We start from the raw sequence: 72,089 nt of genomic DNA on the forward strand, positions 1-72,089 counted from the left end.
TCAGCATCGTCATTTGTCAATGCCAGTCTGTCCCTGCCATTTGAACCTTTGGGATGCCTGATCTAAGGGTTTGCTTTTTCATTCATGTATAATTTTTATCTCTTCACTTACCTATTGCTCACACTTGTTTTCATTGAACTAGTACTGACCCACATGAATGGTCTTAAAAAATTGATAATTACTCAATTTAAAAAAAAAGCCAAAAAAATTAAAAATTCTATTTTGATGGATATTGATAGATTTTTTTTTGTTTGGTAAGAATGTGCATAAGGATGGATCATTATATTGTGTTTCTCAGATTGTCAGAATATTTCTCTTAGATCAGAATTCAATACATTAATTATTCTTAAGTATTGACTTCCTCAGGCCTCTACCTAAAACAAATTTGTATAAACCCTTCAAACTGCTTTGCTAACTATTCTTATATCTATGACAAAAGGAGATGGTAAGCTCTCTGTCTTGCCTAGATTCTGGTGTCTGCACAGAGCCTAGCATCAGCAGAAATTTGTGCCAGGTGCGCATTCTTTTAGTACGTGATGAATGAATGATTCCAGGACTACTGATTAGACATAGTATTTTAGACAGACACTTCAAGATCTCTGATAGCAGCATCCAGATTCCCATCATCAGGGAGAAATCACCACTTGTGGGGGATGTGCATCAGCTGCCTCTAAGGCATCTCAGGCATCAAAGGGCAGTGACAATTTTCAAATCTCTGAGACAGGAAGCCTCTCAGTCAGTTTCCTAAATTGAAGCAGTGAGGAAAAAGCCAATTGCCTGGTCAGAGCCCTGTTTTAGTGGTATGGTTGTTATTAGGATCTACGTCTAGCCTGAGGACAATATTTTGGACTTTCACAAAAAGCACCTAATAATCTGGGTTGGGCGATTTCTGGCCACAGATGAACTTTCTCTTGACATTCTCTCTGGGGGGAGAGACCACTTTGAGGGACATGCAGCCCACTCCTGCTATTGAGGCTTGTCAGGACAGCCCTCTTGTACTCACCAAAAACCTGAACATGACACACAGTCCTTGGTATTTCTAGAGTGTAGCAGATCATGCTATTCCCTGGGTGCAGCCAAAACTTTTTACACATACTGGGGAAAGTGATGATGACTCTTAGATGCTAGCTATGTTCCTAGGAAATGGCATAAAGGTTGGGGCCTTGCTCATCAAGGTATTGTTTGGCGGTAGATGCGTGAGTGTGGGCGTGGCATGATGGGAACCAGGGGCCAGGCAACTTGTCCCACAGCCATTACCAGAGAGGCTCAAGGAAGGTATATTTACAAGGTAAGGCACACTCTTAAAAGCCCTGACCAGGGTATTGGAAGACCTATGATGGCTACTGTTCTGATCCTTCTATTTAGTAGATGTGATTTTTGACAAGTTATGCTTAAACAGTCTGGGTTTCAGGTTTCTGCTCTGAAAGTCAAGTATTTCTGCCCTGGGTTTCTTCTAGGCTGAAGAGATGGGTTCTGCATGTCTGAGATTCTACATTTAGAATATTAAAGCACCTATGTCGCCTCAAAAGAGACGGATTTGCCCACCTGGCAAGAAATAGGTAATTATTTCTTAATGACAGGCTCTCTTGTGTAATAAAAATAGAAACAGGCCTTGTTCAAATTACATTCTCTTGGCAAGAGATTTGCTTGCCTGATCTCTGATAGCAGACTCCAGATCCTAATCAACAGAGACAATTCACCACTTGAAAAGGATCTGTTTCAGCCGCCTTTTTTGCACCACTTGGCGTCCTTTGACCTTCTCCGTCTCTGGAGCCTGTGACTGGTAGTTTTGTTCTAGCCACGACCATGGCAACCAGCTCTGTGTGGGCTTGTAGGACTTCGCGCAACCCAGTTAATATCATCCTCTTGCTGCCTGCTGAGGTTCAGCTGTTGCAGACCCATGGATGTATGGGACTAGTTTATATCCATTCGAGCACAGCATATTAAAGGATTATAAGTAGCAATGACAAAGCTGAATTCTCTAGACATCATGATCTTAAGCCATGGAGAAACAAAGATTCTAACCTCACCATTTCTAATAGCGTAGTATTTTAGCTTTATTTAGTAACATGTTCCCTTGATTACAGCATTTATTTATATATACTTAGAATAATGGCAGGGTCAGCAACCTGATTCCACTTTAAGTTTGTGTACTTGAGGTTAATATTGTTATCTGTTATGTTATTAAAATTAATATGATAATTTTATTTAACTAGTTGTGTTCGTAAATGGTTCCTTTGGGCTTTGTATGCAGTTGGAGGAAGTTGAAATAGCTGAAGACAAGGCTTGGTAGTGACTCTTGAAGCAGGTTGGTGAACACAGTCATCACTGCCACAAGAGACAGCATCAACATGTCGATAAAGGACAAATACAAATCTAGAGAGAGAGAGAAATGATGATAGCAAAGGGACAGATATTTATGAAGAGACAGAAACGAAAATAATGTATTATATTGAAATAAACTTGTGCTTAACATCAAAAAATTAAAAATGATATGACAATTTTTTTTTCTTTAATCTATACTATATGCTGTCTTAGGACAAGGATTATTACTAAACTCATAAAACAGAGTAAATAAAAAATACCTAAAGACTTAGAAAAGACTAGGTGAGGCTCTCTGAGACCAGGTCCCTACCCACTCATGATTCAGCATAATTCAAGAAATACTTAATGAGCTTCTACTTTATGCTACATTATGTTATCTTAGGTAAAAAGAGAATGCAGATTAAAGAAATAATTTCACACCACGAAGAATTTACATGCTGAAGATAAGACAAGCACAAAAATATTTTAAATAGTAAGTCAAGTATGATAAGTGTCAAAAGAGGTACAAATAAAATTCTATTTAACTTCCAAGTAAATTAAATCATTTTTTGGTTGGGGATCAAAAAAGACTTCATGATAGACAATTCACACACACACACACACACATACACAAACACACACACATACACATAAATGATAATGGCCAATAAATATGTGGAAACATATTTAGCCTCAATAATAATTGAAAGAATTTGAATTAAAATAAATGCATCAGGAAGAAGCAATAATTCTGTCTATGTCAGTGTTCTATCTCTTTATAACTCCTTCTTAGCTCTTTTTTCTTAAAAGAAAAAAGTGGCTAAACTTATTGGTCAAATCCAAACAAACTGATTAGAATATATTGACAAGTAGGAAGAACGACTATAAAATGGCGTATGATCTGCCAGCTCCTGTAAAATTGTAATATTCTGCTCAGGAAGGTTTTCCTTTATCGCACCACCTAAGAAAGCTTTTCATATCACTTTCGATTATTTTACTTTGAATTACTTTGCTTAAAACCTTGAGATGGTAGGAAATTGCATTTTATATGAGGAGGCTTCAAAAAATTCATGGAAAATTGAATTAAAAAATTAAATTAAATTAAAATTAAAATATGTATTTTATTTCTCAGCATAAGCTTCATCAAGTTAAAGAGCCATTTACTCCATCCCTAAATAACTGAGTCTTGGGAATTTAACCATGTCAATGTACTCATATACACACACACACACACACACACACACACACACACACACATATATATACATGAATGACTTCTACCTTTGTTTGTATGTATATATAAAAGACTACAGCTCTGACTTCAGAGCTCAAAGACAAGCCTTTCTAAAAACCCAACATTTAGGTTCAGAACTCAAAGAGCAAGCTTTCTAAATAACACAATATATTATTATTATATATTGGCACCTTTTACAGATGTTTTAAAATTAAGAAAGAAAACAAAGGTAGAAACAGCCAAATCAGAATTGTAAGGTGGATGCTTAATGATTTCTTGTCAGAACTCTCATAGAAACAGATAGCATAAATAAAAAATAATCACAACTCCTGGAAATGAAGAAATGCAAAATACACTGGGAAGTCTTAGCAAAAGAATCGAACAGGTAGAAGAAAGAACTTCAGAGCTCAAAGACAAGGCTTTCTAATCCCAAATTATTTATGTATTTATATATACACACACACATATATGTATATGTGTGTATATATACACAAATACATATATATACACATAGTGTTATATATACATATATACACATACTGTATATATATGTGTATATACATACATATACATATATATACACATACTGTTAACTAAAAAAAAATGGGCACCTTTTACAGATGTTTTAAAATTAGGAAAGAAAACAAAGGTAGAAGGAGCCAAGCCAAATCAGGATTGTAAGGTGGATGCTTAATGATTTCTCATCAGAACTCTCATAACATTGTCCTGGCATGATGAGGGAATGAGCAGGAACACTGTCATGGTGGAGAAAGACTCCTGGTGAAGTTTTCTGGGTTTTTTTTGGCTAAAACGTTGACTAATTTTCTAAAAACACTTTCATAATAAGCAAATGTTGTTGTCCTTTGGCTCTCTGGAAAGTCAATAAGCAAAATACCTCAAGTATCTGAAAAGCTGTTGCCATTATCTTTGCTCCTGACTGATCTGCTTTTGGTTGGACAGGACTATTTTCATCTCTTTGTAGCCATTGCTTTGATTGTGCTTTGTCTTCAGGATCATACTGGTAAAACCATGTTGCAATTCTTCATCTCCTGTTACAATTATTTGAGGAAATGCTTTAGTATCTTGATCCCACTTGTTTAAAATTTCCATTGCAATGGCAGCTATTGTTGGCAGTTGATCTGGGTGCAATGGTTTTGGCACCTGTTGAGTGGAAAGCTTGTTCAAATTTAATTTTTAGTCAGAATTGTGTAAGCTGAACAATTGAGATGTCTGTAGTGTTGGCTATTGTTTGTGCTGTTAATTGTTGGTCTTCTTCAATTAGCGGACAAATAAGACTAACTTTTTCCTCCCAAATTTAATGTGGATGGTCTGGTGCTGCAGGCTTCATTTTCAACAACATCTTGTTCTATCTTAAAATGGGTCAATTAGTTGGAAAGACCACTGGTAGATGAGAACTTCCAGCTGAACTTTGTAACAGTTTTTACCATACATGAAGTTTCCTGGACAGAATCCAGGAGAGGCAGCAAACAGGGAATGCAGATATAAGCACAGAAGCTGTGGCAGATGGGGAGGTACGAAACTTGAAAGCCCTCCTTGCTTTCTCAGTGGGGAGGCTGGTAGCCTGGGGCAAGTTCTCAACCCTGTTCACTGACTGCCTGGAAATAAACTTGGTGCTGTTATGGGGGCATGGCGGGAGTGAGACTGGCCCTTCTGGCTGTGTGGAAGCTGGGTGAGGCCTGTCACTGGTGGCTTTCCCCAACTTCCCTGGAGCCATGTACAACACAACAAAGGCAGCCATAATCCCCCTGGGAATATAACTCCATTGGCCTGAGAGCCACACCCTAATCTCCCACAGCAGCTGCAGCAAGCCCTGCACAAGGAGAGTCTGAGCTCAGACATGCCTAACCCTCCCCCACCTTATGGTTTTTCTCTACCTACCCTGGCAGCCAAAGACAAAGGACATAATCTCTTGGGAGTTCCATGGCACTGCCCACCATCTGAGAAACCCTAATACTTATCCAGGTAACCCTAGGGCAAGCTTACATCCACCCTATACTATGGCAGCTGATGCTCTCTTGAAAGCCTCACCTCCTGGCTGGAGGTCAACAAACAAAAAACTAGCACACTAAATAAAACTACAACCAAGGACCCTCACAGAGTCCACTTCACTCCCCTGCTACCTCCAATGGAGCAGGAGATAGTATCCATGGCTGAGAGACCTGATTGTATCACAGGACTCTTTGCAGACATTCCCCAGTACCAGCCTGGAGCCCCGTAGCTCTTCTGTATGGCTAGATCCAGAAGAGTGATAACAATCACTGCAGCTCAGTTCTCAGGAGGCCCTATCCCTAGGGGAACAGGGAGGACACCACATCAAGGCAGCATCATGTGGAACAAAAGAATCCGAGCAGCAGTCCTTCAGTCCAGGATCTTCCCTCTGGCATAGCCTACTCAAATGAGAAGGAACCAGAAAAACAATTCTGGTGATATGACAAAACAAGGTTCTTTAATGTCCCCCAAAAGATCACACTAGCTCACCACCAACGGATCCAAACCAAGATGAAATCTCTGAACTGCCAGAAAAAGAATTCAGAAAGTCAATTATTAAGCTATTCAAAGAGGCACCAGAGAAAGGTGAATACCAACTTAAAGAAATAAAAAAAAAAATTATACAGAATACGCCTGGGAAAATCTCCAGAAAAATAGATAGCATAAATAAAAATAATCACAACTTCTGGAAATGAAGGACACATTTAGAGAAATGCAAAACACACTGGCAATTCTCAGCAAAAGAAACAAACACGTAGAAGAAAGAACTTCAGAGCTCAAAGACAAGGCTGTCTAAATAACCCAATCCAACAAAGACAAAGAAAAAAGAATTAAAAAATGAACAAAGCATCCAGGAAATTTGGGAATACATTAAACGACCAAACCTAAGAATAATTGGCATTCCCAAGGAAGAAGAGAAATCTAAAAGTTTGGAAAACATATTTGAAGAAAACTTCCCTGGTCTCGCTGGAGATCTAGACATCCAAATACAAGAAGCTCAAAGAAAACCTGGGAAATTCATCACAAAAAGACATAGGTAGGCACATAGTCATCAGGTTATCTAAAGTCCAGACGAAGGAAAGACTGTTAAGAGCTATGAGAGAAAGGCATCAGGTAACCTATAAAGGAAAACTTATCAGACTAATGGTAGATTTCTCAGCAGAAACTCTACGAAGTAGAAGGGATTGGGGTCCTATCTTTAGTCTCCTTAAACCAAACAATTATCAGCCAACAGTTTTGTATCAAGCCAAACTAACCTTAGTAAATGAAGGAAAGATACAGTTTTTTCAGACAAACAGCCACTGAGAGAATTTGCCACTACCAAGCCAACACTGCAAGAACCGCAAAAGTTAGCTCTTGAAACAAATCCTCAGAATACACCAAAATAGAACCTCCTTAAAGCATAAATCTCACAGGACCTATAAAACAATAACACAATAATAAAAAAACCCCACAAGGTATTCAGGCAACAAATAGCATGATGAGTAGAATAGTACCTCACATCTCAATACTAACTTTGAATGTAAATGGCCTAAATGATCCACTTAAAAGATACAGAATTGCAGAATGAGTAAGAATTCACCAACCACATATCTGCTGTCTTCAAGAGACTCACCTGATACATAAGGACTCATATAAACTTAAGGTAAAGGGGTAGAAAAAAATATTCCGGCCGGGCGCGGTGGCTCAAGCCTGTAATCCCAGCACTTTGGGAGGCCGAGATGGGCGGATCACTAGGTCAGGAGATCGAGACCATCCTGGCTAACACGGTGAAACCCCGTCTCTACTAAAAAAAATACAAAAAACTAGCCGGGCGAGGTGGCGGGCGCCTGTAGTCCCAGCTACTTGGGAGGCTGAGACAGGAGAATGGCCCGAACCCGGGAGGCGGAGCTTGCAGTGAGCTGAGATCCGGCCACTGCACTCCAGCCTGGGCGACAGAGCGAGACTCCGTCTCAAAAAAAAAAAAAAAAAAAAATTCCATGCAAAGGGATACCAAAAGCAAGCAGGAATAGCTATTCTTATATCAGACAAAACAGACTTTAGAGCATCAAAGTTAAAAAAGACAAAGAGGGACATTACATAATGATAAAAGGACTAGCTTAACAGGAAAACATCACAGCTCTAAACATACATGCACCTAACACTGGAGCTTTCAAATGTATAAAACAATTGCTACCAGACCTAAGAAATGAGATAGATAGCAACAAAATAATAATGAGGGACTTAAATATTGCACTGGCAGCACTAGAGAGGTCATCAAGACAGAAAGTTAACAAAGAAAAAATGAGCTTTAAACTATACCCTCGAACAAACGGACTTCACAGATATTTACAGAACATCCTACCCAACGACTGCAGAATATACCTTCTATTCATCGGCACATGGAACATTCTCCAAGACCATGTCATAGGCCGTGAAACAAGTCTCAGTAAGTTTACCAAAATCGAAATTATAACAAGTACTCTCTCAAACCACAGTAGAATAAAATTGGGAATCAACTCCAAAAGGAATCCTCAAAACCATGCAAATACATGAAAATTAAATAATCTGCTTCCTCTTTTTTTTTTTTTTTTTTTTGAGATGGAGTCTTGCTCTCTCTCCCAGGCTAGAGTGCAGTGGCATGATCTCAGCTCACTGGAACTTCTGCCTCCTGGGTTCAAGCGATTCTCGTGTCTTAGTACTCTGAATAGCTGAGGTTACAGGTGTGCACCACCACTCCTGGCTAATTTTTGTATTTCCTTTAGTAAAGACAGGGTTTCACCATGTTGGCCTGGCTTGTCTTAAACTCCTGACCTCAGGTGATCTGCCCGCCCAGCCTCCCAAAGTGCTGGGATTATAGGCATGAGCCACTGTGCCTGGTCTCAATAACCTGCTTCTGAATGATCATTGTGTCAACAATGAAATCAAGATAGAAACTAAAAAGTTCTTTGAACTGAATGATAATAGTGATACAACCTATCAAAACTGCGGGGATACAGCAAAAGCAGTGCTAAGAGGAAAGTTCATATCATCAAATGCCTACATCAAACAATCTGAAAGAGCACAGATAGACAATCTAAGGTCACACCTCAAGGAACTAGAGAAACAAGAATAAACCAAACCCAAACCCAGCAGAAGAAAAGAAATAACCAAGATTAGAGCAGAACTAAATGAAATGGAAACAACAGCAAAAAAATAGAGAATGTAAATGAAACAAAATGCTGATTCTTTGAAAAGATAAATAAAATTGATAGAATATTAGTGAGATTAACCAAGAAAAGAAGAGAGAAGACCCAAATAAATTCAATTAGAAATGAAATGAGAGATATTACAACTGACACCACAGAAATGCAAAAGATTATTCAAGGCTACTGTGAACACCTTTACATGCACAAACTAGAAAACCTAGAGGTGATGAATAAATTCCTGGAAATATACTACCCTCCTAGATTAAACCAGGAAGAAATAGACACTCTCAACAGACCAATAACAAGCAGTGAGATTGAAACGGTAGTAAATAAAACTGCCAACAAAAAATGTTCAGGACCAGACAGATTCACAGCTGAATTCTATCAGACATTCAAAGAAGAATTTGCACCAATCCTACTGACACTGTTCCATAAGATATAGAGAGAATCCTCCCAAAGTCTTTCTATGAACCCTGTATCATCCTAATACCAAAACCAGGAAAGGATATAGTCAAAAAAGAAAACTACAGACCAATATCCCTTATGAACATAGATGCAAAAGTCCTCCAGAAAATACTAGATAACCCAATCCAACAGAATATCAAAAAGATAATGTACCATTATCAAATGGGTTTCATACCAGGGATGCAGGGATAGTTGAACTTATGCAAGTCAAAAAATGTGACACACCACATAAACAGAATTAAAAACAAAAATCACATGATCATCTTAATAGACACAGAAAAAGCATTTGACAAAATCCAGCATCACTTTATGATTAAAACCCTCAGCAAAATAGACATAGAAGTGACATACCTTAAGATAATAAAAGCCATCTATGACAAACTCACAGCCAACATAATACTGAACAGGGAAAAGCTGAGAGCATTCCTGCCGAGGACTGGAACAAGACAAGGATGCTCACTTTCATCACTTTTATTCAACATAGTACTGGAAGTACTAGCCAGAGCAATCGGACAAGGGAAAGAAAGAGCATCCAAATCAGTAAATAGGAAGCCAAATAGTTGCTGTTCACCAATGATGTGACTGTATACCTAGAAATCCCTAAAGACTCATTCAAAAAGCTCCTAGAATTGATAAATGAATTCAGTGAAGTTTCAGGATACAAATTCAGTGTTCACAAATCAGTAGCACTGCTATACACCAACAGCAACCAAGCTGAGAATCAAATCAAAACACAACCCCTTTTACAATAGCTGCAACAGAGAAAAACATATTTAGGAATATATATATAACCAAGGAGATAAAAGTCCTCCACAAAACACTGTTGAAAGAAATCATAGATGACACAAACAAATGGAAGCACATCCCATGGATGGGTAGAATCAGTATTGCAAAAATGACCATGCTGCCAAAAGCAATCTATAAATTCAATGCCGTTCCCATCAAAATACCATAATTCTTCACAGAGTTAGAAAAAACAATCTTAAAATTCATATGGAATGAGAAAATTGTCTGCATAGCGAAAGCAAGACTAAGTAAAAAAAAAAAAAAAAAAAATCTGGAGGCATCACATTACCCAACTTCAAACTATATATACCATAAGGCTGTAGTCACCAAAACAGCATGATACTGGTATAGAAATAGGCACGTAGCCCAATGAAACAGAATAGAGATCCCAGAATAAAGCTAAATACTTACAGCCAACTGATTTTTGACAAAGCAAACAAAAACACAAAGTAGGGAAAGGACACCCTATTCCACAAATGGTGCTGGGATAATTGGCAAGCCACATGTAGAAGAATGAAACTGGATCTTCATCTCTCACCTCATATAAAAATCAACTCGAGGTGGATCAAATACTTAAATCTAAGACCTGAAAGCATAAAAATTCTAGAAGATAACATTGGAGAAACCCTTCTAGACATTGGCTTAGACAAAGTCTTCATGACCAAAAACCCAAAAGCAAATGCAACAAAAACCAAGATAAAGATATGGGACTTATTTAAACTAAAAAGCTTCTGCATAGCAAAAGAAATAATGAGCAGAGTAAACAGACAACTCACAGAGTGGGAGAAAATCTTTGCAAACTATGCATCCAATAAAGGACTAATATCCAGAATCTACAAGAAACTCCAACAAATAGCAAGAAGAAAACAAACAACACCATCAAAAAGTGGGTCAAGGACATGAATAAACAATCCACAAAAGGAGATATACAAATGGCCAATAAATATATGAAAAACTGCTCAACATCACTGATTTATCAAGGAAATGCAAATCAAAACCACAGTGCGATACCACCTTACCCCTGCAAGAATGGCCATAATAAAAAAATCCAAAACAATAAGTGTTGGCGTGAATATGGTGAAAAGGGAACACTTTTACACTGCTGGTAGGGAGTAAACTATCACAACCACTACGGAAAACGGTGTTGAGATTCCTTAAAGAACTAAAAGTATATCTACAATTTGATACAGCAATCCCACTACTGGGTATCTACCTAGAGAAAGTCATTATACAAAAAAGATACTTGCACACACATGTTTGTAGCAGCACAATTTGCAATTGCAAAAATATGGAACAAATACAGAATGAGTGGATAAAGGAAATGTAATATATATATATATGTACACACACACACACACACACACACACACACACACCATGGAATACTACTCAGCTATAAAAGGAACAAATTAATGGCATTTGCAGCAACGTCGATGGAACTGAAGACTATTATTCTAAGTGAAGTAACTCAGGAATGGAAAACCAAACATTGTATATTCTCACGCGTAAGAGGGAGCTAAGGTATGGGAACGTAAAGGCATAAGAATGATACAGTGGACTTTGGGGATTCCGGGGGAAAAGGTGGGAGGGAGGTGAGGGATAAAAGACTACACATTAGGTAGAGTGTATACTGCTTGGGTGAAGAGTGCACCACAATCTCAGAAATCACCACAAAATAACTTACTCATGTAAGCAAACACCACCTTTCTCCCAAAACCTATTGAAATAATTTTTTTTTTTTTTTTAAAGAACAGTGACCTTGAAAAACATTAGTCCATTTGTAAACTGCTGATTTCTTTGGCGACATTGTCCCCATGAATTTTTCATAAAGCATCAATAATTTCACGATTTTCCACCCAAGCTTCATCATAAATTTGGTGTTTGTTCCTGCTTCAATTTTAGCAGAATTCATACTGTTTTGATTGGGACTCTTTTCAAAGTGGTGTCTTTTCCTTATTAGTGCCTCAAATAGATCTTGTTCAGAGATCTTGTAACAAGTTAGCATGAACATATCTCGGTGCAAAAATTTTTAAATCCATGTATAGTTTTTATATTTATGTTTCCTGAACTTTATATTTTCTAAAGTTTATATAATAAGTATTTATTAGGTTCTTGTTTTTCTTTGAGACGGAGTCCTGCTCTGTCGCCCAGGCTGGAGTGCAGTGGCGCAATCTCAGCTCACAAAACCTCTGCTTCCTGGGTTCAAGTGGTTCTCCTGCCTCAGCCTCCTGAGTAGCTGGGATTACAGGCACCCACCAACACGCCCAACTAATTTTTGTAATTAGTAATTTAGTAGAGACGGAGTTTCACCATGTTGGCCAGGCTGGTCTCAAACTCCTGACTGTAGGTGATCTGCCTGCCTCGGTCTCCCAAAGTGCTGGGATTACAGGCATGAGCCACTGCGCCCGGCCTATGTTAGTTTTAATAAAAGAAAAAAATATTTTTAATAGATCAAAATAATAGGAAAGTTCTTATAAAGGAGGTGATGTGAAGATCAGTCTTCAGGGACTAAAGAGAGTGAAAATGGAAAATGCAGAGAATTCCAGGTACACCTGGTTTCTCAGAGGAGCCCTGTGTTAATAAGGGTGTTAGTAGAGGAAAAGTGGCCTTGAGTTTCTTAATCAAGTTTATGCATAAGCATTTAAGTTAGCAAATGTTTTCAAAGAGAAGAATAACCTGGTCTGATGTTAGTCTGACATAAGTCAGAGAAAGATGACTTTAATTTTGCCTATGTAGAGTTTACATGGTATTTAGAAGTAGAGAGACAATTACTTTTGAGAAAAATTAAGTTATTGTGAAAATATAGTGAGTGCAACCTCTGTGATTGAGAAAAAAAAAATCAGTCTTAGGGAAAAAAATCAGCATTTAAGGAGAAGTTAAAAAAATGATTTGGAGAAGGAAACACAAAAGCATCTCTTGTAAGTACAAGGAATATATTGCATTCCAGAAAATAAAAGAAAACTTAACATGTTGCTGAGAGGTCAAGGCAGATGAATAGTGAGAAAAACTATATTGGATTTGGTGTTTAGGATTTATCCGTGATTTTACTAAGTTGGCAGCAGAAGCCAGTTGTAAACTGTTAATACTGTGTAGATGTGAATCAAGGTTAAGAGAGAACTACCTTTTAAGACATTTGATCATCCAGAAGTGTCAGTTTTAAGATAAAGGGACAAGAGCATTAGGTATAAGGAAATAAATCAGTATCAAGGAACATACTGAAGTTGTAAGGAAGAGAAAGGAAAAAACTGGAAAAAAAAAATCCCAAAGGGGTGTTAGTAGTGAATGGGATTAAAAATGAGTGGAGTGGATTAGTTTTGGCAAAGAAAAAAGTCTTTTCCCCCTCAGCATAGAAAAGTATCCAGTGAAATTTTATAGACATAGTAAGGGATAGCAAAGTTGAGGGATTTTATTACATATGATCCAAATTTGCTTGGTCAGATGGGAAATGAGGACATCTGCTTAGAATAAAGATATTGAGTGAGGTTGGGTATGTAAGGAAAGTGAAAAGGATTTGTAACAACCATTGTGGAAAAATGATGTAGAGCATTATACAAATATGGATGAAATAGTTTCCAAGTAGCAGTGTTACCCATCTGATCTTGAAGAACATGGTTTTGCAGTTCAGGATTGGCAGCTTCTCCAGCAGCACTTGGGATTCTGGGAGCATGATCAAGAAATAAAATGAATAGGTGGCGTGTATGTGGTAATCTATAGTTTATAATATACAGTTACATATTGGGATAAACTGGCAGTTGGAATTAACTAGAATTAGAAATGAACTGAGTGGCAATTATGCTGTACCTTTAGTGGGTACCATCTTAAAATTATTGCCTCAAATGCACAGAGAGGCCAATGACACCATGCCAAGGGTGTGGGATGAGGAGCTTCAGGGTCATAATGAAGATCAAGGGCACATTCTGCAGCAAGACTGTGAAGCGTGTATGAAGTTAGGATTTTGTGGTCAAAGAGAAGAATCACACTTTGTTTTACCACATATGCTATGGAAAAAAAAAATCCCCAAAACTTTTATTGGGTTATCTCAATTCTTGAAAAAAAAGTAAGATTTATTTTTACCGTTTATTTCTGCAAATATTTTATCATATATTAAATTATTATATTTAGTTAGGTTTATTGCTAGTCTTTGAAATGTTAAATAGTTTACATTAATCACCTGATATTTCTGACTTCTCTTTGATCAAATAATTATATCTATAGTTATATCTTTGTCCATGTCCATAGTTATCCTGGCAACTATATCTATTTATCTATTTTTGATTGGTCTTGCACTAAATCTGTACCATTCGTTTACCATAATTGATTTGATTACATATAGAATTCATATTGGAAATATAGTACGCATTCTTTGTTTCGCTAAATAAAAATGCAAAATTCCTTAACATTTTAGGCTGTATTAATCATGCTTGATATGTGTATGTTTATTTTATTTTGGACTTTATTAAATTAAAAAATAACTCTAATGGTTTGTCTTAATTGATTTTTTTATTTTATAGGTAGAAGTCATAGTAAAAATGATGGTTTTTCTCTCTTCATTTCCAATATTATTTTATTTCTTTTATAACCAATACTTTCGTCATTTATTGTAGATGCAGAATTTTCAAAACCAACGAATAATTTTGAGTTTATGCTTTTATTTAAAGGAAATGTCTTTAAAATGCTGATTCTGTATTTAGAATAGGTGTTCTTTATCTTATCAAATTAAAGAATTTTACGAAGGATGTATTGGGGTTTATTAGGTAACTCTTCCAGCCTAATTCAGCCATTTTGGGAATCCACTCCTTACCACGACCAGAAGGAAGGAGCATGTTATAGACCCAGGCCTGTGTTTACAGATCAAGTTCCTAACTTTCAGTTTGCCCACGCTTGCTTCGGTTTTGTCCATATCATAAATAGCAATCCCTATCTTCTGGTTCCTTTTGGTACCCAGTCCCTTTAGCACAATCTATGGTTGGCTGTTCTCCCTGCTCTGACCAGCTGCCTTTATTTGCTGACTCTGGCAAGTGCCTCTCTTTGGTTGCATGCATTCAAAACTAAACAGAGCTCAGCATCCTCTTTATAATGGCCCTAGGAACCCTCCTTTCAGTTTATGGCTCTCTAGGGCTTCTGGATGGGGCATAGTCGAGTCTCACAATCTGTTCCTAAATCTTTTCAGCATCTGCTATGATTATTACATTTTTTGTTACTTAACTAAAATGTTATTTAAAATGACCTCTTTATATTGGAAAATTTTTGCATTTCTTAGATGACCCAAGCTTAGTTGCAGTGGGTTATTTTATCAAGTATTAATTCTATATATTTTTTAAAAAAGATTTTCAGACCTATATTCATATATTCATAAGTAAGATAGAGTGTTTTTGCATGACATAACCAGATTTGGGTGGAAAAAACACGTTTGACTCATGATATAATTTTGTAATTTTTTTTCTAGTCTTTGAAATATGTATTACAAGGAAATCATCAATTTGAATGCTTGAAGGGTTTCTTTAAATGGCTCGTCATATTTAATTGACCTCCCCTCCCCAACTGTGTTTGACAGCAGTTCTTGGATGATTTTCACATGGTCACATGAATAGTTCTCTGGTTTTCTAGTTTACTTTTGTCATTTCATATTAAAATTGATCAGAAGCATCACATTTATTTTGATTTCAAATTTATTGAATTTATGTGTGGTATTGTTTAAATTTTAAATCAGAAAATTTTCTTATTACTCCAGCCAATTTTACTTGTGTTGGTTGATTAAATAATAAAAGAATGTACATTTAAAAAATTTTTAGTAAAAATACTTTAGCTGTACCCTATTATAATTATATTCAGTATTTTCAACTTTTTCTAAATATTTTTTAGAAATATTTTTCTAAATATTTTTTAGAAATATTTTTCTAAATATTTTTTCAATTCAGTTACTTTATTAGGAAATATTTCTTTTTTTGCTAAAAAATAAATATACAATAATTTTATAATTCATTTAATAGCAACTGGTACTATAAAATTTCTCTACTTTGGTTATCCGTTCTTTAGACAATAGTCTGCAAATTAGCACTGTATTTTTTGCAAAAGTTATCACATTAGCTGTACTGTCAATTTTTCTTAAGGTTGACCAAAGATAACCTAGAATCACAGCCTTTTTATGATCACACAAAATGATATTAGGAAATATTTCAAAACATTTACAAGTGTTTTAATTTATAAATAAGTATAAATGAATATATTGTTATCAGAACACTAAAAGTAGAAATTAATATGTCCATATATGGTATTTTGTGTGGCTTAGTAAATGATCATTTCACTAATATTGCCACTGAAAATTATATATATTTCTTGTTTGAAGTTGAAATGTAATACACAGCAATTTTTTATTTTATTAATTATAGTTTCAATTTTTTTTTTCTGTTTGTAAGGTTGTCAGTTATGGACAAAACTATAATTACATTTCTGTATATTTCTCCTCTTATTGCTAAAAGATTTTAGTTAATAAATTTTCTGCACTATTTGCCATATATTATTTTCATGTATTTGCCTTACTATTTATCATACTTCTACAATTATACCCTGATTCTATCTTCCATAAGACTTTTGGTCCTATTATTATTGTTGTTGTTGCCAGTTCTGCTTTCCTCTTATTCAAGACCAATTTAGCTTCACATCAACTCTTGTTTGTAGCTTTTGCCTTATCAGAATATTGTTGGATTTGGTTTTTTTAGCCTCCGTGAAATCATGGGACTTTCAGTGTTAGAATTTATAAATGTATAGTCATAACCATTATGTGCTGCCTAATGTGTGACATTTTGCAATAGGTGAGCTCCAAGTGTATGAAAGAAAAAGTGTAATTTATGAGGCAGAAGCGAGTCTGTGGAATCTTCCAAACATGACATGAATTGTCAATGGAAAAATAGGGTCTCACTGATGTCTAAGAAAAATTAAATGTAAATTGTAATAAGGTGTATTTTTATAAGTATGTATGGTATACTTTTAATAAAGTATAAAATAGTAAAGTAGTATTAATTAAAAATACTACATATTTTCTTCTTTGATGGGAATTATCCAAAAATTGTGTAAAATGTTTCAGAATTCCTGGGTTGTAGAACAAAAACCTGTAGCTATACTACAAACAGTGAATATGTCAGTATGTGAAGGTTCGTGTTTTATGCATCACAACTATCACTAATAAAATAAAAGTTTTTTTTTTCATCATCTGTGCTGGAGGAAATACTGAATAATCTTTTTCTTCTCTCTGTAGAAAATGATAGTTAAAAAACATTGTTATACCAGAAGAATTCTATATCTACTGAAGAAATTGAATTCATAGTTAACCATCTCCAACAAAGAAAGCTTCAGACCTAGATAGCCTCAACAGCAAATTTTATCAAACAATTTAAAAAGAAATAATGTCAATCATATACACCACCACTTCTAGAAAACATAAAAGAACCAACTCATTTTATGAGGCCAGTATTATCCTGGTTATAAAACCTTACAAAGACATTATAAGAAAAACACAACTACAGACCAGTGTCTTTCATAATCACAGAAACAAAAATCTTCAGCAAAATATTAGCAAATCAAATTTAACAGTATAAAATAATGATAATACAGTATGTTTAGCAAATCAAATTTAACAGTATAAAATAATGATAATACAGTATGGCCAATAGGTTTATGTTGAGATACAGGATTGTTTAAACATTTGAAAAATCCATCAATAAAATGTATATCAAAAAAAGAAAAAAGAAAAAATCATAAGATCTTTTTTTAAATGCAGGAAAATATTTGACAAAAGTTAACAACTATTTATGAGAAACCTCCCAGCAAACTAGAAATAGAAACTTACTTCATCTGATAAAAGGCATTTACAAAACACCTACAACTAATAGCATACTTAAAGGTGAGAGATGGATTTCTGTCTTACTAAGATTGGGAACAAGGTAAAGACTCTCACTATTCCTATTTAATATCATAGTAAGTCCTGGGCAGTGCAACAATACAAGAAAAAGAAATAGGTAGCATACAAATTGGAAAGGGAGAAGTAGCATTATCTCTATTTACATATGCTGTGTAATTATCTATGTAATTGTAAGAAATCCACAAAAAAACCCCAAAAAAACTCCTGTAAGTAGTAAGTGAGTTTGGGAAGGTTGCAGGATGCATGGTCAATATACAAAAATAATTATGTTTCACTATAATGGCAATGAATAATTAAGACTTGAAATAAAAAATACCATTTGCAATAACACCAAGAATACTTAGGTATAAATTTATCAAAATATATACAGATTCTATATGCTCTGGGCTGGGGCAGAGTACATCTGTCAGTGTCTCAGTGAACACATATTACTTAATGGTCTGTCGATCATGAAACAAAGATTTATCATGATTAACTGAAAATTGAAAGGAACTATGAATATGTAACAGGCTGGTTACAAAGATTTGAGAAAAAACATAGCAATAAATTTTTAAAAATTTGTGGTGATAAAGCATCTGCTGATCATGAAGCAACAGAGAAATTCATTGATGAGTTCGCTAAGATGATCACTGATGAAAATCTGGCACCAGAACAAGTCTATGATGCTGATAAAACATTACTATTTTGGTGTTATCACTCCAGAAAGACAATAACTACAGCTGATGAGACAGCTCCTATAGGAATTAAGGATTCCAAGGACAGAATAACGCTGCTGGGATGTGCTAATGCAACAGGCGTGCCTAAGTGTAAACTTGTTGTGATAGGCAAAAGTTTGTATCTTCGCTGTTCTCAAGAAGTGAATTTTTTTACCAGTTCATTATTATGCTAATAAAAAGGTATAGATCACCAGAGATACCTTTTCTGATTGGTTTCATAAACATTTTGTACCAGTGGTGCATGCTCACTGCAGGGAAGTTGGACTAGATGCCAACTGCAAGATTCTGTTAATCCTTAACAAATGTTCTGCTCATCTTCCAGCTGAAACATCATAAAAAATAATGTTTATGCCATGTACTTTCCACCAAATGTGACTTCATTAATTCAGCCCTGTGACCAGAGTATTCTTAGAATAATAAAAGGTAAATATAAAACACTTTCTTGACCAGCATGGTAGCAGCAGTGAAGAGAGGCCTAGGTGTGTAAGGTTTTCAAGAGAAGTTTAGCATGAAGGATGCCACACATGCTTTTGCCAATGCTTGGCACAGAGTGATTGTAACTGTATTCAGAAATGACGGGGCACAAGGTAACGACTTTGAAGAATTCCTTAAGTCAAGTGAGAAGAAAAAGTCTTACCTCCTTACATGTGCAAAAAATCTCCCTTCAAAGTCTGTCAGTAAATGGAAAGAAATGAGGTTCTAGTTATTCATTCATTGACGGATGGTCAAGTAGCCAAAATGGCTCTGAATCAAGGTAATCATATTAATGAAGACAAAGAAGATGTTGCTAACACTGCAGAAAAAGTACCTACGTATGGCATGGTGAAAATGGGCTTATTGAAGGACTAGAGCAGCATGCATGTATAACAGAGATCACGTCAGTTTATAAAATCAAAGAGAGGCTTCTAGGACAAAAACTGTTGTTAATGAGACAGAAGACTCTGAAGGAAATGTTTTAAAAAGCCATCCAGCTGAATACCTCCTCATCCCTAGAGGACTCACTTCCTGGTTCCGGATCCTGATATTTCTTCTCACCTAAAAAAATAAAATACAGTGTACAGTAACCTTTTAATCAAAATACGGCATTGTAGGTGGAGACTGGAAGCCTGCCCTTGTTTGTTTTTGCATCACATATTTTATTATTCTTATTGATTAATAGCCAACAGGCATTCTGGTGATAATACTGTGCCGTTTAGTTAACCTGAGCACATTATTTTTTCTCTGAATTAATAGTATGTCAATTTTTTTTGACTGTTAAATGCTTATGTGTGAATATGCACATAAAATGCTTGCTTTTTTACATACATAAAAATAGCATACAAAAAACATACATATAAATAGCATATAAAAATTCAGATTCAGGAATGATGATGATGCCAAACAACCACTGATTGTCCACATGGGTGGCTGAGGTAGATACATGTTTGCTTTCCGATAGTTTGATGTACACAAACTATGTCTCATGCATAAAATTATTTTAAAGTATTGTATAAAATTATTTTCAGGCTATAAGTATAAGATATGTGTGAAACAAATGAATTTAGTGTTTAGACTTGGGCCCCTTCACCAAGATTTCACATTATCTATATGTAAATATTTCAAAATCTGAACAAATTTCAAAATCTGAAACACTTCTGATCCTAAGCATTTTGGATAAGGAATACCCACCCTCTACAGAAAATAAGATATGTATTTTATTTGGCTTTTTCTCTTTTTATCTATTTATTTTATCCCTGACTCTTCTTCTTGTATATATAAATGTAATTTAATATTCTGCAGCTGTTCTTTTATGACTTCATTTTAGCAAAAAACTTTGATAATCGCATTTATTAACAATGATATTTTCCTCTTGATGTCTGTTTTCTCATCTCTGCAAAGGCACGATATCAATTCAATGATCATTATACATCTTTTCAATAGTACTATCTTCATGTCTTTTTTTTTCTTAAATTCAATTGTTAATTCTCTTGAGTTCATATTCAAAATTTTTGTACAAGTTACTTGTTTAATACATTTTTCAAAGCTTTGGTGAAACCTAAGAATGTCTTTCTGTTGTGCAATCAGATGAATAATAAACTTGTTTATATTCAGTCAATAGGAATAATACATTATTCACAGACATTTCTAGGAACAACCTAGTCAAATCTATTACAATAATGCCTAAAATATGAGTTCTGAGAAGAACTTGAAGGCCTGCTCTAAAAAGGGTGTATGTCACTTTTAGCAAATTGATATTGTGATACTTGGTGCTTTTGTTTAGGGAAATTTTTGGTTATTTACCTATTGTTTGTTACGTCTTAGGTGATTGAGATATCCAGATAAGTGTAGTTTTACTGTAATATTTTCCAAATGTATCCTCTTAGGCCTATACATGACTACTTTGTTGATTTCACTGCATAAAAAGAGGAATCTTTGGCATAGAAACTGAACCTTCTTTCTCACCTCTCTAAAGTTGAAGAGATAATGAATATAGCATTTAATGCTAATTCATTCTGACAGTCTTGGTGAAATCTTGAAGATGAATGTTTCTCAGGGAGCAAGGGTTCTGAGCCCCAAGAAACATGCTGGGGCTTCTAGAAGTTCAAATGATATCTCAACATGGCTCAACTAACTGTTCACAAAAAATATTGTTCATCTTCTGGATAAAAATCATGAGTCTCACATTTAAAGTGGAAAAAATTTTATGTAAGGCTCAAAAAAAAAAAAAAAAAAAAGAATAACTATCATGAGACAGTTTTACATGGAAAAAGAAAATAGTGAAACTCAAGGTCACTTAGAAAAGATTCTAGTGCCAAGGCAAAGAACGTCACAGACGGTTTCTCCTAAGGGAGTGCCTTCCTATGGAGGCACTTTTTTTCCCTGGGCTATGTTTAGCATATAAAAAAGTTCTAGTTGAATAAAAAGCTGCAGCTGTTCCAGTAACTACTAGTTAATGAGGTCATTAAAGATCAGTGATGTGGTTTGTCTAAGACAAAAATAAATGAAAAATATTAGTGAATAAGGAAAAATAGAGAATAGTTGCATACTGTATAACTTATCAGTTTAACTGATTTTACCTACTGTCATTAATATAAAAAATTTGAAGGCACAAAAGGTAGATAAAGGAAAAAAGGGTAACAAGATCCTGAGCCAGCTCAAGAATTTGGGATGGTGGGAAACATGAATAAAGGTGAGAGCATAGCCTCCCAGGGCTTGTCAAGGAACCCATGTATAGAAATCAAGGAAGATGAAAACATTTTAACTGTATGTATCAATGTATCACTAACCACTCATTTAGCATGATATTTTAATGGGTGTTGGAGTCAGACAAAGCAATATTTGAATCACAGCTCTACAACTTACAATTTCGTATGCTAGGGGTATTGGGAAGATTAAAATGGAGTCTTTTTCTGTATCAGTCAAGTTTTTTAAATGAATATATTATGAAAATTCAGCCATGATTGCCTGAAACATCAAGGAAACTCTTACATAACAAGAATATTGGACATAGGGTCATTCCAGAGTTGATTAATTCAGCGACTTCACTGTGCCATCAAATCCTCTGCTTCTTTCCATCTTTCTCCTCTGCCATTCTCATTGTTTGGCTTTTTTTTTTCCTTCAAAAACTGACTGTCACCAAGAGGTTCTTGCAGATCTTAGATGCATATGAAGGTGAAAAATGTGCTGAAAAGGAAACGTTTCTTACTAAGCTCATAATATCAGTGAGGAAAACCTTCCCCAGAATCCCCACAACAGATGTCCCCACTGGTCTCATTGTCCAGGACTGTGTCAAATGCCAATCCCTGGCAAGGGGAATGAGATTATCTCAGTGAGCTGGAACTAGTCATGATACTGTCCCCATATCTGGAGCAGAGTCCAGCACCAGAAGGTACATGGTGGGCCAATACTCAAACACATTCTGTTTTTATGGAAGAAGACGGCTTCTCAGACAGGCAACAAAGGGTTTCTATTGGTATGTGATACTCTAGTCAAGTGCTTGACATAATCAGCACGAGATAATTACTAGATATCATTACAACTTTAGAAAACAAATGTTTAATGAATGTTTGGTGTATTATCTAAAAAATTCAAATTTGCTATAAATAATAAGATAAACAGATAAATACAATTTAGTGATATGATCTAAATATTTTCATCTCCCCCCCTCAAATTCATGTGTTGAAATCCTAACTATAAGGTGATGCTATTACAAGGTCAGGTCTTTGGAAGTAATTAGGTCATGGGTGATTAGGACAGAGCCCTCATGAATGGGAACAGGGACCTTATAAAGGAGGCATGCGGGAGTTCAATCATCCCGTGTGCCATGTGAGCTTATAGTGAGGACATGGTCTTCTATGGACTAGGAGGAGTCTCTCACTAGAGGCCAAATCTGCTGGTGACTTGATCTTAGACTTCCCATCGTACGGAACTGTGGGAAATAAATTTCTGTTTTTCATAGACCACCTAATTTATGGCATTCTGTGATAGCAGCTCAAATGGAGTAAAATACTCAGCGTTGATTGTAGGTAAAAATAGCCTCTGAGGCATGCTAGACATAGATTAAATGAAGTAGGTACTCTCTAATGTTCCTTTAGTAAACATCACAGGAATTAATAAAGAGAGCATATGTGTTGAAGATAGGTACAAAGAGGGGAAGAACCAAATAAAGTCATTGAATATTTATGATTTTCAGGTTATATCACTTTGTGCACCTGTTGGTGGCATTCATTCGGGCCCTATATATGCTTTCCCAAAACAAACGGATCAAAGTTATGGCTGCTCAGCTAGTTATTGGTGAGTTTGAGCTATGGCAAGTATACTTGCTCTTGTGTCTTCTGAATAGAAAAAGAGCTTTTACTCCCAGCACCTTGTTATCTGCTAAGCCAACTTGTTCAATCTCAATTATGGCCTTTATAATCACACTGGTTGCTGTGCTGAGGTTGTGGGGAGGCAAGAGGCCGGGAAGAGAGAGAGAAAAAGAGAGAAGACAGGATACATAAACATTGGCCTGACAAAGGACTCATGTAGTGTGGCCATTCTACTCCACTTGAATGATGTCCTAAGTGCTTTAAGTTGATTCAATAAGCTGTGTGATTTGAGTGTCTTAATTTGTTCAGTGAATCTTTCTCGAATAGTTTGTCTAATAGTAATAAACTAAGAGGCTATAATATCATGTCAATTTTCTATTGAGATAATAAGTTTACATAGAGAATAAAAGAGAGATGGAAGGAACATTAGAGAGTACCTACTTCAATTCTAGTATTTTATACCATAGAAATATATAACCATGGAGGGATTTAAAAATTTGTGGTTAATCATGTCTGAAGCATATGTAATATGACAGTAATTTTAACACTTTATTTTAAAACTGATATTAGTTCATTATGAGTACAGAATAAAAGGAGACAAGTTGGAGTTTTAAAAACATTTTAGTTACAATTCATATGATAATTCTGTTCCTTCTATAATATAGGGTATTACTTTCTGATGAGGGTATGCTATCTGATGATTTATCATTTTTTCTGACATCCTTATGTAACGCTTTTACTCCATAAAATCAGAACTGTTTGGTCTGTCTTATATTCAAATTGTGGAAACTTCAGGGAAAGAAATCTGATTTGTAGTTAGAGATGTATTTTGGTCCAGACAGCTCAGTAATTTCATGCATTGCTCTAAACACATAGCAATGATAGATAAATTTTAAAAAAGTTAACCCAAAACTGAACAGATAAATCTTATTATTGACCAATGACAAGAGGGCTGACCTACTGGGCTTTGGATACACAAACCTGTAGGAGTAGCTTTGAACTCTGTTCCCACAGGGTAAAGTGAACAGGTATGAGGGCTTTATACGCTCTTTGAATTCTGCAAATAGGAGGACTCTAAGTGCATGAAAGAAGCCTTTGAAAACAATCATGGTTTCTGATAGCTTCTATGGCTACAGATTTTAGTAAGCCATAGACTTAGAGGACTCACAGAGACCCTGTGATCATGAACAAACCAAGATGCCCACATGCTCTGTGTCCAGATCTCACAAATGGCTGTAGGATAGATGACCCAAAATGCCACTACAAGACCTGCTACTGGAGAGACAACCCTTGGGTTGGGTGGAAGAAGCATAGACAAAACACGTATAAGTTCAAAGTTATAGAAATTCTCTGATGCAAGCTAAGCTCATAAACAGAATTCTAAAATTCATGAAGAAACTTAATAATAAGCAAGATAGTAAACAAAATATGTAGTAAGCACATAAACTCATTGTAGATAAAATTAATTTTAAGAAACAAGTTAATAATATGTATATTTAGATGTTCTCTGCAATAGGCCAACTGGTCCAAAACTAGCCACTCAGCTTAAATGACTATAAAATAGGACAAAATATACAAAATTACTGCTTTCAGCCTTGTGATTAAAGGTGTAAGACGGTGATTCCCAGTGGTGGGCAGTATATGATGCAAGCTGTGTGGTGTCCCTGACTTTCTGTTTGGAGGTACTTTCTAATCTACTGTACAAGCATGTGGAACTCAAATAAAGCACAGAGGGTTTGCTGAGTTGAAGTGCAGAGATCAAAGTTTGGGCTAGTGAAACAGCTGGGATGTATGAAGAAAGTTATCAGAGAGGAGAACACAGCAAAAAGAAGGAATTTGTGAAATCTAACTTACACATTCTCAGGGCAAGGCTCCACAGGAATAGGCTATATATATATATATATATATATATATATATAGAGAGAGAGAGAGAGAGAGAGAGAGAGAGAGAGAGAACCTACCAGGGAGCTAAGAACACAGCAATTTCAATAGCTTGCAAAGGGCCGGAAGCTGTTGCAAACTTTAATTTTGACTAACTGGATGGAGGAATATCAGGAGACACTTGGGATTTCAGTAGAACCATCACTTAGGAATAGGGCTAACATATCCCTAGAGTAAAGGCAACTCTAGACCATGCTAACAATGTTTGAAAACAAGCCTTGAAAGGATTGAGCAGAGCTACACGTGAATGAACTGCCTACCAGAACAAAACAAAAGTTAAGGAAGACAACAAAATTCAGACATGCCATGCAACAAGGCAGTACTCATAATGTCCAGCATACAATAGAAATTACTAGATATGTGAAGAAGAAGAGGAGGAAGAAAAAGAAAAAAACAATGGTCCATAGCCAGGAGAAAAAATAGTAAAAAAACAGAGATTTAGCATTATGGAAATGATGAAGTTAGCACACAAGGACTACAGAATAGCTATGCAAAATGAATATAATAAGGATATACAAAGGTAATCTCAGCAGAGAAAATGAAACCATATAAAAGAACCAAATGGAAATCCTTGAATTGAAAAGTACAAAATACAAAATGAAAAATACTATTACTTCTACAGCTGTAAACCTTGGTGTCTGTTTGGTTATAAATAAACAATTACATAATCCCTTCTAAGTGAGCATAGAAATGAAAAGTAAATATGAAAATTTACGGGTTATTCATAACACTAAGTCCTTGGAATCAAGAACAAGAAAACAGACAGAAGTTAAGCTAACTATTCTCTCAGCCCCTCGAACTCTGACCACAGGGCTTTGTGTCTCTGTTTTCATCTACATATGTGCTTCAAACTCTCTCTCTCCCTGTAGCATGATTTTCTCTGCAAACATGGTTGTCCCATATCATCCAAGTTTAAAGACTCAGTTGCAATATAAGCTAAGGAAATTATTTTCTCTCAATTTCAATTCCAAATTCCTATGGAAAAGAATCTAAGTGATTAAACCGAGATCAGATATTTATATCTGTCTTAATTTTCTACAGCTCTGGGGACCAGTTAGTGCTATCTGAACAAACATGACCACCAATGCCACTTTCAAAGATTTTTTTCTGAAAGAAAAAATACTCATTGAGTGAGTCTACCCTACAAGTCAGCATTACATGGACATCAATATACTTTGGTAGTTAGTTCTAAAAAGCAAAATATGCATTTCATGCCTTTTTAAAAATTAGATACAGTAAATACCATATTATCTGTATTGGCAAGCTTTAAACCTTTTATAAAGTACGGGAAATTACCATGTTCTTATAAAAGTTAAAAAAATAAGTTATGCAATAAAATGGATAATCAATCTTTGTGTATTTTTTTTTATTAAGAAGATAAAGATAATGCTTCCTTTCCTTGGGCATAATAACTATATAAACCACTTAATACATCTTCATGTCAAGTGATCCTGCCTTCTAGGGTCTGATTGTCAAATGTAGATAAAAGCAACAGAAAACTAAGGGTCATAAATTCTAGTCACACAAGGCTGGAGCTATGGACTTTTCTCAAGCTGGTACATTTGTCCACACTTTGTCTGCAGGGCAGACTGCAATCCCTTGCTGTATGGCTTTTGAACCTAATCAGAAGCTAGTAAACACCCTGGGTTACCAAAGAAAGCGTTATTCTAAAGCGTGGGGGAATAAAGGAGACATACTGCTGACTTCCTGATTCTCCTCTTTGTTCTGGTTTCATTGATCTGAAAAAAAAAATAGAGGATGTCAGAAAAAGTTGAAACCTATTCACGGTTGTGAAACTCTCTAAGAGCAACCTTCAAAAAAGAAATAATAGGAATTAGGGTTTAGAGATAATATGTAGACATTTAAGAAACTAATAAGAAGGGTGGAGGATGGGTATGATGAACAGTGCATACCAGCAGGATTAATTTAAGTAAAGCCCTACTAGTTTAGATGAGAAAAGAACATATTCTTAAGATCTTTGCTGGTTGGAAAGATGGACTGTGCAGAGTAAGAAGAGAATTGACATAATTCAATTGTTTTTATGGGTTCAGATGCCCAGAGGAGTGGAGACTTGGGGCTACAATTTTAAAGGACGGGTGAGATTCAATCATTTTGGCCTCACTATTTTGCCATGCTTACCATCTGAGATCACTTCCCCTTTTAAAATTTTTTTGTTTTGTTTAGCTTTGCTTTGTTTGCATGTTCAGCAATGCTGGGTATTATGGCTTCATTTGGCACTAACAGTGACCCTCAACTGTAAACGGAATGTAACACTGCCCTTTTGTGAATCACTTTGGGCTCCCCTTATTTTGCAAATGGAGAGTCTTGACTTCTAATAAAACTTAGGAAATCCTTAGCAAGGGCTTTATTGTCTTATTAAAACTCCAGTAATTAGGGAAATCGGTCAGCCATCATCTCACTTTTGTGTGTGTGCTCTCCCACTATGCCAATTTGTCCATTCACCCATGGATTTGACATGTTCACAGGAATTTCTGCCTAGAGCAGTGAGAAAGTTGAAGCATGGATTCTTATTAGACTGATAAAATTAGACAGGACAAACCACTTAGAAAAATTCATTGGGAAATAACACTGAGTAAGAAAAGAAATGAGTAATTATTCTATAATCGTTCTGTTATTCTATAGCAGACTTTTAAGAAAACAACTGACTTGTTAAGTGTCAAAGCATTTATTTTTGAATAAATTATTCTCTCCACTCAGTGAAACTTACTCATATGTCAATGTCAAAATGGCCATCTTTATAGAACAAAGGATGATATCCAAGTTGCATTATAATCTGCCTGTTACTGTTACAGTGGTTATCATGATAATTTCTATTTCTGTACTTGTACATAATACACGGTTTTCAAAGCATTATCAAATAACACAAATAGCTAACAACAAAGGAAAAGTTTTAAAATTATGATGCCTGAAGTTAAATATTTTCAAAGAATGTTAATTGATCAAAAAGTGCTTTTTATAAAATTATGATTAAAAATAAGTACACAACCCTAAATACAGCATGATGCTAATTATATATGTGTGTATATATATATATCTCTATTACTATCTTGTTTTAGCTTTTATATATATCTATTTCTCCACCTATAAATACATCTATATAGTCTAGAAAGTTATACAGTTGACCCTTGTATAACACAGGGGTCAGGAGCACTGGCTCCAGTACAGTAAAAAAATCCACATATAACTTTCGACTTCCCAGAAACTTAACTACTAATAGCCTCCTGTTGGCCAGAAACCTTACCAATGACTTAAACAGTCAATTAACATATATTCTGTATGTCGTATATACGGTGTACTGTGTTCTTTCCATAACATAAGCTTCACAAAAGCTTAAGAAGATTATAAGGAAAAGAAAATATATTTACTATTCATTAAGTGGAAGTGGATCATCATAAAGGTCTTCATCCTTATGGTCTTCAAGTTGAGTAGACTGAGTAAGATGAGGAAAAAGAGGTGCTGCTCTTGCTGTCTCAGGTGTGGCAGAGGAGGAAGAGGTGGAGGAGGTGGAAGGGGAGGCAGGAGAGGCAGGCACACTCAGTGTAACCTTTATTTAAACAACTCCACGTATAAGTGGACCGAAGCAGTTCTAACCTGTGTTGTTCAAGGTTCAACTGTATACCAAATGTTGAAGGTAAACAGTAGAATTTTTATTTTTTTATACTCTTTCTAAATTTTTTATCATCTATTAATATAACCAATGAACATTTATTTTGTTAAAAAATTGTTATTTATAACTTAACTATAATAACTTCTGTACATTTGCTAATACGATGGTTGAAAAGAATGAATCTTAAGAAAGTTGAGTTGAATCCCAGTGGCAATCTATTGCTATGTGAGGATAGCTCAGAACTCTGCCTCCAATGTTTGGCAAAAATAGTCTCCCCTGACTTTTTACAATGACTTGCTCTCAGATTTAAACCAATACAGTATTATCAACTTTGGATTTGGCAAATGTAGAGCTCATTTTCCTAATGATTGATAACATGACGGCTGCTGGTTTTGAGTCTTAGGAAATAGAAATTTGAAAGTGGCCACTCAGGTTCCAATCAAATTCAGACTTATTACAAAATTCTTATTACCCTGGAAAAATTATGGATAATAACTTTGAGTAAGAAGACCTGGGCTGACGTGCTGGCTCACGCCTGTAATCCCAGCACTTTGGGAGGCTGAGGGGGTGGATCCCTTGAGATCAGGAGTTCAAGACCAGCCTGGCCAACATGGTGAAACCTCGTCTCTACTAAAAATACAAAAAAATTAGCCAAGCGTGGTGGTGCACGCCTGAAATCCCAGCTACTCAGGAGGCTGAGACAGGATAATCACTTGAACCCGGGAGGCGGAGTTTGCAGTGAGCCAAAATTGCTAATACATATGTATTATTAACCAGGTTTCACCATATTGGCCAGACTGGTCTCGAACTCCTGAACTTGTGATCCACCCGCCTCAGCTTCCCAAAGTGCTGGGATTACAGGCGTGAGCCACTGTTCCCGGCCACTTTTTTTCTGATATACCAAAAAGTTGCTTCTGTCAACCTATGATTTGGCGTTGTAATCCTTATGTAAGATGATAGTAAGATTCATGACAATAAACAGCTCTGTGTAATTCATCATGTTATGGGGTCTAAAGAAATAGTTGGAAGGACATTGTAATTTTTATTTATACAGAGTACACTTTTTTGAGCTCCCATTAGAGAAATTTCTCTGAAATTTCAGAATCAGAAAATATTGGGTCTCCCCTTAGTAAGTGATTTGTTTTTATAGATACCACGAATCCTACAATTTTTCCTGTTTCTGTCTCGGCTTTGGTTTCTTGGAATCTTACCATCTTATTGTTTGCCCCTTCTAGTCATTGTTTTGCATATATTTTGGCATACATTTCCACATGCTGACCTTCTGACTTTTTCTGACTTGACACTGTCACATTGTCACAAGTTCTAGATTTATTTTCCACACACACATATATACACAAATGTTTTGGAGGCGAGGTATACATGCATATGCAGATAAGTATGCCTGAGGCTTTCATTGGGTTTCCACAGTTGTTCCTGCTTTGCTGATGAAGACTCTGAGGACTGATTCATTTAGCCAAGGTCACCTGGCTTGTAAAAATAGCTAGAGTTAGAACAGATTCTAGCTTTTTTCAAAGCAATCACACTACCCCTTTCTGTAGCTACTTTCAAAGGAAGCATCAAAAGAAACCCCTTAACTCCTTAATATGAGTAAGGAGCCTTCTCCATCATGAAATGCACACTAGTGGCTCAACAGACTTAAAGTTCTCTAAGTTACCAAAACTTGAAGAATGGGAAATGCCAACATTTTGCGGGTTTTACTGTGACTGCATCTATTCAGTATTAGAAAAATCCTAAATTTCATATGTATTTTATAATTATGAAAATAATGACACAATAATTCTTTTAAAAGTCCCTTGACAATTTTAATTATCCAGAAACATAGTGGTTAAAAGTAAGTTCCTTTCATGATATCAGTCCTGTTCTGTATCATCTATGACTCGCTCTCTGGCAGATTGAAATATAGGGTCTAAGACATGCTTTAGCAGCAAAAAATGTAAAGGAGGCAATGCATAGCTTTCTTTTATTTAGAATGAATATTTGCTTAAGGTAGATAACTTTTCTTTTCCCATTACATTTTGCCTTAACATGTACTAGCATACTTACTGAAAAGATATGTTTCCTATACTATAACCTGCTAAGCATATAAATAATTTGTTGTCAACAATATTAAAACTCTTCTCTGTTGGTAGCAACACATGGGAAGAAGAGAAGGGTGAAGCACTCTAAAATCAAATTAGCAAAGAGAAGGAAAGTGAGCTCACTGCAGAAGGCCATGTGGTAGCCTTTCTACTACTGCAGTGGTAGATGGTCTCATATCTTTCCTACAATGGCAATACACGATGGTTTTTCCTGGAGCTCTTAGGCAACATCCATTTAACACATAGTTTACATTTCAAAAAATAAAGACTTATTTTTTGATGGAGTTTGGGCCATTTCAAACCTTCACAAGGAATTCCTAATTCTTTTTTCTTGTCTTTTCTTTTTTCTTTTTTTTTTTTTGAGACGGAGTCTCATTCTGTTGTGCCCAGGCTGGAGTGCATTGGCACGATCTCAGCTCACTGCAACCCCACCTCCCAGGTTCACACGACTCTCGTGCCTTAGCCTCCTGAGTAGTTAGGATTACAGGCGCATGCCACCACACTCAGCTAATTTTTGTATTTTTAGTAGACACGGGGTTTCATCATGTTGACCAGGCTGGTCTTGAACTCCCAACATCAGGTGATCCGCCCACCTCGGCCTCCCAAGGGGCTGGGATTATAGGCGTGAGCCACCGTTCCGACCAGGAATTCATAATTCTTATCACAGAATCCAAATGGCTCAGTTTGAATTCTGAATATCGTACGGGAGTGAGAATGGTTTACAAGCCAGAGGCCATATATTGAGTTTAGATACCCACTGATAAATTTGTGTTTGAGGAGGTCAGCAAAATATATCAAACTCTGACACTATTGGGTTACTCTGTAGAAACGTTTCCATGAAGTTTAAAGACCAATTTCTAGAAGGTCAGTTGGGGTTGTCCAGCACATAACATTTTCCGTATTTGCATTACTTTGGCTTTGTCACTTGAATATTCGCATGGGAGCCTGTGCTTTGTGGTTTAAGAGTTTTTTAGTTGCTTATTTCTCAACTTAAGCAATAATCCTCTTTTGCTGACAGCTCTTTAGTTACTGTAGAAATGATTGTGTTGTCATAAACACAGCTTTAGGACTTCAGGTGGGAGGGGGAGAATCAGAGGGTGTTCAACAAAAAGCTCATGTTTCCACCCAAACACGCCCACCTAAGTACTTGCAGAAGGCTCAGGGAAAACAGAAGCAGAATTCTTTTCCCTGCTCCACTTTTCAAAGTTCCTTATGTGGAATCAGATGCTTTTAATACATTTCAAAAGAGTCTTCCATTTAACCTCCAAAAATAAACAAACCACAATTCTGCTCCCCATTTCTCCCTCAATTTAATCATTTGTTCCAATTTTCCTACCTTTGAAATCAGATGATTCAGCTCCTCTTTCTGTCTTAACAGTTTGGAATAATTCAAATTTCAGAAGCTCATGCTTGATTCTTCTACTTTCCTTACTTTTATATTGTAATAGTCTTCATCTGTTTTCTATCACTTAATTTCTTTTCTGATTTGGATCTCTTTCCTTTAATTTTCCTTGAGGGTTATTCTCTTTTGTCTGTTTTCTCTTTTGTATAATTCTCACTCTCCATTCATGCTCCAAGCAAATGGACCTTTTCTGCCATGATTTCACACTCCTTTTGAAACTTTCCTCACCCATGTTCCACTTTCTGCTTTTAAGTCAGTAATAAGATATTATTTGAAGCATGGCTCAGATCTCATATTTTAAAAGAATTTCTTTACCTACACTGACTTCTAGCAGACTCTACGTCAGCTATGTCCCTAACTGCTTCTCTGACAGAACTTCGCATGGCTTCCCTTCTCTTCTGTCTGTTTTTTTTATGGCTTCCCAATGCAGTATTGACAAAAGAGAAAGGGCTTTGGGTCCACACCTGTATGGGTTCGAGTCTCAACTCTGCCACAGCTGCATGATCACGAGTAGATTACTTTGCATCTGGATTTCCTTATGTGTAAAATGGTAGTAATTTTACACAAGATTTTAGAAATGATTACAAGAGAGCATTAGAACATAGACTGTGAGTCATACTGAGTGTTCAGTGTTACACATTTTTTTTTTAGTCTTCAGATAATTTTGGCATTGTTTTGCTGCTAAAGAGATTGCCAGAAGATCAGAGTGGTATGTAGCACATGAACAGTTTCCAAGAGAAAAGACTTACATTGCATGGTCTCTTCTTTGTCTTTTTTTCACCTATCAGGCACACATCTATTTGGCTTTTTTTTGGTATTAAAATTATGAAATATTCAAACATAAAGTATAACAAAACAATATATGTCTACGATCATCCACATATAGCTTGAACAAATCTTAGCATTCTGTCATAATCATATCAAATGTTCATGTTAAAGAAATAAACTATTTTAGATTTGGTTAAAACCTTCTGTGTCTCTTCCCTAATGTCATTTTTCTCTCTCCCTTTCCAGAGATGGAACCATCCTGAACTTGCTCTTGATCATTCTTATTTATATATTTTTACTTTCACTATACATATGTGTATCTATATAAAACATAAGACTCTATTCTGCATATTTTAAACTACATATGTGTAATATACTGTATATATTTTACAACTTGCCATTTTGTTTAACATTTTTTGTTGGATTTACCACATGTGCCGTATCATGTTGTTCCGTTTTGCGCATTTCTATTGCAGCCCAGTATGCCATTGTATGAATGTGTTGCAGTCATAGTGCAATTGGAAGACTAAGTGGAATGGATGATTCTAATGTAACCCAAGGACAAAATCTGTTTCAACTCCAGTAATGAACTCAGCACAGCGGCTTGCTTCAGTGATACCTTGGGATACCAGGAACAGCTCCACCTGTTCTGTGAAGATGAGGGGCAGCTCATCTGCTGGCACAGTGAGCAGGCACCATAGCACGAAGGGCATACCACAGCTCTTGTTGAAGATGAATGCCGGGGCTACAAGGAAAAGCTCCAGAAAGTTGTGACAAAATTGAGGCAACTTGAAGAGGAGTGTGCAGAGCAGAAGTTGTTCACAGCAATGCACATAACTAAATGGAAAATAAGTACAGAGTTTATTTGGGCCAAGTTTGAGGACTGCAACTCAAAAGCATAGATTTAAGTTGTCCAGATTATACACACTCACTGCATGAATTTAGACAGCAATAATGGAAATTGCAATTTTATGTCTCCTCATGAGAAGACACAAATGCAGAGATAAAAAAATCGAGTTTGACTTTGAGAATCTCCAGAGTTTCCTACATGAGGAGGAGAAGTCTTATCTCTGGAGACAGGAGAAAGAAGAACAATAGACTCTGAGTAGACTGAGGGACCATAGGACCAGTCTGGGCTGAATTCAAGAGCCACATGCTGGAACTGGAGGAAAAATGTCAGAACTCCCTCCAAAAATTGCTGCAGAATGTGAATGACACTGTGAGTAGGAGTTGGGTTGTGAAGCTGGAAACATCAGAGGTCTTCTCCTTGGAGCTTCATACTATGTGCGACATTTTTGAGCTTTATTTCCTGTAATGTGAAGAAAATGTTAAGGAGCCATCAAGAGATGGGGTTTTGCCATGTTGCCCAGGCTGGTTTTGAACTCTTGCACTCAAGTGATCCACCTGCCTTAGCCTCCTACAGTACTGGAATTACAGTCAAGGTGACTCTGGACCAGATACAGCTCATGGTGAACTAATTCTGCCTGAGGATCGGAGACAAGTGACTTGTGGATATCCCCAGGACCATCACAGCACTCCTTCCAGGAGATTCAGTGCCTTCCCCTGTGTCCTGGGTTGTGAGGGCTTCACCTCTCAGGAAGATGTTCCTTCGAAATGGATGTTGGAGAAGGAACCGGGTGGGATTTAGGAGTTTCTATGGAAACGTGCAGAGAGGCACTGGCATGAAGCAAGAACCTCAGTTTGGATTGTGGACCCTCAGACTATGCAAAAAGAAATGCTATGTAGCCCTTACATCTCCCTTAACTTCCCTTCATCTGTGTGAACAGCCGTTGGTTGTGGGAGTGTTTCTGGACTCTGAGGCTGGAGTTGTATCCTTTTACAGCATGAGTGCTGGCTACCACATCTTCACCTTCCCAAAGGCTTCCTTCTCTGACACTCACCGGCCCTGTTTCCATATTTGTCAATATTCTCCTTTGTTCCTGCCTCCCTCAGATGGTTAAGGAAAAGAGCAAAGTCTCATTGGTTTAACCAGCACAGAGAATATAATGTAAATCCCATAATGACCTATATATATATATATATATATATATATATATAGAGAGAGAGAGAGAGAGAGAGAGAGAGAGAGAGAGAGCATGCAAAATAGCCTGTATCTGGCTTTTTAGAATATGACTAATAAATAGCTCTTGTGAGTTTTTCATTAAAGAATTTAAAGATGAATCTACCAAAGTTCACTACTTAAAGGAAATGTATAAATGTGATTCTTTACATCTATTTTTTGTTTTTTCTCTTGATTTGCAATAGATTAAGAGTAAATAATGTTATCATTTTATGTTGTTTCATGGGTTCAGCAACCTTTCATATATCTTTATTGGGCCAGTAGTAAGTTGAAAGTAAATGTTTGTTAACATTAAATTTGACTCATACAATAACCCTAGGAGGTAAGAGATATTATCTCTGCTTTTTACCGTATTATATTCAAAGTAGGCAAAGTTAGTTATAAATGCACAAAAGCCTCAGTTTCGTCTTTTAGTTAGATTCTAAGAATGTAGATACAGCAGTTGAACAACTGGGAAAATGGTGGGAATTTTTCACCATTTTCTTCAGTAGAAGAGTCTGTCCCATTTAGGCATTAGAATTGGATTTAGAGAGAGCCTGGGATATGATCGATTGTCATTATGTTGAAAGGAATACTTAGCTTTTTGCTCCAAGAGTTTTTTTTTTTTTTCCCTGTAAGATTTGGACCAAACATAAGTTACTTTCTTAGGGAATTCATGGGGAATGCTTTGAAGATTTTCATCTCTTCAGTGTAAAACATTATTTAACAAGAATTTGGCTTTGATCAATACTCTTTGAATAAGGATAGGGTATTACTCCAGTTCATTTTTTTTTCTTTTATCAGTCCTGGTATTAAATTAGAAATTACACTGAAAATCTCATTTTCTTGGGGAGGGGATTCCTTGGAAAATGTCAAAGTGAGGTTTAACTGTGTATTGTTTAGTTATTCATTTTAAGAGTGGTTTATAAAAGATTTGTTAAAGTTTTTTCATTTTTTCTATTATAAGTGGTAATAAGAGAAAACCTTGGTAGTCACAATTATGGCAACAATTATAGTGACACAATTAGACTGGCTGACATTTACTGGCTAATTTAATTCAATTATTATCTTTTTAAATGTATGTGTGATAGCTGCTAAGTATGGCTATGGAAAGGCTACAATTTTTGCTTGGGGTGATAAACTATATAGCAACAAAAAAAATTATAATTTTAGAAATCTTACTGATCCTTGGACCAGGGAAAGGAATTGTATTTTACGTGAGTACTACCCAAATTATCTTGTCACGTAGCATTGTGCTTTATAAGTAAAATGCCCTTGTTAGTTATTCGTTGAAAGAAAGAGAAGGGAGGAAGGAAAGGAGGGAGGAAGGGCAGGAGGAAGGAAGGAAGGAAAGAAGGAAGGAAGGAAGGGAGGAAGGAAGGAAGGGAGGAAGGAAGGAAGGAAGAAAGGAAGGAAGGAGGGAAGGAAGGAAAATACTATCCTCTCAAGTTTAAAATTGGGTAATAATAATACTCTAATATAATGATTGAAAATACACACTGACCGGGTGCGGTGGCTCATGTCTATAATCCCAGCACTTTGGGAGGCCTAGGCAGGTGGACCACTTGAGGTCAGGAGTGCATGACCAGCCTCGCCAACATGGTGAAACCCTGTCTCTATTAAACAATAAAAGAATTAGCCGGGCATGGTGGTGCATGCCTGTAATCCCAGCTACTAGGGAGGCTGAGGCAGGAGAATCACTTTAACCTGGGAGTTGGAGGTTGCAGTAAGTCGAGATCACATCACTACATTTTGGTCTGGGCAACAGCAAGACTCCATCTCAAAAAAGAAAAAAAAAAAAAAAAAAAAAAGAAAAAAGAAAATACAAGCTTAATTCTTACTGTATGCCAGATATAGTGCTAAGTATTCTACATATACAGGACTACAATTCCTCATCCATGATTCTAAAATTCAAGAAAAGTTTGTTTTAAGCTCAATTAGCAGCAAGACCACACATGACCTGAACTCACTTGGTATCAAAAACTATCCCTAATGGACCTAATATGGTAATGTACTGTATTATCTCTCTAAAAGAGAAATAACTTCACATTCTGAGACACTTCTGTCTATGTGAGTTTGTAGCTGTGTACTAACTCATTTAGTCTTTGCCAAGACCTTATGAGGTTGGCACTATTATTATCTCCATTTTACAGAGAAACAATTGAAACACAGAGGTTGGGAAAGGAATATTTACCAATAATGACTGTTTTAAAGTCTGCAATCCTCTGGTTAGAAAATACCTTGAAAAGACATTTTTAAGAAAGTTTTGATATATCACCAATCTTCAAGACATCTTTCAGATTCACCAGAGGGAAAAGGGGATTGCCATGACTACTTACACATCAAAACTTCTGGGATTTATTATAATATTTCTGCTACTATTTCTAGAAAGTTCCAAATGTATTATGCTAAAAACTTAGAAATATGTTTTTTTGGGTGGTTCTCACTGCCAAAGTGTAATTATTCCCTCCCATATGGAGCTCCAAAACATAGTAACAGGGAGCATTTTACTGACATCTGGCTTTATTTTTGCTTGTTACGTCTTCCAGACTCCACCCTTGGTGACTTCACATATTATACATTACACATATCTTAGTATACTGTGAGAAGATTCAGAAAAATTGCTGTGACAACTAATTAGTATTTACTTAGCGGATAGTACAACATTAGCATTTACTTAATTCAAGAGTAGTCTTGTTTAATTTAAGGCTACACATCCTATAATTATTATGGGCTTTTAAATTTAGGTACTTACTGAAATTTAAGTTTAAATTGCAATGTACTCATGTTTTCACATCAATTTTAAACATCTTTCTATGTGTAATGAATACCACATTTAACAGTTTTACCCAGTTTTTTTTTTTTTTCAGATTTTAAAGTTTGTGGTTAAATAAACATAATCCAGTAATTTATTTCCAATAAACTCTTAGGATTTGTTGCATGATTTGGTGGTCTATGTGCACTGATATGTTTCATAGATGATGGCAGAGCACTCATAACTATATTGAAGAGAAACTATCAACGCAAACTTATGCTTGTAGTATGGTCCTTGTCAAAGTTGTTGCCTTTGGCATTTTTGCTAATCGTTAATGCAAAAGGATCCTGTTTTTGCCTTCAGAGATCAGTGCAAAGTTAATGCAGACCATCTTACAGGCTGTGGGAGCAGAGGGTGGTTTTAAACTACTGCAGGGGAAGAAGCCAGTTGCCTAGCTGAAGGGTAACACTGTTTACAATGCATGTGGTTGCTGTTGTGATAAGCCTCCGAGGAATGTGGGGAGGAAGGGATAATGCAGGCCAACTCTGATTGCTTTTGGAATGTGGCAATTTGTCCTTGGTTATCGTTGGTATTTAACATGTTTTGATAGAATCGCTTTAGATCTATCTGAAAACTGCCAGTGATCTGAGAAAACCCTATGGCCTACCACAGTTGGTTAGCCAACCCTTTCAGTGTAGACTGCTACTCACTTCCTCCCTGCCTGTCTATACTCATTCTATCAAAGTCACATTGTCACATGTTCATGTTCACATACCTTTAAGGAATGTGAATCTTTATCTTTCTCCTCTTTATCTCTCTCTCTGTCATGAGTGCATGATAGAGGCAGACATACAGGCACACGCAAACATACACACATACACACACACACTCACACACACACTCTTAGCTTTTCTTCCGAGGCATCCAAGATTCTTCTCTAGTTAGATGACACTTCTTGTATGTTTGTGAAGAACCATAGTTCTATAAAAATATTCTAATTAAATTATTTTTTCAAGGGCCTAACTTGATGGAGAACACAAGGCTATAAAGAAACCGTTCTCTCCGCCTACAAGTGAGAGTTGAAATCTTACAGTATGTGTTAAAACCTGTGATCAAACTACAGGTGAATGACAAGCTTCTTGTGTGGTAAGAGATTATTAATTTAGAATTATCCTAATTAATCAAGGATGGTCATGAGATTTTTTCAGTCAAGAAATCTAGTCAGAATGTAGGAAATATTCTTCATCTGTTTTTTTTAGCTTTGCTTCTGGGGAAAAATGAAGACTATTAATTGTGACCTTACAAAGGACAGCTGCATATTTTCCTCGATAAGTTATGTGAAGGCCATTGAGACCTTCCCACTGAAGAAGAAAGAGGCTTAAACAGATAGTACTGAGAACCATTGATTCTCTTTGAAGCCTCAAAGTAAAATCAATTTCAAGTTTTGTTTTGTTCACTGAAGTTAAGAGAACGATCAATTTTAGACTGAGCCAAGAATGAAAACATTAAAATACTAGCTATTGTGTAACTTAACTGGGATGGGAGAGTAGACACAGAATAGTTCCCAGATTTGTCTTAATCCAGTGATTTCTGAACTGTGCGCCAAGGCACCCTGGGGTGCTACAGCAAACTCACGGGAGGGCTGCAGGACGTTTTACATTTTCCAGCAAAAGACAGCGACTCTCGATACCTGTTGGTCACAATGAAGCTTGAGATAGTTTGCAGTTTCCTCATTGATCATGCTATGTTCTTTTTGCTGATATCATATCTTTATAAAGCTGAGTATTTTATTATTTCTAATTAGTTAATAAATATAATTATTAGACATTTCTTTTGGTCTAGGAGTGCTGTGAAAAAATTACTAAAACAATAAGGGTACCATAGACAGAAAAGTTGGGAACTTTTGCTTTTACTCTGTGTGTATATGTGTGTGTATGCAAACACATTTTGTTAGTGGTAATTAATATTTATGTATTTATTCTAATACATAGTTTTATAGAAACATTATTGGTAATTTAGGATATTAGACTGTGTTTTCTTTGAATCTATAAGTTATGTTTATAGGAAATCATTCTGATTAGATTACAAGAATTTAAATAAGTAATACCATTCACCTGGTGGCAGCTTAGCCAAAGTACATACTATATCCAGTGCTTTGGTTGTAGAGCATTTCTCAGGATCATGGCTCAGAAGTGAGACCATATCTGCATTCCTCTGATTTTCTCACCCAGTTCTTGAGATTAAAAGAAGCTTACCTTTCCCCATTTGAATAGAATGCTCTGTTTTTAGTAAACCCCATTGAGGAACTACTCTGCCTTGGGAACTCATATCTTTATTGCCTCTGTGAAGTAGACAAGAGTTAAGTTAATGGACTAAAACCCAAAGATGAAGAGAGAACTTAGAGGATGAAATTTACGGAGATCACAAAATGGTGTTTACTCAGAAATTTTGTAATTCTTTTCCAAAATTTCTGAGTCCTAGGGCTGGCCAGTGAGTTAACAATTTCACATGTTGTAATCTTTAATTAAAGTATCTTGTTTGCTCCCAGTTTTGCCAGCTCTTCCAATTCCTTTGGTATGCCTAAAAGGGGAAATTTGTAACCTAATTTCTAGTTCTCTCTGTGTTATGGCATTTGGACAGTGGCCATGGTTTGCAGACCTGTCAAAATGATAATAACTTCCATCTCTGGATTAGGAGAATGTTTGGAGCTCAGTGTACACCCACCAGTTTCACATTGCTGTCAGTGAGAATCACCACTAAGTATTTGCTCAGCTCTTCTATCTGCATGGCCCATTACCGGCTTCTCAGCACCCCCTTTGCTTACTCAGTTATGGCTGTCACATGTGATCTGAGCACTGCTGAAAAGCTGCATCCTTTTCTCCATGATGCCTATTAAGTCTGTATCAGTGGGGAGCAGCTTCTGAAAACCTCAAAGTGGGATACTCCCCACAAGCTAGCAATCGCAAGCACCGGTGTAACTGTGTTCTTGCCTTGAGATGGCTAACGTCTGTATCCAGTTGTCATTCCTCAACTCTCCAGAATTCTCTACAAAGACATTTATTGCATTTAAAAATATATATTTTTTCTCCTTGAATTTCCTATACACCAGACTCATGCTACATTTGAGGCATCCCTTTCTGTGATATGATCTTAATTGACAACTTGACAACTAGGGCTAGATGTGACTTATGCAAATAACTTACAGAAGTTACCCAATCCTTCCAAAGTGAATCTTTTTTAAATGAGATTTTGTACAGCTCAAGCATATAAAGTAGACAAATGCAAGGGAGCATGAGCCTAAAGCTTCCCTCACTGACAATCCCCCTCATTTTCTTTTCCAAAAATCTCTCTCCTTCACCTAACAAAGCTAGGCCTTAGGGAACACCTTCAAAAGGAATTGATTAACACGATATTGGTCAATTCAGAAAGATAACTCATCTTTTGATTTTCAGGAAAATGTTCCATTTATTAAATGCATACACCATCCCATTCTTAGCAGCTCAAATGGTAATTCAGAATTTGGCATAGAGAAGAGGTTGACAAACCATAACAGTGGGCCAAACCCAGTCTCCGACTTGATTTTGTCAATAAAGTTTTATCAGAACATGCACATTTATTTATGTAACATTTATGGATGCTTTCATGCTACAAAGACAGAGTTTAGAAGAGACTAGATACCCCACAGAGCCTAAAACATTTATTTTCTGGCAATTCAAACAAAATGTTTGCCAGAAAAATATTCCCTGGGAGCCATGTGTTCAGCATTCTACAAGCAAACAGTTTATGATAACCTACAACTTATGAATCACAAATCAGTAATTTAAGATATACAGATAACTTGTATGGTTTAAATCCAGTTTTTCACTATTTACTCTTTTAGAATACATTGACATTTAAAGTTGATATTAAACTTTATTTTAATTTTATTCCTTTTTTGATCTGATAAAATTTCCACATTTTCAGTTTACACTTCAAAAAAGGTGAAATTTTTCTACTGACATTCTCAATTTAATAAGGATTTTCAGAGTTTGAATGCATTGATATGATGTGAAAGCTACTCTGTACCAAGGAAGGAAATTCTCTCTTCCCCAACTCAGGCTTTGAATAACTTCAGATCATTGTATGAGCAATGTCCTTGCTTTTATCTAATATGAAGAAAGCCAGTGGGCTGATGGCCTCTGAAAAGCTTTCTGAGTTGGCCCAACATGAAATGAGCTCTCCTTAAAGTAAAATAAATGGTACCCCACAAAGCTATTATACAACACATGCCATCAACAGTGTCTTCCCATTTTTAATAATATATCATAGCAGAGAAAGAAGATAGTAGAAGAATCAGCTTTTTCTAGTGAGAAAGATCTGAAAGTGATTTTATTCCTTGTATTTCCCATTTAAAGGAGTTCTCCCCTTGGGCCCTATTCTTTAAGAAATACAAGTAATAATAATCTAAGAAAAGGTGAAATCATTTTTTGGCCTTCAGAGAATAGTGCTTATTTAGTTGACGTAGCAAAATATTTTAAATTGACTAAGGTCTTGAACAAATGTTTGATTTTTTTGGTGTGGGGGGAGGGTGTCAATGATAATTTCCATTCCCTGATCTTCAGCATGTAAAAACTGTCAAGTCATAAAATATTATAAAAATCCAGACTTATCTTTTTTTAACATTGTGTGGCCCAAAAGAAACTATATGGGACAATAAGAAATTAGAAGTCAGGAAAATAAAAGAATGCTGCCAAAATAGAAATAAATATGTTATTTGGTGGATAGGTATTATTAGAGAAAATATGAGCATTATGTTATTGTTAGTCAGTTATGCTTGTTGAATAAACAACTCTGCGTAGTACTCTGTTAGCTATGTTAGGGCAATATTCAGAGGGGTGTGTTTGTGTGTGTGCACGTACATGTATGTGTGAATTAAGAGACATGTAATGTATGTTCACATGTTTGACACACTCAGTGACTATAGCCACAGCCATGATTTTAGGCTATTTGGAGATTTACCTTTATACCACTCAAGAAAATATATCTAGAAAGTAAGAGTGACTTTATTATAACAGTAGCCTGGATGTATTCTAGCATATCATTCCTGTGGTAAGAGAACTTTTCTCAGTTGCACCTGGTGGAAATCTAATGCTAAGAGAAAGTTTATTGCCTCCATATAATATTAAGTTGGTGCAAAAGTAATTGTGGTTTTCCCATCAAAATGGAAAAACTGCAATTACTTTTGCATCAACCTAATAGAAAAGCATAGACATAAAACTGAGTACCTTCTATTTCCCTTCCTCTGTCAACTCTTCTTTCCTCCATGTTGGTTTTATTCTGAAGTACGCTTTTTCCACTTCGTGGCAAAAAATGGCTCTGGTAGCACCAGTCTTTGGTACCAATTATCTAAAAGGAAAATAAGTCCCTCCCACTCCCCCAATCACATCATTTTAGTTTAATACTGAAAATGACTCTAATTGACCTTGTGTAGCCAATTTCTTACCCTTGGACTGATGAATGTGCCTAGGGGTCTGAAGTGGCCCATCACATGCCCACCCCTGTAGGTGCGGAGGACAAGTCCTTTTATTGACAGCAGACTCAAAAAAACAGGAGGAGTTTACAAGATGAAAAGGATTTTGTACTAGAAGAGCAGGGAGGGATGGTGGCATGCAGAAAGCACAGATTATTTCTTCAATTTTTATACTCTAACTACTATTAGAAACAAAATGTTCATGGCACCTCTCGTAAATGACCATGGCACATCAGTTTATCTTGACGTGACAGCCGGGCATAGTTATTTTAGTGAGCTTTAAAACAAGGGCAAGACAGTCCCTGCCCATAAAGGTCATTGGTCAATTCTTAGAACAAATCTCTAGGTAGTTCACATGCTTCTTCAGTGACTTAAAATTGTCAGCGAGGGAAAGAGAATTTAGATAGTAAATGGAATCCAAAAATCCCTGAGATTTAGACTGCAATATTTAAATTGCAGGATGTCTCCTATGCAGCTTTAGTAAATACTGATTTTTTTTTTTTATGAAGACTGAAGAAATCACTAACTTGACCTCATTTGTTTTTTGTTTTCTCTATACTATCTAAACTGCAAGAATGACTGGGGTATAATTTCTTAATGTTCTTCATGTTTATGGAAGAGATTTTCCTAGAGATGTAATATGTTGGACACTTTTATGTAAATGTCATCTTTTTGAACTGTTTGTACAAGCATGTGGACCAGTTTAGCCTACAATGACTCAAAAAATTTTCAAGATCTTACATATAATTTATACTTATATTGAAATGAGTATAATTTATATTATATAATTTATATCCTCATAAAATTCAGAAATCCAAAAAACTATGAAGATCCGTGCTTCACAGGGAAAGAAGAAAGTGATTAAATTATTTCCAATTTGGTTAAATCAGGAGCCTCCAATTCACTTTAATCATGTATCTATGTAAGTAAAAATATTACACATCTAAATGAGTAAAAACATTATGGCTATGTATCTCAATATAAGCATTTTAAAATTTATGAATTATAGAAATACATTTTAAATATAAGTAAAACTTGATTTCTTTCTTATGTTTTCAGATTAAAAATAAATATAAATATAAACAGATGTTCTTTTTCACCCTTGTAGATGATCACGCATACTCTGTTTTAGACATTACTGATTTGAACAACTATGACATAAGAAAAGAAATAGATGCTATATACTTTCACGTGAATTTTGGCAACATGGTAAATTTACTTTGCTTTGGCAGGAAAATTATAGATTTTGATGGGCTGACTTGGTTTCTGGGCTCAGTGTGGTTACTTCATGGAAATAGCCTTCAAAGACTTGTCAATACAGGACATGACACTATGTGTGTACCTACATGAGTTTGTTCTTTTTTTCTTGGTTTTCCTGATTTTAATCCTGAAATTGGGAATTTTTTAGGAAAATTTTGAGTAACTCACCCTCAGAAATATTTCTGAATACTCCAAATATTAGAAAGCACGTACTAAGGCTTGGTCCTAAGAAGTCTGAAGAAACTGACTTCATTCTCTGTCATGTCGGCAGTCCTCTTCTCTTAGGCGGTTCCGGTTTGAAACTCACTACTGTTGAGTCCTTCAATCAGTTGGCTGCCTATTAGAGTATTTTGGAAACACAGTTTACCTTCCAGATTATGTCACACTTAAAATATAAAACCTAGAATGCCTGAGTAACTTCAAGATTTAAAAACAATGATGATGAGAATTGATATATTTCATCGCAATCATCTTCTATTTTTCCTTAAGTCTTCACTAGAATTAAGTCATTTGGAACACGTGAGAAGTTTTCAAACTTTGGGCTAGGGATAAGAGAGGGCATTTGTACAGACACAGAAAGGACAAAATGTCCCCTCCGAGACTTGGTTTTAGCACATATTGTGTCTTTTAAATCTTCTCACTGCCCAGGTCTGACCTATATGTCACAAATGATTTGAGAGATTAATGCTGAATAAATATCTATTCAAGCTATAACTTGGCCTGTCTTTCAAGATAAACATCGTTTTATAAGTTCCTAAATGTTAAAAAAAATCTTCCTTATTCAGAGTTAAGTATGAACATGCATTGTCCTTCTGAAGAAATCATTTTTGTGAACTTAAACCTATTGAAAATAGAATACTTTGTGTCTGACTTACTCATAATAGATTTGCCTAGAATTTTTTTCTCTGCTTTAACTAAGGTCTCGATAACACAAATTCTCATAAGATTATAAAATTAGAGAATTAAATAAGTTCGGAATGACCTTGAAGAGTAATTTTATCTGCTCTAGGCAAGAATATACTCAAACCATTTCAGAAAAGGTGAAGATATAGTCTGTTTTTAAATTCCACCACCTCATAATTCCAGCAAATTGGGAGGCCAAGGCAGGAGAATTATCTGAGACCAGAAGTTTGAGATGAGCCTGGGCAGCATAGGGAAACCTCATCTCTACAAAAAAAAAAAAAAAAAAAAAAAGTTTTTATCACCTTGTAGCGGGTTAAATGGTGGCCCTCAAAAGGATATGTCCACGTCCTAATCCCTGAAATGTGTTACTGTTGCCTTACTCAAAAAAAGAACCTTTTCAGATAAACTTATTAAGGACCTCCAGAAGAGGTCGTTATCCCAGGTTATCTGGGTGGGCCTAAATCCCATGACAAGTGTCCTCATAAGAGACAGAACAGAAAACGGTATAGACACACAGAGAAGAAGGCAATATGAAATAAAAACAACACAACTCCATTCTGTCTCCCAGCATCCATTTAACATTCACTAAGTGTACTGGGTAGAATTGGATACTCCAAAAAGACATGTTTGATTCCTAACTCCTAGTCCCTGTAAATGTGACATTATGCTTATGTGGAAATAGGATAGGATTTTACAGATGTCATCAAGTTAAGATGAGGTCATATTGCATTGGGGTGGGCCTTAATCCAATGACTAATATTTCTTTTTTTTTGAGACTGAGTCTTGCTCTGTCATTCCAAGCTGGAGTGCAGTGGCTCAATCTTGGCTCACTGCAACCTCCGCCTCCTGGGTTCAAGTGATCCTTAAACATCAGCCTCCCAAATAGCTGGGATTACAGGCATGTACTACTGTGCCTGGCCCAGTGACTAAAGTTCTTATAAGAAGGAGGAAATTTGGACAGAGAGAGGAGGATGATATGTGAAGATGAGACACACCCAGGAGAGTGCCACATGAAGAGGGAGGCAGAGATTGAGTGGTGCATCCTCAAGCCAGAGAACACCAACGATGGCTGGCAACCAGCAGGAACTAGCAAGATCCATGGAACGTATTCTTCCCCAGAGCCTCTGGAGAGGGCACCGCCCTGTCGACATTGTGATTTTGGACTCCTGGCCTTCTGAACTGCGAGATGATGAAGTTCCGTTGTCTTAACCCACCCAGTTTGTGGTGATTTGTTATGGCAGGCACAGGACACTAACGCAACCTCTCAATTACTTATTTAGGAAAACTTGTTATTTCACAGTTTTGCCCACAAGTAGCTCAGGGTTATTGTCAGTTTTAAAGTTGTCCCAACATGAAAAAGAACAGATAAGCAAAGTGACTTTGTGGAAGAATCTTGGTAAAATGAGATAATATTCTGTTAACAAATGAGTCAACCTCTTTTACTTCCTGCCTCTCCTTTATGTTCTAAGATAGAATGAAGAAAGGGACATTAGAAAAGAGAAACTTCGTTCTAGCTTCCTTCTTTATTTTTCAACAGTTTTTGTTTGTTTCTTTGCTAAATTTGCCTTCTGTTTTCTAAAAGTTAAGCTAGTTCTTCCTTTATTCTTTGCTCAAAATTAATCATGGCCTTGCACTTCACATTTCTCTAAAATATTAGTTACCACAAAATGCTATTCACGTCACAAGGATTTCAAACTATGGTGTAAATAAGAATCACTTGGGTATTATTATAAAATGTGAATTGTTTGAGCCCAGCATCCAGGAATAGTTATTCATTGAGTCTAATGTGAGGCTCAGAAATTGGTTTCTTTTTTTTTTTTTTTCACTATGTTTTTTAAAAAATCAACTCCCTCTATGATTGTAATGCTGGGGGATGGGTCACACTTTGTAAAACACACTTTAGTCCATCCTGGCTCAACTGATGGCAGGAGTGCTAATGAAAAATCAAAGCATCCATGTTTTATGTCTCAATTTGTAATTCATTTTTTCCTCAATTTCATTTCTATGGGAATGAACCTTTCTTCTTCTGTGACTCTGAAAAGCAATGTTTATTTCTAAAGTTTTCAAGGTTCCTTAGCCTTTTGTTCTGTTTGCTTGACAGTTTTATTTGTGTGCTCTTTTAAAGAGTTTAGGGGGAGTGGGTGGAGAATGCCTCTCCCTGTCCCTAGATCTCCTAATGATCTGCACAACTCCCAATTCCTCTATCGCCTCTCCTCTCTCTTGCATTTCCCACAGCTCATTCTTCCAAGCAACCCATGACCATAGTATGTGAAACTCACAAGTAATAACTAAATAAATACTAGGCACTTTTACTATTGTTAGCTCAATTTATGGTAATCAGAAAGTCAGCTATTATATCCAGCATTTTATTTACTTTTTAATTCTCAGTGTTCTAGGAACTGTAGAGATACCTTCTGGCAATAGGCAGAATCAGAGATTCATAACTACTTGCAGTTTCTCGACCCTTATTGGGAATCCTAAACCCCATTTTTGACTTGCAATTTTTAAATGAAGATGAATTTTTTATTTAGATGCGCTAGGATGTATTGTTTCAGCTGGCTAACATCTGGATGCTTTCTCAGCACATGCTGAAGCCGGCATTTCTAGCATTGAGTCGTTTGTTCCAGGAACACGAAGAGCTCGTTATTTACCATTGTTATTTTCTTTGACTCTCGAGAAAAATCAGTGCTACAAAAGTATAAACTTAAAGGGAAAAATGAATTAAAGCTGATAGAGTTCAAAATGTTGATATTCTGATTGTTATCTCCTGGATTCACCCTAAAATAATACTTTCTTTTTTGGAAAAGCATAAAAGAAAGATGAAGTTAGATTAATTTTATTTCTATTTACATAGACTGTATATATTTTAAATTTTCCATTTTTCAAAAACCTCTTGGAGTCATAGAATGCATCACTTGACCTTGAAGAGACCTTGGAGGTTATGGAGTTCTGCCTCCCACGCAGCTCAGAAACATCCTCTGCTCAATCTTTGGCAGGTGGTCCTTCAGGCTGTCTGCTTAATGGCCGCTACTTGCAGAATGCTCTCCCTGGACAAAAACCAGTCCTTCCTTGAGTTAGTTTGAAATCAGGTTATTAAACACCATTAATAAGATGAAAAAAATGGATGCAATTAATCATTCATCCATTTGTTCATTCACTTTTCCACCTGGTTCCAAAGGAGATTTAATGTACTTTATGCTGGAAATGGTAAAGCATGGCGGGCTTTGGAGTCAGACAGACCTGGGCTTGATTCCTGACTCACAAACTTGTTTCATGACATTAAGTTAGTTGGTTATATTGCTAAGCCAAATTTTCCTCTTCTGTTAATGGAGTTTTTAATAACAGTACCTACTTCATTGAGTGATTGTGAGGATTGAATGCATGTTGGGAAATAATTCATGTTAATAACTATTATGATTTAACAGTTTTTAATAACTTACTGTAGCAGAAAGAAAAAGTGCCAGACCTTAACAATATGCAGGGTCTGTGCCTGGTGGCTCACGCCTGTAATCCTAGCATTTTGGGAGGACAAGATGAGGGATCACTTGAGGCCAAGAGTTTGAGACCCATCTGGACAACATAGCAGGACTCAGACTCTACAAAAACAAAAAAATTAACCGGGTGTGTTGGCCTACACCATCATCCTAGCTACTCTGGAGGCTGAGGCAAGAGGATTGCTTTAACCCTGGAGTTTGAGGTTATAGTGTGCCATGGCTGCTTCACTGCACTCCAATGTGGCGGAAAGAGCAAGACCCTGTCTCTAAAACAACAACAACAAGACACGCACACAAAATATACAGAGATGGTAGCAAGATTCATTTGCTAATTTAGGTGCCATATTAAATTTTACTTTGTTCATGCAAAGGAAATCTATAACACTAGTCCACCTTTGGTGAGGAAGCAGATTTCAGAGAATGAGCATGCCCAAGAGGTGTGGCCTACGGGATAGACAGGCATTACTGAAGGAAAACCTGGAGCAGCAGCTTCCTGTAAGACGAAGAAACAACACAAAAGAGGCCAAGTAACTCCTTCCTCCCCATATTCCTTCACCTTTTGGATTTTATTAAAATACTCATTGATTACTCATATTTATGCTGCAGTGAGGGAAAGAAAATGGTAATCCCTGAGTACTAGAGAACATGTGAATATTAAAATTTATCATCATTATTTATTATTATTATTTTGAAACGGAGTCTCCTCGGTCACCCAGGCTGGAGTGCAATGGCGCCATCTTGGCTCACTGCAACCTCCACCTCCCGTGTTCAAGACATTCTCCCACATCATCCTCCCGAGTAGCTGGGATTACAGGAACCCATTATGCCCAGCTAATTTTTGTATTTTTGTCGAAATGAGGTTTCACCATGTTGGCCAGGCTGGTCTTGAACTCCTGACCTCAGGTGACTTGCCCGCCTTGGCTACCAAAGTGCTGGGATTACAGGTGTGAGCCACCATGCCCGGCCTAATTTATTATTATATATTATATATGATACAGAATAATAAAATGAAACATAATTTATCTATTCATCCAGCAAATATTTATTGAGCTCCCATCTGTTGTAGTTTCTGGAGATGCTCTGGAAAAGAAAAATAAAGGAAAGAAAATCTATTTTTCATAAAGTTTACATTCTAGCAAGAGAGTAACAAGAAATAAATAAATACGTCATAGGTACGTAGTACATGCAGTGGCAGGGGATAGTGATGAAAGGTGGGACAGGACAGAGCTCTTTTTACTGAAGTGAGCAGAAACCTGACAGTTGTAGGAGTGAGCTAGAGAAGATGAAGGGACGTGCATTCCGGGCAGAGGGATAAGGAAGTCCACAAGCCCCAGGGTAGGATTCCACCAGAATGACTGGAGTTGGGCAAGAGGCTAGGAGTATGGAGGAAAGGAGTTCAAAGAGGCAGCCTGAGGCAGCTGAGAAAGATAAGGGAAAATAAGGCTAGGAACAGAAATTGAAGCAGAAAATGATGCATTGTATATGATGAAGAGACATTTTAAAAAGTGAGATGGACTAAAGTCTGTGAGACTTCTCTTAGGGAACTCCCGTGACATAGTATCCAGATGTCAGATGATGAGGGTCAGGCCTGGGTGCCATCAGTGAGAATGAAGACAAGGTAATAATGGATCAGAAACTATTCAGACAAAGAATGAAGGGCTTGGAAAATGGGACCTAGAGGATGAAGGAGAGGACTAGTCCAAAGACTATCCAAAAGTCTCAAGTCTTAGTGATTGGGAGAATTCTGTCATAGTACTACTAACCAAGAGAAGAAAGCTAGGAAGGCAACCAGAATATTGAGCATCAGAGTGGATGTGATTGGCATAAGCTGGTGGCAGCATATTCCTGGGGAAATTTCCAATTAAAAGTTAGGCCTGTTATGTGGAGAAAAGGGAATGCTTATACACTGCTGGTAGAAATGCAAATTAGTTTAACCTCTATGGAAAACAGTAGGAGATTTCTTTAAGAACTAAAAGTAGATCTACTATTCAATTCAGCAACCCCACTACTGAATATCTACCCAAAGGGAAAGAAGTCATTATATAAAAAAAGACACCTATATGCATCTGTTTATTGCAGCACAATTGCAAAGATAGGGAACCAATCTAAGTGCCCACCGACCAACAAGTGGATAAAGAAAACATGCTATATATACTACACGGCATTCTTCTCAGTCATAAAAAAGAACGATAATGTCCTTTACAGTAGCTTGGATGGAACTGGAGGCCATTATTCTAAGTGAAGTAACTCAGGAATGGAAAACCAAATATCGTATGTTCTCACTTACAAGTGGGAGCTAAGCTATGGGTATGTGGAGGCAGACAGAATGATATAATGGACTTTGTAGACTCAGACAGGGGGCAGTGGGAGGGAGGGATGAAAAACTACATATTGCGTGCAATGTACACTACTCCGACTTCACCAATAAACAATTCATCCTCGTAATCAAAAAACGCTTGTACCTCCAAAGCTATTGAAACAAAAAATATATTTTAAAAAGTTAGGGCACCTATTTAAAGATCCTGGCAATGAAAGGAGAGAAGGCACATGGTACCCAGACAAGGCAGTAGAATCACACTTCTCAGGTTGGGGTGGATGCAGTAGAGGGTCATGTAAAGGACTTAGAGGTGCTATTAGAGGTGGACAAATGTATGGCTGGGCACAGTGGCTTACGTCTCTCATCCCTACACTTTGGAAGGCTGAAGTGGTTGGACCACTTGAGGTCAAGAGTTCGAGACTATCCTGGCCAACATGGTGAAACTCTGTCTCTACTAGAAACACAAAAAATTAGCCGGGCATGGTGGTGCAGGCCTGTAGTCTCAGCTACTCCAGAGACTGAGGCATGAGAAACCCTTGAACCTGGGAGTCAGAGGTTGCAGTGAGCTGAGATCACATCATTACATTCCAGTCTGGGCTGGGTGACAGAGCAAGACTCTAACTAAAAAAAAAAAAAAAAAAAAAAAAAAAAAAAAAAAATTGTAAGTGCAAATTCTTTTGGAATTTGGCAAAGAATAAAATATAGAATTCTGTAATGTGAATGGGTGGTGCAGTCATTTTAAACAAGGTTTTTGCTAAGAGGACCTGGGTTTTTTAGATGAGTTCATTATTTTGAATAGTTGACAAATATTAATCCAAAACCACAAATTCCTTTGTGTTGAATTTCAGGAGCTCAGGGAAGTAGAAATAGTATTTGTTGATAATTAGTTATATTTCCATAAATATGAGTCAGAGAACAAATAATCTTATAACACCAAACTGAAAGGTAGAGGTGGTGAAAGGACTGGAGTAATATAGAGAAGATAAAGGAGATGACAGGCTACACAAGGCTCTGTGAGTTTCTGAGATCCAACTTCATTTACTTCTTTGCTCAACAAATACTTGTTTATCATGTTATGATGTAACGGTCACTGTGCAGGGTTTTAAAGATTCTGAGAAAAAGTAGAGAAATATGGCCCTGCTCTCATGAAGCTTCAGTCTAAAGAGGAGAGCAGATGTTAAACAAATAATTACACAATTAAGACTGAATATGTTAGCACGTGGAGAAGTACAGCCTGAAAAAGGCAATCCCTATGTTCAGTTTCATAACCTTTCTACATAAGAAAGGTTATGGTGAGAGTGAGTTCCTCATGTACATTATCTGAGATTGTAATTTTTTTTAAAGGAAGTTACCAACCCCATCAGTGTTTTACACTTAAGGTAACTATATACGTCATCATTCAAACCAGTTCACTGGTGCTAATCATTATGCCAGATAATGGCACAAAACAGGACCAATGCTCACTCTCTTTAAAGGGGCAATGAGGAGAGGACTCAAAGCAAATAAAATAATGAGAGAGACAATGACAATTTGTTCAGCAAGTAACCAGTAGTTTTCATATGATGAAGTAAATAAATCAAGGAGTAAAGGAAATAACTATTTAGAGAAGTCTAACAGAATGTAATTAAGACTAGTAGCACAAACCTAAACAGAGGAAAAATTGAGCTAAGTAAAGTACCAGCAACAATTTTCTAACAGCTAAGACAGATTATAAAAATCCTCTCAAGGGAAGGCACTTCAGCTAATGTGAACTGAAATATTAAAAATTAAAATGGAGAATATCCATGATATACAGACCAGAAGAACTATGCTTCACCATTAAAAGATAATTGAACAAAGACATCTTTTCTATCTCTAATTCTTAATATTCTTGAAAACTTTCAAAGTTTTCATGTTTTTTTATTCTTAAGGCAAAGAGTCCTTCTTTGTGATTGTGGTCTCTCATCTCACTTACTTAAAATCCCAAGACCAAGCATTGCATAGCTCAGATCATATCCTGGTTTTAATCTGTTCACTTAGTTTCTGTCTTAAAACAACAACAACAACAACAACAACAGCAGCAGCAGCAGCAACGTCCATGGCTGAAAGGTCCAAGAGTTCTTTCCTAAAAGATTCATTTACAAAAGACACAATTTAAATGAATGTCTTCACTGGGCGCCACAAAGGGCCAATCCAAGATACCCTATCTCCAAGTGTCTACTTTAAAAAGTCAAGGGAAACTGGCTCTATCTGGGATAGGAAAGAGGGCAAGGCAGAATTCTAGCTTCTATAAATATTATATGATTCTTTTAATTTGGAAAGAATCAAAATTCATTTGGCCTAAAATATTTGGATACATGTCTCAATTACTCTGCTGGTGTAAGCCCGACCTCCTCTCTGCTAGCAGAAAGAATTGGCAGACAAAGTGCATGCTGGTGACTCAGTGTGAGGTGCTCTCTCCACTTTGGGGGGACGAAGCGGGAGCAGAGAACACTGAAGCCAGAAACACTGACTTAAAATGGAGCATCTGATCCTTAAAGATCCCCTGGTATTTGTTGTCAGAGATGTCAGCTGGATTTCAGTTCAGATAATTACATTTTGCTTGTCTAATGCCCCTAGCAGTTTCCAGTGGGATCTTCATTTCCCATCAGAAATCGCTCTGCATGTGATGCTGTGCTTAATTAAACAACTGCCGTGTGCTAGCTCACAGGTGCTGTTTGTTTCAGCGGTCACCGAAGTGATCTCTCCCTAGGCCCGTGCCAGCCATACTGCCCGGACTTGAATTCTCTCCAGAGAAGTTTCTCATTCAAGATCCCCAGTAAAGAAAGTAAGTCAATCTTTAAGAAAGCAGAGTTTAGAAGAGAGTGACTACAGCGTGGGTTTTAAGAGGCTGTGCTTTAAGAGGCTGAATTTCGACATGGCTCTTCAATAGGTACTCCAGTGGACCAATTTAATCTGGGCTGTCTAAGTTGTCTCCTTTTTATAGGGATCTTGGGATCGATGTGTCCTGATGGAAAAAGAGAAATGATGGTAAGGTCTATGGCAATTAACTTTCATTTCAAGGATTTGAGAGAAGTTGGATAATTAAACTGTCAGGGAATCCTTACACATGTTTTCTTTGTTTTACATTTTCTCAAAATAGACTCAGCTAAATCATTTAATTCAATGGGAATTAAGGTGGAGAATCCAGATATAAACTACCCAAGGAAAGCACTGTACTGAACCAAAGACTGATGGCACACCTCAGGACTCTTCTATTGTTCTTGTAAATGCGTTTTAACTATAAAGTTTCCATGGGCATGTTATAATCCAACCATAGAAGAAATTATAATTAAAAAAATAAAAATTATTCTCATATTCTTTAACACAAGTAGCATGAATTCTTTATAGGGGATATACAGTGAGAAACCCCACTGATGTGATGGACAAAACATATTGTTCAACTCTATGTTAAAATGCCAACTTTTTATAAATTAAAATTACAGAGAAGACACTAATTCTGATTGTCAAGAAGATGGAACATTACAATTTTATAATTTCACCTGTTTTTAGAAATACAATAAATATGGTAAAGAGGCAAAAATCTGGTAAATTATGGAGTTTATTTCTGTACTGGTTCATACAGACATATTATCCTTTCATGATTTTAATAACAGTATTATAGTGTATATGGAAGACAAGCCTGTAATCATTGGTAATTTGTGTTGTCTTGTTGTAATATGAATATTGACAACTATAGTAAGTTCATATTATATTGAATATTTAAAATATTAAATGATTTTTTTTATTGAATACACCAGTACATCAGTTGTTTTTACACAGGAGAAATCCTTCTTTCTTCTTATTTGCCAGGGACTACTGAAGGAAAAAGGAAAGAAAATAGAGCTTCTTTCATCTTTATTCTGGGGTTTTCTGCAATTTTTTTTTAAGAGAAAGGTAATGCATGTATTCAACTACAGGTCTAGCTAAAAATACACTCTAATATAAAGTTTTAGAAGAGAAAAAAGAAACATACATTATTTATCTGTTTTATGAACTGAAAGAAAAAAATCAGAAAATAGTAGCAGCAACATGTTCTCTTATCAGCTACCCAAATCCCCACCACCGAGAGATCTCTATTTTTACGCTTTCCAGACAACTCTAGAAGAAAAGTCAAAGTCTGTATTTCCAACATATTGCTGATATGGTGAAGCTCTTTAGTTGAAAACCAAAATCCTACTGTCTGAGAAAAGCATATCAGCAATGTCATAGGTCAGTCTCTCGGAATAAGTTATCACTTTGACACTTGTGATTTACCCACCATGCGAGTTATCTGAAACAATTTTTCACCAAAAGGTGATGTCTTTTCTGGAATATCATTCACATTTCTAAATGCTTATCATCCAGTTTTGCTTATTCTTTCATACATTTATCTCCTTTTAGCCCTAGAGAACCATTAAGATGGCTTATATGGATACAGAAAATAACCCAAGATTAAATGAAAACCAAATTACATGAATAAAGAAAATGGGCTCACAGAATGAGAATAGGAACAAAATCATTAAGTCAGGAATATGCTGCTAGGTAAATGCTTAAGGTTTCTTCCCTGCTGAAAGGGGCTCATGAATTTCATTTACACTTTTAGTAAACAATATAAGGATAAAAGGAATCATTTGCTCAAGAGAAGCCCAATTATTCTTGGTACTGAAACTGACAGTGGCCTCTCCTATGAGCCCTCATAAAGGGGAAACTGCGATTTAATGAGTAATATCCTTGTGGCCTCCTTACATTTTATGGAGACAGTGTGGTCCAGTTTATGAGCTACCTAGTAAGATCTAGATTTGAACAGGCTCTGTACTTTCATCACTAGCTCTGTAACCTCAGGAAATTAATTTAACTATGAAGTCCCAGTTTGCGTATTTGTAAAGTGTGTCCACCTCATACGAGGCGAGGATTAAATAAGACAATGCACATGAAATGCCCAGCAAAACCCCTGGCACCTGGTGAGTGCTCGATAAGTGTTAGTTTTTACTAATCTGTGGTTACTTGGGGAGTGCAAAGGCACTTCAGTGTTAGCTCCAATCACTATGCATACAGAGGTAATTTGATGTGAAAACAAATAATGTGAAGCAGTGCAAAGTCTTGAATGTATATATTTGAGCTTACCCACGTGTGTGTACACATACACAATGTTAATTTTTGTCTATTCCTTGGCTCTCTATTATATATATATAGTAACTTTAACCTAAGCATCTAGTGTATGTTGAAGAAAGTTTAGCATTTATGTTTTACCAACTCCCAGCTTGGTTATGAGAACAAAGTTTTGCAAAAATAGGTGCCTTTGTCAAGTGCTGAGAATGGACTTGAGTTCCTAGAGTCAGCAAAGATGTGGATTAGGAGATAATTCAGACCAGCTAAGTAGACAATAAATGAATCCTATTATTGTTTTTTTTCCCCTTTCTACAAATCATTTCCTCATTTTAAGTAAAGAAGGAAATCGAAGGCTGAGAACTTTGGCTGGACATGGCTTTTTCAAAGCATTTCTCACAAGTGAGAAAAGGAACCGGGGTTGCCAGCTTCTGTAGGAAGAACTAAGCATCCACCACACAGAGATGAAAGAGGCACATTTTCCTAAGTATTTTTCTGTGATTGGAGTTTCAAAGAGGGATGAATTTGAAAGGTCAGCAGTTGATGCTTGTTTTTTCGTGTAGTTCTGACTGGGAAATGGTATGATCAGAGAATGGAACTCTGGCAAGTGAATTCTAAGTCTTCCACAGAAAGAACTTCAATAATAGCAAAAAATGTGGGCAGACGAGATGGTAGATCCATTAAATTTACTGAACGATCAATTTAATATGCCAAAATCTGCCAATCTATTTTTGGTTTTAAGTCCTGAAACAGTATAACATGAGAAATTTTGTTAATATTCTTTGTTTTTTTAGAGCATGAAGTAGCATAAAGATTATTCTGTATATTTCTCTTCTCTTTATCTTGCTTATGCCAGAAGTTTTACTGGACATGTTATTTACTTCAGGCATTTCCTTTAGGCCTTCGTTGCACAGTTTTAATAGTTTTTTGCTTTCAGAGGTTCCTATCCCGATTTCCTTCCTTTTGTATAAAGAAGAGAACATGATAGAGTGAAAAACCACTGTCTTGTGTTAGGGGACCTTAGATTCTTATTCTAGCTGTGCCTCTAGCTGCTGGTATGATATTATTCTCTTCGAATAACTTGTCTTTGATTGTTTCATATTTCTGCTTCTAGACAAACTTAGTGGTTATGCTTCTTAAAGTCTTTTTTTTCAAATCAGCAGAAACATTTTTTGAAGTAAAAATTTTCCTCAGAAACCCAATATGTGAATTAGATGAAAGCCTAATCCCCGTGTTGAAATGAGATGTCTTACTGTTCTGAGAGCATCTCCATCCAGCCATAATAACCTAGGGCAATAATCCTTAGGGCAATTTCTCAAGGCATAGTCCATGGAATACCGGTGGCCCCTGATGATCTGTGGGTGGTTCATAGGCGTTTTAGCCATTTTAGACTGAAATGTTTTCTCACATTTCTTAAATTTGAAGTAAAGCAATAATAATGATTTTTTGCAGAAATGTCTTTATGTTCTGAATAATTATGTTTTCAAGGATTGTGTATGTGCTACAAGCTCTTATTCATCAATTTCTTTAAATAACTTATGTTCACATATTTGTGTATTATTGTTTTTGCTTATCGATAATCCTATTTTTGTTGTTGCTGTGATCATAGTGCTGTTTATATCCCAAATTTGCAAAGTGGCTCAAGGACTCAAAATACAGTTCACCAAAACACTAAAATAATAGTAAAATATTAGTAAAAATGCTGAATACAAAGTAGTTTTTTAAGCACTAAGAATAAAGAAGATTTCAATTTGATTACGCAATATGAATCTTTTGCTGCAGGGACAAGTGGAAATGTAAGTATGATAACTTTATGAGAATAATCAGAAAGCAAAAGCTTGAGTCAGACACAGGTTGATGAACGTTTACAAACCAAGTTTTATTAGAGCCGTGGGCTATTTGAACCTTGTCCTTAGTGTGTTGTGTGTTACAGAACTTTTTCAAATAGTGAAAGGAAACCATAGAAGGTTTTATGTTGTTCTCATAATTATGCAGTAAAATCTGACAAATCAGTTGTTTTCATAATGAGAAAAAAAGTAACAAAAAAAGAGTATTGGTATTGTCACCAAAATGAAGACTAAAGATAGATTCAAATTTTTCAGTTTTTATATTAAAACCACATACAAGTTACATTCCAGCCAAAAGGTTTATGAAATCATTCTCAGAATTAGTGACAATATCATACTTGGAAAGAAGGCATAATATACATTTTAAATATTATTTTATCTCATAAGGTCACGGCATGCTCTGAAAGAGAAAGTACTACTATATGTGCATGAAAAGTAGGTATTTAAATTGGATACAATCATTAAAATGCAGATTAAGAATCCTTGTTTGCTCTATATGTGGCATGTGTATGAGGGAGAAATGTTTGATTATCTTTTTTTTTGTTTATCATTAAAACTTCTAGGTACTCAAAAACAATTCTTTTTCTTCAGTTGGCTAACAGCATTTTTCAATCAGTGACTCTCTTGATTCTTCATTTTCTTCCTGACACAGCAGCCAGAGTAATCCTCTTTTTAAAATTTATTTTATTTATTTATTTTTTTGATACAGAGTCTCGCTCTGTCGCCCAGGCTGGAGTGCAGTGGCGAGATCTCGGCTCACTGCAAGCTCCGCCTCCCGGGTTCCCACCATTCTCCTGCCTCAGCCTCCCAAGTAGCTGGGACTACAGGTGTCCGCCACCACGCCCGGCTAATTTTTTGTATTTTTAGTGGAGAGGGGGTTTCATCGTGTTAGCCAGGATGGTCTCAATCTCCTGACCTTGTGACCTGCCCGCCTCAGCCTCCCAAAGTCCTGGGATTACAGGATTGAGCCACTGCGCCCAGCCTCGGAGTAATCCTCTTAAAAGGGGATTCAGATTGTGGCATGCCTGTGCTCAAAACCCATCAGTGGCTCTCATGTCACTCAGAGTAAAAGCCAAAGTCCTTTTTGTGACCCACAAGGCCCTACAGAATCTTCTTCCCACCCTGCTCTGTTTCCTTTCTCGCCACAGCTCCTCTTAGTCTCCCTTTCTCCACTCTGCTCCAGCTGCATGGATTCGTGTCATACTTTTTTTTTTTTTTTTTTTTTTGAGATGGAGTCTCTCTCTGTCACCCAGGCTGGAGTGCAGTGGCACGATCTTGGCTCCCTGAAAGCTCTGCCTCCCGGGTTCAAGACATTCTTCTGCCTCAGCCTCCCACGTAGCTGGGACTACAGGCGGGCACCACCACACCTGGCTAATTTTTGTATTTTTTTTTTTTTTTTTTGTAGAGACGGGGTTTCACCATATTGGTCAGGCTTGTCTGGTCTCAAACTCCTGACCTTGTGATCCACCTGCCTCAGTCTCCCAAAGTGCTGGGATTATAGGCGTGAGCCATTGCGCCCTGCGTGTGTCATCCTTAACCTGCTTCCTCCTCATTCAGCACCTCTGGCCTTGTTCTCTGTGACAGTGATCTTCCCCAAATCCGTGTGGTTTCTTCTCCACTTCTTTGCTGGTTTTTAACCAATGTCCTTCAGGCTTCGAGTCAAGTAAAGTTTTTCTTGGCTGCACTATCTAAAAATTGCAAAATCCACCGGCAAAACAGCTCTTCCCTGCTTTGTTTTTATATTTTTTCTTCCCCCCTCAGACTTAGCATTTATCACTATCTAATAGACAACTCATTTTAATTGATCTTGTTGAGTGTCTGTCTCTCACACTAGAATGTAATATGGGAACACAGAGTTTATGTATCCCAGCACCAAAATAAGGCCTAAGACATTGAAGATGTTCAATACGTATTTATTAAACAGATGAATTAACAAATGCTTTCAAAATTCAAAAAGAAAACTTTGTAAGCTGCTTTCTACTTTTATATGCTAGATTCTGTGGGTTCTGGTCTCAAAGCCTTGTCACTATTGTCTTGATTCTGCCAGTCAGTATGTAACATGGGCTCTACTTATGAATACGTATCACATCACTTTACACACAGAGAAACCTTTACTTCTCCAGACAGGGAAATAAAAGGTGTTCTAGATATGCTTCAAAGGGCTATCATTTCATATACATTTTAGCTTAATTATTTGATCTTTTCATTTAATATACATTTAATGTACATTTTAGCTTAATTATTTGATCTTTTCAAATTCTGTCTCTGTGAAAATGGTATAAATGATATGAAATCTAAAAAATTAAGCTAAATTTCTAGACAGTACTTAGTAGTGTTCTATGTTAAGCAGAAGTTGAATATGGCTTATTAAACTAAGAGAAAGGAGCAGAGAGGTGGAATAAAAAGTGTAGTTTCCATATGTGGTTAACCTATTTCTCATTTACATTTCAACAGCTGCATGTGTCATTACGATTCTCCACATAAGGTCCAAGCCAAAAATAATGTTATTCCCAGATAGCCAAGTTTTTCTCTACATGAGAAGTAATAAAAAAAACATCGCAATGATACCACCTAGATCTTTGAGCATAACACATTTTTTAAAAAAAGAGAACCTAAAGTTACTATATTAGTTTACAGTTAGCCAAATTCTACCTTAATAACAGATGTAGATATATTAGTTTTCAGGCTAAAGTGGTAAATTAAGAGTTGCAGGTGTTTTATTCTTTTAAAGTGTATTTTAGTTCTTAATCTAGCTACTCAGTTTCTGTTGTCTTTAATAACATACTTATTGAGTGAAACTCAATGCAGTTGTTTCATTATTTTCCTATTCTTTATTTTAGGCCAAGTGTATTTGATAGCAGTAGTTTGAGTCGTTATATATTAAGAGAATAATGAACGTTAGTGAGATATTTTTCTGTTGAATTTCAAGGTAGACCTTTGCACAGTCAGGGTAGCACCAAAAAAGCTACTCTGGCTATTCATAGATGCCTTGTGGGGTGGGAATACCTGGGTAATTTGTGATGATCCAGACCTTGACCTCTAGCCTTCTAAGCTCAGTGGCCTGGTTTTCTAACTCTCTAAAAGTGTTTTTTCCTCTCAGAAAAAGATTTAAACTGCAAGCTGAAAACCCTGATGTGTAAATAGGAATGGCCAATTTATTAACCTGCAGCAGCACATAAAAACACCAAATGCACAATGCATTGTTTACATCTGATCAGTATTTATCTCCTTACAGGGAAGCTACATAAAAAGGAGTTGGCTTGGTGAGTAATGGTGGAGTGAGGCTCATGATTCGAGTGTTTCAAGATGTCAACTAAGGGCGCCTCAACGAAATGCACCTCATGCCCATTGACTTAACAGGTCAAGACCTTAAGGAAACGCAGCATTCCTTTGCATAATGCTTCAGTAAGTACTCACTACTTTTGTCTTTCAAAATCTCTCTTTTTTTCTTTTTTTTTCTTTGTGGCTACTATTTTCTTTCTTTACATATGTTATTACATTTAAATATGATTTTTACACTCTTCACTTTAAATCATAATGGTTTAAACTTAACACTTATTGTCCATAGGGCACTATTATTTCTCTCATTTTCAAGTTCTTGTAGGCAGAGGGTGTATATCTATAGTAAATAACATATTTTTGCTATATCCAATTTTTAAAAATATAAGCCAGAAACATTGCTTCTCTATTAATTAACTGATGGGTCTGGTTTATTATCAGGCTAGTATCCTGAAGGGTTTTAGAGATGTTGCCTTCTAGATTGTTTGTCAAAAATAGGTGATTTGGGGGTGTGGGGGTCTTAGATGATCATTCATTTCTATTTTCCTAGAGATGACCTTGCTGCTCTTTTAGAGTTTATTTTTATCTGGAAGTGGGCTGAGAGAAGAGGTAGCTGTATACAGTCACACCCTGCATAATGACATTTTGGTCATCAACAGAGCACATATACAACAGTGGTCCCATCTATTATAAGGGAGCTGAAAAATTCCTATCACCTAGTGACAGCAAAGCCCTTGTTGTATCTTAGTGCAACTTATTACTCATGTGTTTGTGGTGACACTGGTGTAAACGAACCTACTATGCTGCCAGTCATATAAAAGGGTAGCCTATACAATTATGTACAGTATGTAATACTTGATACTAAATGCATTTATTACTGGTTTATGTATTTAATATACTACACTTTCATTGTTCTTTTTACTCCTCCTACTTATAAAAAAATTAACTGTAAAACAGCCTCAGACAGGTCCTTCAGGAAGTATTCCAGAAAAAGGCATAGTTATCATAGGAGATGATAGCACCATGCATGTTATTGGCCCTAAAGACCTTCCAGTGGGACAAGATGTGGAGGTGGAAGACAGTGATATCGATGGTCCTCACCCTGTGTAGACCTAGGCTAATGTATGTGTTTGTGTCTTCCTTTTTAACAAAGCACATTTCGAAAGTAAAAAACAAAACAAAAACATTAAAAATAGGAAAAAAGCTTATAGAATAAGAATGTATAAAAAGAAATTATTTTTGTACAGCTATACAATGTGTTTGTGTTGTAACCTAAATGGTATTATAAAAGAGTCAAAGAGTTTTAAGAAATTAAAAAGCTTATAAAGTAAAAAGGCTATGGTAAGCTATGGTTAATTTATCAATGAGGAAAGATAAATTTTTAAAAATAAATTTGGTGTAGCTTGAGTGTGCAGAGTTTACAAACTCTGCAGTAGCATACAGCAATGTCCTAGGCCTTCACACTCACTCACCACTCACTCACAGACTCACCCAGAGCAACTTCCAGTCCTGCAAGCTCTGTTCATGGTTCGTGCCCTATATAGGCATAGCATTTTTTATCTTTATACTATATATACATTTTTTGAGATGGAGTCTCGTTCTTGTCGCCCAGGCTGGAGTACAGTGGCACGATCTCGGCTCACTGCAACCTCCGCCTTCTGGGTTCAAGTGATTCTCCTGCCTCAGACTCCCAAGTAGCTGGGATTACAGGTGCCCGCCACCACACCTGGCTAATTTGTTTGTATTTTTAGTAGAGGAAGGGTTTCACTATATTTTCACTGTACCTTTTCTATGTTTAGATGTATTTAGGTGCACAAACACCACTGTGTTACAGTTTCCCACAGTATTCAAAGCAGTACCATGCTGTACAGGTTTGCAGCCTGGGAGCAATCGGCTCTACCATACAGCCTAAGTGTGTAGTCGGCTCTACCATCTAAACATCTAGGTTTGTGCCTGTGCACTCTATGATGAAATCACCAGCAACGCATTTACAGAAAAGCATCACCGTCATTAAGTGATATGAGACTGTACTCTTATGGTGAACATTACTAAAGTAGCTCCAGAAAAATGGCTCCATGCACCCACTTTATGGCTCTCTTTTGACTTACTGAATGCTAACCGGACTCAGCACCCATGCCAATTACTTTATATGTAGGCCCTCTGCCAACTGCCTGGACTTCTTCTAGTCTCAGCCTGTGGAGGGCATATGGTCCTTTGATCTTTAAATAAAAATGGCTTGAAGTTCCAATGTGTGCCCACAAAATATGTGGCACCTTCTCCTGGTCACTTTTTCTTCTAAATTCCTTTTACCATTCAAGTTTCTATTTTTCTTGAGCCTTTCCACTACCAACTGGGGACTCCTTTCTTCTCCAGGTCAATGGAATCCAGCCACTTTTTTATTTCCTCAAATGCCACTCATATACTTTAGTAACAGGTTTATTAGGAATGATTTGTAGGTCATTGGACAGGGTTGGGGGAGCTACATTGAAGAGCAGTTATCATCTCCTTAGATGTTTAAGTCGTAGAGCCTAGCCCAACATCAAGAAGAAAAAAATCTTATTTAAAAAAATCTTACAGTAAATACTAAACATTTGGTTCCTAGGATTCCACCAGTCATTCCTTCTTCCAGGCACTGCTCTCAGACTGCTCTTTTTCCTTAGGTCCTAGGCCCCTGCCCTTGTGCTCTGTCTGGGCTGGCTTCTCCCCAACTCTCTCCCACTGCACTCCTCTGTCCTCTCTATTCCTGCCTGTAATACCTTCCCTCTTGGGCCGCTGTTGGAAACCCAAATTTATGTTAGGATGTAAAATTTAATTAATTTCTCAATTGCCAACTACCCTATCCATGTGCCGAGGGTTTTCTTTTTACAACCAAAGTCAGCAGTCAAGTTGATTTGCTTATAAAAGATAATTCTCTTTCAGAATAATTCTCCTATCAGCTTTTATTTTTTGTGCCCTTCATGTGCCCCAAATCATGACTACAGGTATGTTAAACCCAAAACTGGAGATGTTCAACCATGGTGCTTGTTAATCCATCCCGATGTGCCTTGATTCCTAGGCTTGTGGATATCTGGGACTCCTAATTGAATGAGTAAATTTGCCCAGCCTTCTTAATAAACACATGCAAAAACATTCACACTTTTTTTTTCTCTTTGCTTTACAGAACAGTCTGTAGCATATTGTTCTTGAAAGGCTTACTTGATATACTCTTACTTATTTCTATAAGATCCATATAGGGTTTTTGATGTTTGTAAAGATGGTTGAAAACCAGAAAATAGCCCTAAACGGCTGTTTGTTCCTATTCTTTAAAGCCTCTGGTTATTTTTTGACCTAATTTTCTGCCAAGAAATAAAATAATTTGAATAATAAAAAAAGTCTTAAGTACACAATGATCACCGTCTTTAAATAGTGGGGCCAAAGATCTAGAAACACTATTTATGTTTCTGAGCTAAGGGGAAAATAAAGAAAAAAAGAAATATTTTTCTCCTGGTTTTTTATGGCATGAAAACTGAAAAAAGAAAACGTTGTTCTCTAAAGCTGGATAGTACTTGCTAGCAAAGCATGCATTTCATTACTGGTGGGAGTTTCATAGTGTTCAGCAGAAGGTTGCTGGTTATCCAGTGGAGTATACATGGGCTCTATTCTCAAATTGCTGGGCAGCTTAATTGTGAACCTCAGGGAGGTAAGGGGTTAGGATACCATGATGTGATTGCGGAAATAGACACCATCAGAGCTTGAACATATTATACAACGAAATAATATGATTCCTAGGAAAAGATCTAGGGAAAAATTAAGTTTTTATTTTGGGCCAGAATAATCGCACATTCAAAGGAAACCTCCCTGCATTCATTCAGATGTTGGTCTCTGGGAGCCACTTAGATAAAAAGGGGGTTGGAACAGAAAAAGTAATTTCAACATTGGCAACCAAAAACTGTTAATTTTTGTTGTTGGGTTTTGGCTATAATTTTGCGGGGTAGGGGGGGCCGTTGAGGGCCCTCTGTAATGAGTCAGATTATAAAACTTTTAGAGAAAATGTTTGCAAAGTACTTAGAAAAATTGAGTTATTATTTTCCAAGAGATTTTCTTGCACATTTCAGTCATGCACATTTGGTTCATTGACATACCCTGGGTTAGATTACAAACCGTTTTTATTAAAAACTAATTTTCAGGCTTTTATCAATCCAGCATCTAGAACATTGTGCATTTGAACTTGTATTTTTCCATAGGTAGATAACCCAATTATAATAATGATATGGAAAATTTATGACCTTCTCTTTTGCTACTCATAATTTATTTTACCTGCTCAGAGTAAATTGTTGAGAATCAGAGAATCACAACCATCGCTGAGAGTGGCCGGAAAGTATTTTCCAATCCCATTGCTATGTGGGTATGGGATGCATCGGAATGTAAATTATCATCCATTTTAAAATCATCTAGCCAACACGCCAAATTCTACAAAGGCATTATTAGAATGCAAAAATTATAAATACTTAAAACAGAAAAATAAGAAGAGGGCTTTTTTGGCATCTATTTCTTTGTTGTTCACTTAAGTCATTTTTCTTATTGTCAGCTGAAGTCCCCTTTCTTTATTTCTGTCTAAAAGTGAGTTATTAGTAAGATAAGAAAGTAAAAACTGGGACATAAACCATATTCAGGTATAAAATATTCCAATAAGAAAGTAAAAGTTTACTACTCCCTAGAAGTAAAAGATGGCCAGGGTTGTTGAATTATGGAATGTTAAGTGTCCCCAGGTGACTTTGCAACAGTCAAGAAGGGTGAATGCGCGACTCTGGCTCATCTTCACAAGAAACATTTTGTTCAATATTTGTTCATATCAAATACGCTTCATTCTGCAAAATTAAGTTCATTTGGAGGGATTAGTCGCAGTTAGTCGTGATGCTTAGAAGAAAACTAAAATGTCAAAAGCAGCTGTGGTCTCAGTTTTATTGTCATTTGAATAGTTTTCTAAACACATAAAAGCCCTAACATCTTAAAACTAAAGTTAAATCCTAATGCCTGTTATTATTGAAGAGATGACTTCCATTGCATACCTTGGGTATCTGTGAGTCCTTTACATTTCATAAAATTAGGAGCTCATAATGATGAGCTGGAAATATTCTATTTAGTCTTTACAACTGTAGAAAAGTGAATTCATAAACTTAGCACTGTGGAGATCTGTGCTTGTGGGAGAGAAAAGATCATTTACTCAGTTGGCATGCATCAAATGCTATACCACATTGGTAAATAATTATTTTAACTCTAAACATCTCTGTTTGTTGTCTGTGATTAATTCATTCTATACATGTATATCTATTCTCCCCCTCTATCTCTCTATCATTGTCTGTATCTATATGTGTCAACACATATATGTGTAGCTTATGCGTGTATCCACACATAAAGATGTATACATATATGCCTATATATACATGTGTGTATGTGTTCCTTTCCTTCTTTAACATTTAACATATTTCACCAGCTTAAAAGAGACTATTGCGTACCACTAAGAAAATTATGTGATCCATTCACTGAAATTATTTTTAATAGTGTGAGTCACAGAAGTTGTCCAATTTATTATGAGCACGATTGATTGATTCATACCCCAAATGGATACTGTGCAGAATATTATAGGCTTCACTGTCTCCCCTTGGGCTATGATTTAGAACTTTCTGACAAGTTTATTTAAATCTGTGAAAAAATGATTGAATGATTTCAGCCTATATTTAAGTATTATTGGAGGTAATAAATCATACTTTGAAAGACTTATGGTACTAGAGAATTGCTCTTCACAAGTTGACAGAATTCACTTTTAAGTGGCTTCATCCAGCACTGTGGTGGTCCTTGTAGATAAAGGAACTAATCTGTACTCACTCATGGAGTTTCATAGTGTATAATTGGACCACTGGCCTTCATATCTCAACACACAGTTACCAGAGACTTTTTTTTTTCTTTATTTAGCGTGGCTCTTGGAATGTCACCTGCTTTTCCTTACCTTCCATTTAGGAAGAAAATGGGGTGTCTATCTGACATCTCTATTTGAGTGCCTTAGAATTATGGGAAGCAGGCCACGAAGTTAAAAAAAATGTGCTTCATAGTCGTGTAAATGAAGTGTGCATTTCTATGAATAGAAAGTGGGAAAACTTCGGAGAGAAACAGAACGAAAGCATACTTAGAAAGCGAAGAGATTTTCCAATATCGATGAGGGATTTAAATGATGACCAATACTAAGAGATTTCATGGTTTTTGGAGAGTAAGAGAAGTACAGGAATTAATCGGCAGAACACAGCCGTCAGAATGTGCACTGCAGTAATGCCTTGTATCAATATCTATATTGTTTTATATAATAATTGAATAACGACAACATAATGCTAGAAATTGGAAATGAGTTGAAAGAAAAGCTCAAAGCATACGTAATTCTGGCAAGCAGAATTACCTTAAAATAATTTCTGCTTTTTTCTTTTTACACTTTCAGTGTGTCCAGTACTCAGCCGATGCATTCCTTTCAGTTTTAATCCGAAAGTAACTGCTCTGAACAAGTCGGGATAGAATGGCCGTTGTGGAGAACAAACATAGCCGGTAACTGCCCCAGTCCTCTCCCCATGATTCCAAGGAAAGACTGATTTATGGCTTCATCTCTGCTGTTGGACAGAGGCCTCAGCCCATTGGAAATCTCCAGAGCCGTGGGAGAGGGGCGAGGCTGTGGTCCACCACAGTTGTGGAGTTTCAAGGCCTCGTTCTCTTTCGGCCAAGTCCAAATGGTAACAGTGTGTTACGGCCTGACTTACTGACTCTAGCTGGGCTAGGAAACTATAGATTCTAAATGGCATCTCTGTGATTTAAGACTGTATACATAATCAGGCTTTCTTTTTTAAAATTTGCCAGTTACATGTGAATGTTTCATGGAAAATAAGTCAATTGTAGCGTTCCCCGTTTTTAAAAAAAGCAAAGGATTTTTTTCTTTTACAGTATGAGTAGAAAATGGAGCATAATGGGAAGCCAAATTGATCAATTGTTGTTTCTAAGTAGAGTGATTTTAAGATTTGATTTGGGCAGAACTGTTTCAATTTACTCTGCTGTCCAGCTGTATTTTTAATAATGCCCCCCTTTCAATCTCAAAAGTGTTCAAGCTTAGGCAACAAATTCTAAGATCATCCTATTTTTACATATATAGATACCTTTTGATTTTCAGGTAGGCATAATATTTTTAAATGGTAGCATACAGAAAATAGGTTAGGATTTTAAAAGATGTAGACATTTGTTTTTTGAAACTCTTCCCACCAAATGAAAATCATCCCCAGTACCCTAGAAAATCTCACCCAGACACTTCTACAGTTTTAGGAACTAATTTATGAAATAAAGACTCTACCAAGGAAATTCTTGTGTTCTCATATTTTATTCTTAAATTATTTCAATGAGAATGCTTAATTTTTTTTTCCTACAAGAGCAGGACAAGGGAATTTCCCTTTTCTATACCTTTTTTATCCATATATGAATTGAGGAGCATCTTGAAAACATGATTTTCAATGTGCAGTAAGAGGTCGTTTCAACCTACTGAAACACAGAAGTGGTTAAAGTAGAAGAGGAAGGATGATCAGAAGAGGTGAGATTAAGAGCACTCTGACTACAGAGCTGACTTGCAGGTGGGATCAGCAGCCTTTTTGTCTCAGATCTATGCTTTTTTCCATTTGATCTTCATGCAAAGTTGGGATCATGGTTTCCAGATTTCACTGTTAGTTTTTAGTTTAAAAGCAATTGTAAGCCAGTTTTACCTTCAAATAAAAGGAGAAGGTCGAGCATGGTTCATGCCTGTAATCCCAGTGCTTTGGGAGGCAAAGGCATAAGGATTGCTTTAGGCCAGGAGATCAAGACCAACCTGGGAACCATAGTGAAGCCCTGTCTCTTCAACAATAAAAACAAAAACAAAAACAAAACAACAACCAAAAAATCATCTTAGGTGTGTCATGCTCTTGCAGTCCTAGCTACTTGGGAGGCTGAGGTGAGAGAATTGCTTGAGCCCAGTAGTTTGAGGTTACAGTGAACTATAATCACGCTACTGCACTCCATCCTGGGCAACACAGAGAGAAAGACCTGATCTCTAAAAATAATAATTTTAAAAAGCAGATTTTCAGTTACAGCAGAAGTATAGCTGTATAAAACCCACTGTAATCTAACTTACTTGATTAAACTATACTACAGTTACCGTACTCAACATCTTAATTTTAAGAACTAAAACCAGATTAAACTACATCAGTATTTTGGGGTAGGTCTATAGTGGCCATCTATAGTTTTGTCTGTTCACCTTGCCGTCCTTCCATCTGTGGGACCAGCCCTGCCACCTGGAGGCTAGAGGAAGACCTGCCCCAAGTGCCAGCAAGATATCCTCCTTTCTGTCCTAGTTGGTTGGTTGAACATCTGACCCAAACTGAGCCAACCTGAGACCTCCCTTGGAATTCCTCATACTGTAACTGAAAAAGAATTCGTATCTATCAGGTGGAGAGGTCTATGAGATGTGAAATGTGTGAGCTGCCACTGTCATGTGACAGCAATTGTCTATAGGTCTCAAGAATGAAACTAGAACACAGAAAGAAATAGAATCAAACTGGAGGGAGGAAAAAACAGGATTTTCTCACCGGTTCCAGGTTTTCTGAGGAAGAGTTGTCCCTCTGTCCATGCCACTTTCTCATTATTATTATTATTATTATTATTATTATTATTATTATTATTTTGAGATGGAGTTTCACCCTGTCGTCCAGGCTGGAGTGTCATGGCGTGATCTTGGCTCACTGTAACCTCTGCCTCTGGGGCATGGTGGCTCACACCTGTAATCCCAGCACTTTGGAAGGTCGAGGTGGGCAGATCACTTGAGGTCAGGAACTTGAGACCAGCCTGGCCAGCATGGTGAAACACCTTCTCATTCTTTAGCTCTTTCTCGAACTCGTTGATCCAGTAAAGTCCCTCCCTTGGCCTAAATGAGTTTGACTTTGAGTCCTGATGAATAAAGTACCAGTATGTTCTCAGCTGCAGTTGTAATCTCTTTAAAAAATACCTACTATTAGACAGAATAGTGGCAGAGGCAACTTTTTAATGTTAGTATCTGGTAGCTACAGAACAGCCAAGTGTAAGTTCTAGAGAAGGGAAAAGATGATAGTAAGAGAGAAAGAATGAAAATTCAGGAACAGTCATTGACTGTCAGCACGAAGACAAAAGATTGCTATTTTGAGATTTGGTTCTAAGAGGAAGCCTCTTAAAAACAAATGGAGGTAAATTGATTTGTTATAAAAAATAGCAGGGAATGTAATTAGAGAAGGAATTTCAGAGAATTTGTTTTGAGTGCACCAAAGCACCCATCAAACATTTTTAATATTATAGTAATTAAAAGAAAAGGCTGCATTTTAAGTGTGTGATAAAATTGGGGCCCAGTTAGGTTTAAAATACAGTCATGTATCCCTTAATGATGGGGATACTTTCTGAGAACTGCGTTGCATTGGACAGTTTCATCATGAAAACATCACAGAGTGTACTTACACAAACCCATCTAGGTTTTACACACCTGTGCTAATTAGTATAGCCTACTGCTCCTAAGCTGCAAACTTGTTCAGCGTGCTACTGTATTGAATACTGTGGGCAATTGTAACACAGTCATAAGAAGCTGTGTATCTAAACATATCTACACATAGAAAAGGAATAGTAAAAATACAGTATTATAAACTTTTGGGACCACTCTCATATATGTGGTCTGTCATTGACTGAAGAGTTGTTATGCAGCATGACTGCAAAATGTTTTGGCCAGGATAGGTTAGATCTGGCTCCGTAATATACAATTACAATGTCTCAGAGACTCAAGAAAATAAACATTTAGTTCTTTCTGTGGGTCCAAGACAGATGCATATCAACATGTGCTGGAGAAGGGAAGGCTAGAGAGTCTTGTGCTGTCAATTAAATGCTTTTGCTAAGACGTGACATCACTTCCATGGACATATAGTTGCTGAAACAAGTGACATGGCCATGCCAGGCTTTGAAAGCGATGGGAAGTATAAACTTTCCATGTCCCTGAAGGAGATAGCCATTAGTGGCACAAATGTCTACCACAATTGAATTATGAACAGAAAACCTGGAACACTAGGTCACAACACCAGATTTTCCACTTCTTAGCTCTCAATCCACTGGGCTCCCCACTGGGAAAGTTTTGCTTTGATTTGAAAGTGGCTTAACACCTCAAGTCTATGTGGATTCTCTAAGCCCTGTTCCTCCACCTGTAGGAAGGATGTAATCATGCATCTCAAATATTACTGTTTTAAGGATTAAAAGCAACTTGAAAACACTATTCAAATATACAATATG

General features: G+C 36.5%; 1 pseudogene; it reads left to right on the forward strand.

Moving 5' to 3' along the window:
* The first annotated feature begins 13,826 nt into the window (after window positions 1–13,826).
* On the forward strand, window positions 13,827–35,186 carry LOC102117038 (E3 ubiquitin-protein ligase TRIM38-like; annotated as a pseudogene).
* Window positions 35,187–72,089: the final 36,903 nt, after the last annotated feature.

This window comes from Macaca fascicularis, chromosome 5 (genome assembly GCF_037993035.2).
Source record: "Macaca fascicularis isolate 582-1 chromosome 5, T2T-MFA8v1.1".
NCBI classification, from domain to species: Eukaryota; Metazoa; Chordata; class Mammalia; order Primates; family Cercopithecidae; genus Macaca; species Macaca fascicularis.